The sequence below is a fragment of the Coturnix japonica genome, chromosome 4, assembly GCF_001577835.2.
Source record: "Coturnix japonica isolate 7356 chromosome 4, Coturnix japonica 2.1, whole genome shotgun sequence".
Lineage (NCBI taxonomy): Eukaryota > Metazoa > Chordata > Aves > Galliformes > Phasianidae > Coturnix > Coturnix japonica.
In genome coordinates this window covers 18,079,491-18,150,912 of record NC_029519.1, presented here as the reverse complement: position 1 = coordinate 18,150,912, position 71,422 = coordinate 18,079,491, and the positions used below count along the sequence as shown (strand labels likewise).

Sequence of the window (71,422 nt, the reverse complement as noted above, 5' to 3'; positions counted from 1 at the left end):
TTTAAACAAGCTAAGCCTCTCATCCCTACTTCTAGTTTAAAAATCCTTTTACATTTGGGGTTACACAGGTTATAAAAGATACAACTCTAATTTTCATAGCTAGGAAAAGAAAGAAACAGGCATTAACGTTCACAAAACCTGGCCTAGGTTTTACAAAAACTTACAAATAAAATACTGCTGTTTTGTTATTAAAAATATATAATTCTCTAGGGTTATCTAGAGAATAATATAGAGTTATCAGCCTCTTGGAGGTGACCAGTTCATACAAACTGAACACATTGCTGCTGAAGTGCAGATAGTGCATTAAGCTTTAGGTTTCGGAGGTTCTTTTCTCAGACCTTTTGAGCATGAAAAATCAAAGCCAATTAGGAGCAAAATTCTATGCACTAAGAAAAAGACTCTTACATTTCACAGTCAAGTCTAAATTAAGTCTGCTACAAATTGCATTTCAAACAAAAAAAGCCGCCATAAAATAAATTCACTGCAGTACAAAGGATATTCCAGAATAATTGCTAAGTAATAGTATTAGGAAGAAGAGTATCAAAGTAGCACTAGGAGAGTGGTTCGGCCCTGGAACAGGCTGCCCAGGGAGGTTGTGGATGCCCCGTCCTTGGAGGTGTTCAAGGCCAGGTTGGACGGGGCCCTGGGCAACCTGATCTAGTAAAGGTGTATGTTTGGTGGCCCTGCCAGGCAGGGGTGTTGGAACTACATGATCCTTGTGGTCCCTTCCAACCCCGGTCGTTCTGTGATTCTGTAATGCTATTTAACAGTTTGCTATCCAGCAGTAGTGTTTCCAACTCACTAAAAAAGAGCAGGAGAGAAAAGGGGGAAAAATGAGAGAGAGAGAGAGTGGGGAAGAGAAGAGGAATATAGCAGGTATGTCTCTTTAACAACCTTCAAATCTATTTACCTAAGGTCTTAAATTCTGATTTCTTTTAGAATGAAGTTTGATCAAATTAAGATAACAACAACTAGTTAAATTCCCTAGAAATCCCTTCTGTGTTTTAGATGTATTACCGAATTGAAAAACACTAAGCAGGAACTAGATGTAAAATGCTACACTTGACATTAGTTATTTTTACAGAGCAGCAGCAATAATGTACAGAGATTCAGTGACTGCTTTCTCAGTTACAAAAAGCTTTTATCATAGAAGCCTATAATATAAAAAATCTTCTTCTAGTAGATATATTGACTTTAGGATACTAAATAAACATAAATGAAGATTCCAGACTTCACAAGAATTAAGAATAATTGCATCAATTCTCTCCCATTTTCTGGTTTAAAAAGAATAGAGAACAGTAAGTGACAGCAAATTTTATCTCAGGATCCCACCTTTAGTGCCATCTAGTGATACTGTGCTAAAGTGTTGTCTATAGAGGAAGTAAAAAAGCTTTCCAAAACTATAAGCAAATAACAATTTTAAATAAACACTCATAGCTTCAGTTCTTAAGACCTATTCAGAAGCTTTTACGCTTACCTAGATGTAGAAGTGCCATTCGTGCTGCCAGTTCCCTCGCATCTTCTAATGTTGTACAGAGTTTGTGTGACATGAAGCAACTTTGGGAACCATCTGCAATACTCGGAATAAGCACCTTGCACACCAAATGTACTTTCCCATCCTGACTTGTGGTTGAATACAAGTAGTATTCTGGTGGTAACCAGTTATTTTTGTAGCAAAAGTAATCCAGACGCATCACAGCGGAACTGAAGTAACTGGATTTTAGAGAATACATGCTAATTGGAATAAGCTTTACTCCTGGAAGAAATGGGTATGGATACCATTCAAGTTCAGGAGAGCTTGGACTGTGCTGACCATTAAGACTAAGTGGAAGACTTGTAGGTTTCCCTACAGATTTTTGATGACCGTCTTCTCTGCTAGGAAATTCCATGAGATTTTCAGGACAGGGGCTTACGTGACCATTAAGATGTTGCTTCCAAGTACTTTCTTTGTTAACTGGCTTTGCCAGTGTTACCTCAATGCTAGCTCCATCAATGCACTTTCCATTCATTATAGACATGGCAGCAACTGCATCCTCTCGGTTGTAGAAATGAACAAATGCATAATCTCTCAACTTCTTTACGCGTTCAACTACCCGTGGTTTGAACTTGTTGAATTCAGCTTTAATTGTGTCCTCTGTAGTAGAAATCATTAAGTTTCTTACATACAACACTTTAACTCTCCGCATCGTTTCTGCATCAACTTCTTTCTCTGGGCATGCCCAGTCAACTTGAACTGCACGACCCCAGAGCTGGAATGTTCCTACAGCAAAGAGGCAAAACATCAGTCAAAAAGATGAAAATAAAAATCATTCTTCTATGCTACCTTTAGCAAAAGCAAACAAATATCATGTGTAAAGTGAAACAGCAGCGTTTGATGCCTGCATGCACTAAGCAAATGGGTAAGATACTACTGCATGGAATAATCAACAAAGTGAGACTTGGCAAAAATTCAACCTTACAATCCTTTGTGTAGTCACACTGTCAAATTTCCTTTTTACCTTTACCTAATCTCTCCTCTTACAATACTTTTAATCCCTTCTCAGAAAGGGTAGGCAGGCATTGGAATACACTGCCCAGGGAGGTGGTGGAGTCACCAACCATGGGAGTGTTCAAGAAACGTCTGGATGTTGTGTTGATGAATATGATTTAGCCTGGAAGTATTGGTAATGGTTGGACTAGATGATCTTCTAGGTCTTTTCCAACCTTGATAATTCTGTGATTCTACTTTCCATTCAACAAAGAATAAGCCCATTCCAACACAATACCCTTAAAATGATTTTCTATGACTCTAAGAAGGTGATCACACCCCTTCACCTCTACTCCCCAAAAACAGTCCTCCAGTTTGCTTAAGAGTAGGTTTACCTGGCAGTAGCCGCCTTCTGGCCATCGCAGCTGCTCTGTGAGACTCATATTCTATGAAAGCAAATCCACGATTTTTAGTTCTGTCTGCGGCATCTGGACACACAATGACATCCACCACTCCTTCCGTAATTCTTTTCATTTCTTTCAGGATTTCTTCTTTCTTCTTTTCTTTTGGGATTGCTCCAATAAATAGTCTGCAGTTGTCCAAGCTTATGCAGACGCCAATAAATCTCCCTGGTCGAATTTCATAATTATTAAGAATCTTGATGGCTAGCTGGGCATCCTCTTTAGTCGTGTACATCACAAAAGCGAAGCCTCGATTCTCACCACTGAATTCCATCATCAGCCTGAGCTCATAGATCTTTCCGGCTCTCTCGAAAAGAGGGACCAATTCATCTTCATAAATGTTACGAGGGATCTTACCCACAAAAACTTCACATCCACGAGGTGGTGGAGGACCTTCCCAACCTTAAAGTAAGTTTTGCAGCAAAAAAATCTTAAACCAAGCGTCACAGTCACACCATCACCCAATACACTTTGTGCTGTTGGATTTTAAGTGTTATTTTTGAAAACTGGTATTTTTGTATCTTTTTAGATTCCATAATCTTAAGTGCAAACTGCACACACAGATAATTCTTTAACATTCATCTGCTTCCTTCCCTTGAATTTGTATGACAAGCCACTGAAACCAGCATTATTTACAACATCACAGTGTTTTAAATAGCAATAGACACAAGTCGGTTGCAAGAGTCTGCATTTAAATCATATCTTTACTTCTCAAAATCATGTCACGTATTAATACACCTGATAGAACTTAAGAACTTGTTGTATTTTCTACTTGTAACATTTCCGAGTTATAAGCATTTACCTGCACTTCTTGCCCATATTTTAGGAAGTTTTAGTCAGAGTCCCCAGTGCCTGTATTGTTTTCCCCCCAATGCCATTCAAAAGGTCTGAACATTATGGTTCCACCTTCTCCATTCATCCACTATATAAAGACACCCTAAGAAGGTACGATATGGGACAATCATTTTTTTTCAGTGGCCAAAAACCATGAACATTTTTCCTCTTACAAAGAGATCAGTTTTCACAGGTTGGAGCCATATACTGCAGGAATAAAATAATAATAATACAAAGATCCACAGAACAGTTCCATGTTTCTGGCCCCTCTGGTCTATAAGGATATGCCTAAGAATATGTAGTCTTCATTTTATGTCTCTGCCATGTGCACTGACAGATATGTTCAACAATGCTATCCTAAACTAGAAATGAAGCCCAAATTCAGCAAAGTCATCAGGCTCAACAGAGTAATAATGAACCAGAAAGTATATTTCTGACATACGCAGAAACACAGTATAGGTATCCTTATGTTACCCAAAGAAAGGCTTACCTGGTGGAGGCCCACCAAATTTTCTTTGCCCGTTTTCTTGAATCATGTTGTATCCAGTCTTGTCTAGTAGGGCCAGTAAAGCAGCAGCCTTGTGATTACCGCCTCTCATTTTGTCAGATCCACTTGTTGCAGCTGAATTCTCCTCATTCATATCTGCAATAGCTTCAATAGTACATTATGGACATTTCTACTCAATCTCAAGCTGCTATCTTCATACAGAAGCCACCAGAGCACAGAAACACGTGCAATAGTTGGCTATTTCCTGTGGCTTCAATAAGCAGCGTAAAGCTACAATCCTATGTGCAGCTGGTATAATCTATGAGCTTGATTTCAAAACACAGTAGTGAACTTTAACCAGCAACTATATATTCCATCCTAAAGTTCTAATTTTATACAAGTCACATCATAGCTATTTGATAAATATGCCATCTCTTCAAACACAATAATGAATTACTTCTTAAAACTTGTCTCAGTTGTAAAGAGACCTAAATGCTATCTGCAGTGACAAAATCCTTATCGCTATATTCTAGGGAGCACCAGTGGTTTTAGAATTGGATTTAAGCCCAAAGAATACTTCTGAAATGCACTGTGTCCACCACTAGTTAATTCAAAGTATTCAAAGAATTTAGTGACAAAAATAATTCAAATAGAATCGATATTTAATAAAACTTGGTGGAACTGTCTGTCAAAACTAAGGGGCGGAGATAATCCCACTTCTGAGTTCCTTGTTTTCATGTTTTTATCCATTTTCATGCTGTTGAAAACCAATAGAGTTGTTACTGCTACATCCACTATTTGGTGGCATGCCAAGATCTCCTTTGGTTTCTGTCATGTAGGTCACACAGATCAAACCAAACCAAGAGGTCTATACAGGAATATATGAACTTCACCAGGCTGTTTAAAAAATTAACTTTAAAGTCAGATATGTTTTTCCAAGGCCTTTCTTTCTCTCCTTGCCCTATGTTTCCTATTCCCCAAATTTTCTGCCTTAAGGTCTGCAATACTTACCCAGGCAATCTTCAACACTTCAGTCCCTTGTCCAAGTGGTAGATCCAAGTGCTACGGTCTTAATTCTCCAAAAGAAATTGAACAAAAACAAAACATCAAAGCAAAACAAAACAAAAAAGACACATCATCTACAACTGTTGGGTTTCTTTTTGTTTGTGTGTTGTGTTGTTTTTTTTTTAATATCCCTTATATGTTAAGCTTGCTTTATCAATAAGAAATTGAAGCTTCACTAAGCAAAATCCCAAGGAATTCCCCACCTTCCTGGCAAGTAAAGCAGTTACAATCACATCCATTTTCATCAGCCACTTTCTCCTCTTGAACTTGTTGCTCTTGGACATTTTGTCCCATCACCTTTCCTTCTAGCTTGGTCACCCCAATACACACACAGCTCACTTAACACCTGGCTGTGTAACTCCCTAGCGCTGCCTGAAGCAAGAATTACTACAAATAAAGCCACACATCACACAATAAACACTATCCACTCCATCTTCAGGCCTCCCTACTAAAAACAATAAAGAGACCTGTGGTAGTTAGAAGTCTCACATACCCCACTACAGCTCCTCAAACTAACATTAGCCTGAAGAAACCGATACGAGGTTTCCACAAGACTCTATGCCATAACTACTATTACTCTTTTTTTCCTCACCTCAGCTCACCCCACCACCTGGACGGCCGCTATACGCAGAACGGCGCTGCCCGACCCAAAGCCGCGGCCTAGGCGAGCTGGCAGACAGGTGTAACTGACGGGAGGCAGCAGCCAATCAGCGCAAGGCACACAGCGGGGAACTGCGTGCGAGCGCTTTTAAAACGGGCGGGCGTTGGCTGAGAGGGGGCTGCTAAGCGCGCGGGTAGGGAGCGGGTGTTGGTGTTATGGGAGCGGCTGCCCCTCACAGCCCGGCCCGGCTACCGCAGTCAGCCTGGTCTCACAGGCATATTTGGGCCTCCAGCACAGGTTCTGCTGTGTGGTCACACGCCTGTGCACAAGGTCTGTGCTCAGGCCTTACTGTTGGCATTCACGTTTGGACCTGATAACAAAATAATTAGCTTAATAAGGATAAGAGGTCCCCCTGTCCTTTCCACACACACCTCACCCTTCTCCTCCAGATTGTGTGAGGGCTTTGCACTTCAAGCTCAAAATCCCAACAAGTATGGGATTAGGCTGCAAGGTCTTTTAAGTCATAGCTATCAGCACGCTGTGGCCCATTTTTCTTCATCTAGCAAATGAAAGACACTCACAGCCAAAATACCATCAAAGACTTCTCATGTACATCTTCCATAAGCATTAAAGTCAAAAGTGTTCTTCATAAGCTAAAGAATAAAAAAAACCTACAGATATGTGTATCTCATAACCTCAGGTCTTCCAAATAGAGACTGCACGCATGAAAGCATCTCATGACTAAAACAAAACCATTTCATGAACCCAGATTGCGCTCTCTGAAATATTGCTTTGCGTGCATTGGAAGTAGAAGAATCCTCACCAAGCAAACCCCTCAGTCAATCACCTAAAAATTAGTTTTACTTAATTTTAATTATGTATACAACGTGCAGTTGTGTTAAGTAAGTTGGAATAGTTGGAGTGAACAAAACTTCTCTGTTCCTCTTCCAAACAGATACTTCCTGCAGCACATTCTACCTTGTTTTTAGGCTTCCCCCTTCTCTCACACAGTACTGGATTGCATTGTTCATTCAGAAGATGCAGCCCATACATCATTTGAAAAGCCGTGACAGAAGATGGCTGATTAACATGCTAATACCCATTTCTAGCAGAGACTACCGTTCCCAACAAAGTGTTGCTTCCCTCAGTCATAACAACTCATTCCCTCCGTACAAAAATGCCACTCATCCAAATGAATGCCAAGTTTTAATTCACTCTGTTGTTGTTTTTTTAAATGAAGACATAATAAAGCATTGCAAAAAGGATAAGGTTCAAAAGAATGTTATTTATCAGAGAAGGTATTGCTTTATTGCTTTATTTAAATGCTACCCTACTACATACCTTTTTAACTTGTGAACCTGATAAATATAAGTCTAATGTTGGGTTATTTTACAAGAGCTTTAAGTATTTTTGCATAAATTCTAGTTAGAAAAATGCTTACAATTGCAAACAATATGCTGCCTGCTCTAAAGCTTTATCAAATTCCACTTAGCGTCAAGGAGACCCTGTGTTAGCCTCCTCATGAATGTCTTTTTGAAACTGTCACAGGACTGATGGATGAGGAACGAAGGCAGTCCTGCCAAGATTGTGCTGTTCATTACTTTGGCTGTATTTGAAAACGTGAAAGAGGCCTTTTCTCTTACATATTTTATTTCATAGCACTGCATCAGACAGTTGCTTTTCTTTTCCATGTAGGTTATTTTTGGTAGCTGTAACACTGAAGTCCATTTTGTTTTTTAACTTCTCTTTCATTGGAATGCTAGCAAGCCACAGCATATACTCCTGGAGCTCCTTTTTCCCCCCAGCATTGTCCACTTCTGTACTGGTGCAGGATTTCTTGCTGCTTGCATCCATAGTGAACACTGGGAAGAAGCCACTGTAGGAAGGATACAACCTAGCAAGGGCAGGCATATTCCAGGCTAAAGAAAGTCATCGTGCAGGACACCGTGGGACTAAGAGGTGTAACACACAATAAATTCTTGAAGGCAGCCACGGTACAGGGATAGTGGTGCCAAATGGACCACTTTCAGAAGAATTCCAGTGTAGACCTGTCAAACGCAGTAAATTTCAGTTCCACACCAGGAACACGTGAGAATGTTAAGACCAAGTGGAGCAAAGGTACATGAAATGACTCTTCACTGCTCCCCTAATGCAAGCACCAGGCAGCCAGTTTTCAATAAAGGGCCGTTTTTTGTATAAACCCTGACTTTGCCACAGAACCTTTCAAAGGCCAGACAGATAAACTGAAAAAGAACAACAAGAACAAGAGACGTTTAAGCAGGGTAAATTCATTGGTGAACATTTTACTCAGTGTTATGAATACAAGCCTCAGAACTGGAAGATGATGAATTGTTGCTTGTGGAAATGTTGGACACCGCATCTGGACTCTGCCTGTATCTGTAATCTGTCTTTAAATGCTCACTGCATATTGGCAGAGGAGGGTTCAGGGCTAAATTAACCATTGGATATTGCCAAGTTCATTCCTGTGTTCCCAAACTTTAAAAAGAAAAAAAAAAAAACACCCCTTGACTATAAGCTCAAGACTCTCAAAGGCAGTCCAGCTGTTAACAGTGTCTGGTTGTAAAGGACAATCCAGCACAGAATTGCTGCAATTCTGGATGGAGAGTCCAAGTTTCCTAAAAAATACTGGGAGTAGCCGTGTTCACAAGGAAAGACCTTCAGAAGAAGCCAGCTGAAACATGCATTGCCTCAACTACTAAAAAAGCTAAGAAAAAAACCCCACAAATGGCTGCACAGAAGCCACAGTCTGTAAGCAATTGTCTGAATAGAATTGCAAAATGACCAAAAAATAAGAAAGCTGCACAGCTTTGGCATATATCATTCTTCAAATCTTAATTCAGTGCAAGCTCCTCAGTGATCAGGATGTTCACATATATTTATGAGGCTCAGTTACACAGTGAGCTCTAAACTGGTATCACAGATTCAGTATCTTTTTCCATAAGAACAGACTGCTGCACACACAGATTAGTTTTTAATTGCGGGATTTAATGCTGTCTGTGAAAGAGATCTTAACACAAATATTCCCTAAACTGAAAATCCAAACTATAAAATTATCAAAAGAAAGTAATTTCTCTGGCTGGTTTGAGTAGTTATTTTCAGCCTGCCTGTATAAAATAATAATAATAGAATACTCTGCAAGTCATAAAAGCCACATAATAATTTTGAAACACATTTCATGACTATGTATCAGATCTATTGCCTGGGTAACTTTCAGTGCTTTCATAGTATGAGAGTTACTGGAATCGCTCAGACACCTGAAATAGAAATGCTCCATTCCTCACTGGAAATTCAGTTTGTTGGCCAAGCAGAATTTACTGCTTTCTCCAGGCAAGTTTTTGAGAGACGTTCCCAGACTAATCCTGGTCTGTCAATTGATCACATTATACAAATACTGATTTAGACTGACAATGGAAGAGCTCTTACGATGTGACTGAAGCAGTCTGCCTGTTACCTGAAGTTTGGAGCAACGCCTAAAGGAGAATAAGAAGTCACCTTTCCCATGCAATTATCAATGCTAAATAGCTAACAGAGAGATGTTACTTTGCCTCCGAGTCACATCTTAATCAGACATTTAGATTTCCAGAGGAGCTGAGTTTTGTGCTTTTCCCAAGCTCTGTGAAAGACCAAAAAATGGGACACAGCAACGTGACAGAAGGCGTCACAGACTACATCTCCAGGTACTTCAGGTATTGCAGCCTTACTCACTATAATAGCAGCAGGACCAGCACAACAAGTAGATGTTCCAAAAGGAAGAATGCTCACATGCCTCCAAAGATATAGGCTTATAGGCTCCACAAAGGAGGGACCTCCAGCAAAAGATCCTTCCTTGGTGGCAGTCAGCCCTTAAATGAGGTCTTCCAGCCATACAGGTGAATTATCTTCACCGGTGCTCCCAGGGCTGACAGAGTCTTTTCCCCGGGTGTTCAATCAGTGGTTCAGGCTGTAACTCAGCAGTTCTCGTACACTCCACCTCTTCAGGGCATGAACCAGTGATTGAGTCAACTGGAGGGTGTGCCTGCCCTAATAACTAATCCAGCACACTGCGACACTTATACAATTGCCCATCACAATAAGACAATTGTTTGTGGTTGAGGTTCCTGCTCTCTCGTGGGCCAGTGCTCTGTGGTGTTATTGGAGGCACACAGTTGTTTGGTACAGGTCCATCTTATGTTCCATCAGTCTCACACAGGTCATCACCGGGTGTCATTCTTGATCTCATATCAACACTGGAGCACCTCAATGACATCTCCCTCCTTCCAGTGATCCCAGAGACTTCCAAAGACTCATGGGAAGCAGTACAGATGTTTCAGAGGTACCAGAAGGGGTAGGTCTGCCCTCCAGGGCAAGATACAGGCAGTGTTCCTGTCCTGGGTCAACACTTCAGCTTGCACTGGGGCATGTCCTAGCCGTCTGTACCATACCCTTTGGCCAGATATCTGTGGCTGCATAACTATATCAGGTACCAGAGTGGGGGTCTTGATCTGCCACAGAGACATGATGAGGGTCCCCTTAGCAATGAAGACCGGAGTGTTAACCACTGTCAGGCTGTGTACTGATTACCAAAGGGACTACCAAATCCCACACCTCCAATAATCTCCCCCAAGGTGCAAGTAGGCCATACCACTTTGGTCCTACTTGCCCCTTCCAGGGCCATTCTGTTCTATGAATACCAGGTTTTACATTCTCAAGGGCAGGGAGCAGAAGGTTATTTTCACTGCCGATATGGGGTCTTACCTGATTGTCAGGGCCCACAATTTGGAACCTAAGAGGGCATGCGCAAGTCACCTGAAGCATCTTTAGGGCACTGGGTCTGCCATCCCTAAGTCTTTCATTCAGTTTTGCCCATTGGAAAGCCTTGTGTTCCATTCTCCCCCAGTTGCCCCCTTTTTTGAGTCTATATAAAAGTCTCGGCAGCTATGCTAAATGAAATATAAAGAAACACCAGTATCCCAATAAACCTAACAACTCCTGCAGCTGCTTTGGTGTTTAGGGACTGGGAACGCCTGAACCTTATCTATGACAGCACTGGGTAGTACTTTGGTCTCAAGTGGGTATGAGTACAAAACAGGATCAAGAGATGGTATTCACTCATGTCCCGCAAGCTGCAGTGATGTGATAGCACGATGCTAAACCAAACAGCCTTCTTCCACTTGGGCTAGATGTAGTTCTGTTTTCCACAGCTATACTGTTTCAGGTTCTGCAGGCTACCAAGTCGTCACTGGCTCCAGGTTACTCAGTCTGTGCATTACCCCACTGCTCAGACTGACTGTGAATAAGTCTGGTTGAAACCAGGGGCCTCCCTCACCCTGAAGGTACGCTTGGAGCTAAGTACAATCTCGTACAAAAACAGAAATAGCACAAGTTACTGTGGTTGCTATCTAATTCCTGTCTTTCAAGCAGGGCTACAGGAGACCTCTCATTATCTTCGCACCTGCGATTCTTCACTTGAGAGCAGAAGTCATTAATAACTTTCTTCCTACCATGTGACACTGGCAGACCCACCCTTCTCCATGCTTCTGTGCAGTGCTAAATGGAAATGTACAGGTACAAGATTGAAGGGAATGTAGGTGCAAGTCTGAGTCAGGCCTAAGACTATGCAGAGCATTATGTGGCTTGGCAAGTTTAGCAGAGTATAACCCTTCATTTGCTTGTAATTCTTAATTATATGAAGCAGTATATCTACTTAGCCTCACAGAAAACTCTGGTTTCACAGGGAATGAAGTTGCCTTCTGGTAAGGAACTGTACATCTGCTATGTTCTATGCAAGAAACACACAATCTTATGCAAGTTAACCAAGTCTTGCAGCTGGCAAGAAGACAGGAAGACGTTTATTCTCCCAGTTATAGACACAGGAAAGACATTTGTGGCTTAGAAGCTATAGGAGAATTAGAAGAAGAAACTAAAGGCAATAGTTAGGTACAACAGGTATCTGAATACAAAAAGAATGCTACAGCATTTGTTCTTGCCTCATGGCATCTGCCATCTGCTGGAGGCAGTCCAAGAAGGTGCTAGGAAGAGGCTCCCCCGCCTCTCCAGAAGCGCTGTAGCTTTCACATTTTGGCAAACCTTATAAAACGTTATTGCTGTTTCCACTCCTGCACTGCTCAGTCAGGAAGGAACCTAAGGGTTTGAGTGACAAATGGGAAAAGACAGCTATACCTTCAAACTCTGGCTGGGCTAATCAATGAAGAATTGATTAATAACAGAAAAGGAAATCTAAAGCTACGAGGCACCTCACAAACGTGGCACTGTGTCTTGTGACACAGAATCAAAACATAAATCAGTTTTGCTACAGAGAACTGCTGCACTCAGATCGGTGTAAGTACGATTTAAGCTTTCCCACAGCCTGTGTTCTCAGCACCATCCCCTAATGCTCCTGTGACCAGAAGTGAAGCTATGTCACAATATACGACAGAAATCTGAGTTTTAAGAACATTTTCCAAAAACCAGCGCTCAACTATTTATATTCCTATAGTAGAACACGTGTTCTGTTCTATAAGCGCAGTATCCTGAAGGATTTCCATACGGCTTACAGGAAAGCGCAATCCACTACAGCAAAGGGCCTCAAACAAGCATGCTGTAGCATCTTCATTTCAGACCAGTCAGCCCATTCAGGACAATTAAGTGCTTACAGGGATCGTGCTGAGCTATTATTTCAAAGCCAGGAGTCAATGGCTCCGAGAATCACCTGAGAACTTTTTTCATTTCAATGGAAAAAGGTGATGCGAACTAATGAGTGTCTAACACAGTTCTGTATCATTCAGTAGCGCGTGACTATTTAATATGAGGACACGCAGCTAGTAATGCTGTACCATATCACTTGTAGAGATGACAGTACTGGTGTTTCTTGTAGCTGCAGCTTGCTTTCTAAAACCTGGCTGCATGACATCAAGTCACACAGCAGTTTTAACTCCGTTCCCCATCCCTTCAGATTTTAATAAGCAATGCTGTTTGTGCTTTCATTAAGAGCCTCAGTGGTATATGTAGCATTCTCCTCCAGCACAGGAGGACCCAGAGGTGAAATCAAGCAGCAGATGACTACTCACCCACAAAATGAGTAATCGGTTATGTTCCAAGCGAAAATAAATACAGACAGAAAGCTCAGTGTTCTAATGTCTTCGTTTAGGAACCTTTCCCCCTGTTTTAAACACAGGTTTTGTAAAAACATCTCGAGCCTCGTGAATGCTCATTTAATTTGTGTTTTCTTTGGAAAGGCCAAAGCGAAACATCTCTCCTGTTCACTTGGTGTCCTCACTACGTGCATTTCCCAGCGGCGCAGGGCAGTGGTTACACCCCTCCATTACACATTCACATTTAACCACACAGCTTCCCAGAACAGCCCCACCGCTCAAATGACCTGCAGCTCTAGATTTACGCTCCCTGTCACCACCACTTAACAGTCATCAGTGAACAATGTCTCTTCGAAACGCACCAGCTTTCCCAACAGATGAACTGCTCCGCAGTTTTCCACGCTTTCTCTTACAACTGGCTCCTTCATTTCAGCAGCGTCGTGCCTGAGCTCAAGGCTGAAACTCAAGGCTTAATCTTGGGGAAGCGCTTATTTTTACTCAACTCATTACAGAAAAGAAGACACTGACATTTACCAAAATACTTCAGTGCGTAACCACAACCTGCTGAGCTGAACGTGAGAATTCATGCCTGCTAGTTCTACTTTTCCCTTAGTGCATGACTTACCTGACTTGTGTCTGACTTCCACAAAATCTCTGTGTCTCTTACAATTGCCATCAGCAGGAAAACCTCCTCACCACACAGCTGGATTTCTCTTCCTTCACCTATGCTATTCCTCATCTCTGAGGTAAAGCTACAGCCCCACAGTCTGCACTGTTTCGTAGTATTCCGTAAGCTTCTTAAAACTTGACAATTTGAAGGGCAAATCTCTAATACTAATATTAGATAACTGCAAGAAGCTGGTTTCATTTCTTTCATTGAGATGCTTATCAGAATCCCAGTGCAGTGCCATGGGTTAATCTGGGTGCTTCCTGTGCAACACAAGGCAGAGCATTGGGCCTTTGGTACAGAACCTAGAGCAGGGATGTTTCTCCACCTTCCAACAATCCCTCTTATGATGTGGTTACTGGTCATGACCCCACTGCGAATGGGGTCATTATATAAGCGAATCATAAGAATTACTGGAATTCTTATAAAACCCCTGTAAATAAAGGGTGAAAGAAAAGCACACTTGTAATCAAACACTATATAAGTGCATGTTAATGGCCCATTCAGTGACCTACTGGGACACATCGGAGAAATGCTATAACATTATACTCCATATCAAGAGACATTTTCAAATGAATAAATTCTATTTATATAGTTACAATAGTGACTGGTGACTACAGTTCATTACCTTATGCACAGCGAATACAAAAAGCTCCTTGGAATTGATGTAAATATTACTGACATGTACTCTATGAAAAAGCAACTCACGTTTATTAAAAAAAAACACCTTAACTTGGAAAGTTTACTAAACACAGTTACGTGGAGCATCTCAGTCTTTGAAAGCAGAACAGAAACTTTGCAAGGACCTGACAGTAATCAATATACAACTTCTTTGGAGCTGGGCTGCAGACTGGAAGTGCAGAATGCTGAAACCCACGCTCAGTTGATGACAGCAATAGTGCTGCTGTTTCCTATGAGACTGGAATTTCACTCTAGTCTTTGCATACTTTGTCAGTTATAGTGAAGCAGCCAGAGAGGAAAGATGATTAGGGAGCATCATTGTGTTTGCCTTTGACTAGAAAGGGAGGCAGGCACACTGTGCTGTCACCTAAGTGCGTGTAGAGCAAGACATTCCAGAAGCTGAATGATATCCTTGCACACTTTAAGACACTGCTGAGGAGGAAAAAAAGCAAAAAATAAAAGAAAAAGTATCTTCTAGCACTGAAATCATTGGCAAGATAACATGATTTCCAATTGAGCTTTACACAGTCTTGATCAACAGAAAGGATGCAACATTGGAGATGGAATGTTATTAGCTGGTTTGCCACTGGGTACTTATTTGCAAGAGATGAGCATAGAAAGACATCTTCCTTCACAGTGGCTGCAGGAACCACACCAATGAATGCTGATGCCTTACAACACCCACGTAGCTCTAATTACTGTGGGAAAGAAAGAGCTAAATAAATACGCATTCATTTTCCTCCCCCTCCATGCCATGTGCCCTGCAAGTCTAGAAACCCATGACATCTGCATGTCAGAAAGCAAACTGTTTTCCTCCTGTACTGCCTAGAAGCTCTCTGCAGCCATTTGCATTAGCCATACCCTCCGCTATTAGCAGCAAAGAAAATGCCAAGGGATCTCAGACTTTCTGTACCACCAACCCGATCAGAAAATTGCTGAGCATGCTTTTTTTTTTGCTGTTTATTGATATGAATGAGACACCTGTGGCCATTTCCCAGGAGGGAACTCAATGCTAATCTGGCCAGATGTGTTACTACAGCACAGCACCCAGGCAAGGGCCACCTTTTCTTTTTTCTCGGCTATCAAAAATGCTCAGCTTACCTGACTGCATCTTCGCAAAAGGACATTTCAGGAACAGAGACAGTAACTCAGGAACATTAATGATATCTACCAAAGTACAAAGTAATTCTGAATACCCATCGCTGTGTGGTACTCAATCATCTATTTTTATTAATAGCTGTAGCACCCAGGCACGCAGCTAGGAGATAAAAGAACATGAAGGGCATGAGCAGAATCACTTAAGGCTAAAGGCATGCAGCAGAACTGCATCACACCCCTACGCTTTCATTATTTTAAAGGTGTGTGAAAATGTATTGAGATTTTCAGGAAATCTATTATTTGGCTTACACAGTAAGCTATACCTTGTGCACTGTGTTCTAGACAGAGTCGCATTTGAAAGTGGCACACAAGGTTAAGTAACTTTACACAGCGCCAGCAAGTAATTTGTGCTCTCATAAATACAGTAGTGTACATCCTATATACAAACAGTTGCGGGCGGGCTGTTAGCCAGCCATCCACAGAATGAAGGTAATGAAGATCGTGGGGAGTGTGGTGGAGGGTGCCAGACCGAGGCAGATGATGGATGCTAAGCCCACGAGCACTGAAGCAAGAACGCTCCTCTGGTCACGAAGGATCATCTTGACAGTCTCACAGAACTGCAGGAAAAAAATAAAAGAAGAACGAAAGAGTAAATCGTCAGGGTTAAGGAGCAAAGTGTTGAGATGACAGCTGGGATCGCTGCTTTCTCTGGTACAGAGGGGGCTGCTGGTGCCACAGCGCTCACATGTTGTGTGAGAGCCTGCAGCCCGCAACTCCGTCACCACGGAGCTTTAGCTAATGTCGTTAATCAGAACTGAGCCCCGTTTCCAGCCAGCGGAGCTGAGGCCGCATCGTGTCCCGCAGCCCAGCACTGGAGTAACGCGGGGCAGCGCACCCGCAGCCTGCCAGCTCTCAGCGGCACTTCTGACTTCGGGAGCCGGGGATTCGCTTGGGAGATGCTCCCTCCGCCCCTCCCCAGGGCTGTACCTTGTCGGTCTGGAAGCTGACCGGAGCTCCGTAGCGGCAGTAGGTGACGAAGTGCTCGCAGTTGTTCCAGAGCAGGCTGTACGCTGTGGCGCCCACCAGCTTCTCTGCCCGACGGGCGGCCTCCTCGCTGCCCAGCACCTGGTCCTTGAACAGCCGGTCCATGTGGTTGACCAGGATGCTGCCGCCATAGGCAAAGTCCTCCACCGTGTCCACGCGGATGCTGGCCGTCTTGGTGATGACTCCCAGGATGAGCCGCTTGTTGGTCACCACCCGCTGGATCTGCCGGCGGTCGTCAGTGAAGGCGGGCAGGATGTCAGGCATCAGGTGGGCGACACGGTTCTCACCCAGGTAGATGCCGAAGTGGATAAACAGGGTGCGCGGCACCTCCAGCAGGTCACCCCGCCTGAAGCAGCTCGTGTCGTAGTAGCCGGAGGCGGCCGGTGGCGGCTCCCCGCCCTCGGTGCCCGCCGGCAGCGCCCGGACGTGGACAAAAAGCAGCAGCTTCTCCAGCAGCAGCGAGGCCGCCTGCGGCACCGACTTCTTCATGACCGGCCGGGCCAAGGACGGGAAGAAACCGGGGAGCCGCCGAACGGCCCCGCTTTTCTAGGCGGCCGGCCGGGGCGGGGCGGGCACACGGGCCGCCCCATCGGCTGCGTGCGGGGAGCGCCCGCCCCGCTCCAGCGGGGAATGCCGCCCGCAGCCGGGACCGGAACGGGGGAACCAGTCCCCGTCACGATCCAGCTCGGCCCGAAGGGCTCAGAAAGAACGTGAAGAAAGGAAAGGGGCATCGCCGTGCGTTTTGTTTCACGCTAATCCATTATGTGAATGGCTAACTCCTGGCAACGATGCCTACAAAAGAGCGGCTCTCACCGGCCAACAAAGCCGACCCGTCTACAGGGTTCGGTAGCCGAGCCGCTTCCCGCCCGCAGGGCTGCGGGATGATGGATGGGGCCGGCATTCATGGCACCTGGGAGATGACAGGGCCCGTCCGTGCCTCAGCTCCCTGCCCGCCGCCTTTGTGCTGCCGCTTTCGCCTCTCTGCACGCCAGGCGCTGAGCAATAGGGGCAGAAGCGCCGGGTGAGGGGCAGGTTGTTGGAACGTCCGCACTCAACGCCGGGTTCCCAGCGGCTCTTCCCTGCAGGTTGTGAGCACACTTGTGGTTGCCGCACAGCCAAGTGCAAGGGAAGCTGAGTAACATTTGGCACCTCGCCACGGGCAAAGAGATGTGAAAGAGCAAGTTATTTTTCCTACGAAATTACTTTCAAACCGAGAGCCTGGGGACCACGGACAGGAAGCCCAGAAGAACCTCAAGCTGTGGGACTCCTTTGGTTGCTCCAGGAGAAAGGGCTCAACATCCCTTCGCTTTCCAATGCAGAACAGCTCTGGTACGAAGGGCAAGGCCCACCATGACACGTACCCAGCCAAGGTTCAAGGGAGGTTCCCACACACAAGAACTATCAGGCTTATCGCTGACATGAAGCAGTTTTTCCACCACTCCTCAGTGACGCCAACACGTTATGAGAACACACTGCCCTCCCCATTCCTCCTGCTCCAAGCAGGGAGCTTCCTGAGGAGCCCAAGATTGTTCTCAGCTTGTTTCACCTACACAGATGTCCCCAGGAACCTCCTTCAGCCTCTAAGCACAGAGCAGGGCTCCAGCTCTGCTTGCCAATGCGATCAGGCACTTGGGATTTTCTCTGAAGAGTCTCAGCCAAACTTTTTATGCAACAAAGGCTTAGCTCTCTCCAGTCAGTTACAAAGAAGGAAATACCCTGTAGATGCAGCTCACGGTGCTGGTATGAACCAGTGGATTAGCAACAAGTCACATAATTACATAAAATCTTTCAAATCCAGATGTTTCGATACACCTAGAAAGGTTGATGCATTTGCTCACAGCTATTAGTAAATAAAAACATGGGCAAGGAGCTTTATGAACTTTTAATTGGTGCATTTTTAAGGGACTGGAGAAAGGGTGCAGGTTAAAAACACATCATGGGGCTGGTCCAGAGATGGAACACTGTGACACAGCCAGAGGTTTTCAGAGACTCGAAGTCCTGGCACAGAATCATTCATCTCTCTCTCCTAGAAGCATAAACCTTCCATCTCGAGGCTCCCACCATCCAGCCCTACCGTCTCAAGGTTCCCTCTTCTCAGAACTGCTAAGGGCCTGGATGGTCTCTTTTGAAGCAAATGTAATCCTTCACAGCTACAGGTCAGGTCTCTCTTCTACTCAGCACAAGAAAGGAATTCAGCTGAACCCCCCCAACAGAAACAGACATTTCCTATCTGGATCTTTTACTTGGAGACATCCTTTGTTTGCCTTCTTAATATCCATGAGCTTTAATCCCCTAAATCCCCATTTCAAGTAAATCCAGAGAAAAAGCAAGGATGAAACCGAAGAAGAAGAATCGCAATGAGGAGACTCAAAGTCTTACCACGGGGAAGGGTTTCAAAGGAGTAATGTGACAGGTGTGACATTATGCAGTGGTCATTTCCTCATACCCTCATACCAAAGCACTAACAAACTTTGACTCTACCTCCCCCTAAAATCACTCAGTGTCAGAGTCTGAAACCCCACAGGAATAAGCACAAAAGGCATCACACAGATGACAGATCTGTGGAACTGCTTCACTCCGTACTCACCTCACATACATCGTGGCAGCAAGTGAAATCTACCTTGATAACACTGCTTTGAAACTGCAAAGCATTCCATACAATAACAAACTCAGTTCTGAAATAAACTCTTCAGATTCTGGAACAGCAAACCTACAGGTCAGCAACAGTCAGCCATCTTTCTCAAACTGCCACCATGCAAAACCAGATTCAAAAGGTATAATTCTTTTTTCCCTCTGCTGAAAAGAGGGGAAAAAAACCCCAAAATATGTTGTGCATGAAAACTGTTTTGTCAGAGATGGCCAAACACAAAGCATACTTTGTGCCTCAGACTAAGCCTCCAGTTACTTCTTTCCCATCTTCCTGGATCACTTCTGTGTAATAACTTGTAGAACTTTAATAGACTGAATTGCCTCAATGCTGGCAAGATCACTTTGACATATGAAATATGATGCAGCAAATAAAGTGCTTGTTTGGACTATTACCTGCTATGGAATAATTATTTCATGACAGACCCCATGATTTGCCTTTGGGAGATGCAGTAATAAAGCTGAAGGAGGTGAAAGAATGCAGCGTCTGTTCTGTATTGCAGATGAGCCACAGCACAAAAAATATTCCCAGGTAAGAGGCATTAGCCAGTTTCCATTACACTAAAAACCCAGTACATTAGATGGACCCTTACTCTTAGGATTCGAGTCATTACTGTTTCCATCCTCCCCTCACAGTTAACAGAAGTGAAAAGGCAGAAAAGAAAGGCAATTGGAAGTGCAAGTTCTGCCTACACAAGGAACAGCCCTGCTTTAACAAGCAGGCAAAATGCATTTGTTAGCTAAAGTTAAGTCAATGCTAGCGGTATTCACGCCCACCTTCTACTACAATTTATGCTTTAAACAAATGTTTTTCAATTACTGAGTCTCTACTGCAGATTAACAAACAAATGCAGCTTTAACAAGCTTTCAGGTCAGCTGGGATTGCTGGAACAAATACAAGTTCATGAATTTAGAACACGTTAAGGAGGATAAAATCTTGGACGGGGATTTCTGAGAGTATCTTTTGCAAGAAAAGTACCTGGTGGGAAATGCCCTTTGTTTTACACTGATGCCATGAAACAAATAATGGACAGAAAACATATTCGTGAAGGATGCATACACATGGGTTAATTGTGGGGATAAAAAATAACCCTTTTGTATTCCCATATCCAATCCTTTTGAAGAGTTCTTTTAAGCAAACTGCAGCCTCCTCTGCAGAGCTCTGAGTGCCAAACTCTACAAGTCTATCATTTGTTTGTTGCATTTTTGTACCAAACAAAAGCAAAGCACAGAGAAGACAAGCTCTGATGGAAGAAGGGAACCAACGAGACAAAGCATGAAACTATAGATAAGTGAAACAACCCCAAAACAAAGAGTTCTAAGAACCTCTGAAATATGTATCAAAGTTCTCCAGTAGAAGAGACAACTTAATGTGGATAAAACAAACTCATACTTATAAATGTATACTTTAATTCCAAAATAGTTGCATACACATTTACAGTCACTTAAGCAGCATATCGAATAAACTGCATATATTTACTGTAGCCTTTCTTATCTCTGCAGGTTTGCTACTGAGGTCTATCTGTTTATTTGTAATTTCCTCTCAATATCTTTGCATATTTTGCTAGGGTAAAAGGCTTCCAAATTATTAACAACAGTTTACTAAACAAACAACGAATGTAAACATAAAAACCAGCACAAATATATGAAGTCGCATACTTTTCTGCAATGAAGTAATGATTGATTTTCATGACAGCTTCCATGAACCATGCTGTATGCACAGGTAGGATTTACAGCTGGCTACGAGAGTAACGTGTTTAGATGGATAAAGCTCTCGCTTATACCTTCAAGTCAAAACCACAGAAAAGGTGGGAACAATTTGTTGTATAATCCTCATTAGGAAGCAAGTGGAGAGGAAACTGGTAACAGTGGTAGCACAGTCTGAGATTTGGGAGAACAGTTTGGTGAAGTTTACCCAATAAATGTGCAGAGTAACATCTGTATGGCTTCTGCAGAAGAAATAGAGCTATTTTGGGGGCCAGAATATCCTGACAGTGCCATAGGAACTCTGACATAGATCTTGGGAGTCGTTGCTTCATCAAGTGAGAAAGTTTTGAGTACCCTAATTTGGATACAGGGGAAAAGGGTGGATGGAGAAAGGGAAATGTGGAGGTGAAAACTGGAGTCAGAGCAGACACAAGAGAGTGCTTCACTGGTATGGACTTGGCAGGGAGGCTGGAGCTCAAGGATCTTTAAGGTCCCTTCCAACCTAAGCCATTTTATGATTCATTAGGTAAATGTTGGAAATAGTAGATAAATCTGTCATTAATTGGACAAAGAGCTGGAAAGTTGGTGGAACACCACCAAAGGGCTGCATTTACTATTGGTCGCTACATAGTAGTAACAATTGCAAAATTCCATCACCACGCATTAGGGAAAGCTGTTCTCCTGTGCCAGACAGCGCTAACTTCATGGTGATGCACAGCAGGTTATCCAGCTTCACTCTACACACGGGATAAATACTGTTGACAGGAGCTCAACTATACCGGTCTATTTAATTTTCAAATAAAGATTTAGAGAAGGAAAAGAGACGGACGGAACAGAAGGTAATTTTCATCTTGGAACAAAGACTATTTTGTCTCATAATTAAATGTCGTGTTGCAATTTGTTTAGTTCTATTTTACAGGAAATAAATTAATTCTTCATCAAATGTATTATCTAGACAGGAAGTGTCATCAGTCACAGACAAAGCTATTAGCCTGGCATTACTCAAAACAGTTATTAATTTGTGCCATATAGCTAAGCCTATGAGAGATAACTGTCACTGATTTCTCTGTGGTGACTTTCAAAAGTCTGACTCAAAAAGCCAGTTCTCCTTTATGACATTTTTATGCTACTCAAAGTGTTAAAAATGTTTGTATCGAGCACCTGTTACTCTATCAATGATTTTAAATCAGGAACGTTTTTAATCTGGAAATCCAACAGCATCTGCCCAAGTGCTTTGCCCTGTAAGGAGAGAAGAATAACAACAACCACTTACTATCTAAATATACAGTCTTCGTAAATAATGTTTAATGACAATGTTTTATTTGACACTATATGTATTTAGAGATTTCAAGTGAGTTTTCAATCAAGATCTGGATCATAGATTCACTCAAATCAAACTTATCTTTTTTGTAATTTATATTTATCTCTTCCATTTAATTGCCTCACTTGTGAATTGATGTAATTATGTGTGAAAAAGCATTTTATCTTAAACAGATTGAACAGTTTGTTCAATTTGTTACCTACTGCTAAAATAAAGGAGTTCAGCTCTGCTACCCAATTCACACCTAGCATCATCCTGCTTTGTGAGCAGTCCCACAGCTAACAACAAACCATTGAGAAAACAATGCAATATTTAGTTACAAAATATAAACACATTAAATCAATACATGCCTGTGGGTCACTTCTTAGGGACGCCACGCCACCACCACCAAGGGAATTCTTCAAAACAAAATTTAATGCATGGATTCCTGGCAGTTCATATCTGTAAAATAAAATTTATATTCTTGTTACACCCCCTCCACCCCAGAGATTTTGGACAAAAACTCATTTAAGCAGAACAGAAGCAAAAGACTGTGCAAAAACTTGTGTGCTTTTGATAACAGCCTCTACTGGTAAATCAAGCCGAGAAGTTAAACTGAAGGTTAACATTTCCTACTTTCTTGATTCTTAAAGCGGTCGGACTAGATGATCTTGTAGGTCCTTTCCAACCTTGTGATTCTATGATTCTATGACTTGTCAGTCCTTAATAGTTCTAAAGGAAGATCATAAAGTAATAATTCTCTCCCTATTTGTCAAAATTCATAAATTTCTAATTAGCCACTTTTCTCATTTCCATTTCTCCTGTCATTTAGAAAGCTCTATAGGCATGAGTTTCAAATCCAGTGTGATTTAAGAAAACACAATGGACAGAAGGAAGTAATTTTAATATTTCTTATGTCTGATACTGAAAAAAAAATTAATCACATAATCCCCAGAACTCACTTTTCTGACGCTGCCTGCCAGCTGATTTGGAAGTCATGCTCAGTGTTACTAAGAAATAATGATGACTCAGCAGCTCAAACTCTTGCAACTATGGAGAACTTTTAACAAGTAAAGCTACATTTCAACACTTCACTGGAGCCACGTGCTTTGTTAAGATAAAACAATTTGATTTTAGTATGACAGACCCATTTTCCTGTTCCATCCTGGCTGATGCATTTCCAGTTTGGAAACTTTTGTAGAAGTCTGGCAAATGGCTTCATGATTTCCTAGCAAAGCTATTTCAAACTCCATAAATAGGGCTGTAGCATGTTTCCATTTGCCATTCCTTGCACAGTTTTCCAGTGCTTTGTCTACTTCTGTGTACTGTTCCAGTGCTCCTTGGCTTTTTGCTTTCCTCCATTACTTTCTTTATCTAAGGACTTGATGGCTTTCCTTTTTATTTATTTATTTCCCACCCCCTTCTTAGGAAAGAATTTAATCCCAACATCAGCAAGACACGAGGAGTAACGGAAAAAGACCTTATCCAGCTCTTGCTGTGTCTCCAGATGTTTGACTGCTATAGTTTAAATCACATTTCCTCCAGTACTGCTTGCTTCTCTTTAGTCATTTATCTGATCTTCATTTGTTTTCAACAGATTCTTCAAATCTGTTTTCTAAAAAAGCTGGATTTTCTTGCAGTATTCTTCTATGGTCAAGGTTTATCTTCTCCAGTCCCTCTTAGTATTGTAAAAATTAGGGCTATTGTTGATACTATTCAGCATTCAACAGCAATGTGTAGAACAGAGTAATTTTAGCAGTGTCATCTATGTAACTGATTCATAACATAATCAGCAAGGATTACAGAACCTCACAGCATTTTTGTATATGCAAAAGCAATTTAAAAGTATTGGTATCTGCCAAAAATGTATTGTTTTGTTCCTCAGTTCTTCACAGCAAGAAGTCCTTAAAAAAATACCATGACGGATACAGTTCTAATACAAATGCAATTCTGTGTTCTAGAAATAGGTAACTGCAGAAATAATAATGAAAGATGTTTTAGTGGAATGGTAAGTCACGGCTTGAACCAGTGATGGAGCACCGGGTGGGAAGGCAGAGGCAACCCAGGGGAGCTGAGGTGCACACAATGCAATGCAATGGAATGCAATGGAATCCTGGATCTCATTTCAGGAATGACAGTGGAGTCAAGGGCATCTTGCTGGAGTTCCCTGCCTACCTGAGGCCTTCCAAGGGTAATCTTCTTTTCCTGTTTCTGTGCCCATGGCCACTGCATTTGAGCACATCCTTACCTGCTTTAGCCTAGGACTCTGCTACTCTATCATTGCTATGTTTTCCATTGTGTTACAGCATTACATTTGTGTACAATTCTAGTGCTGACAGGAGATGAGAGAGTTCTCAATAAGAAAAACAATATGTAGTAAACTAGTCAAGTATTTCATTTTCAGGTTTTGTGTAAGAGAGAAATGTTCCCTTCTCCAGTCATATTCACTCTCTAGCACTTCTTTAGCACAATCAATTCTCAATTTATAAAGCGCTGCATGTGCAACACCACATGGGTACGCTTGTATTGGCAAAATGAAATGCAAAATGACTAAAGGAAAAATAGACCCTTTCACTTGCAGTATCATCTTGTAGCTACCATATACTTTACCTCAGCACTGATGCTATTTTTTAAACAGCAAAACCATTCAGACTTATATGAGACTGACATCCTCCTTTAAACACAGCAAATTTCTGAGTATCACTCTCTCTTAACTTTGCTTGACTTGGATTAGCCTAATTTTGCTTGCACATTACTGCTACGCACAGGAAACACTATGATTAATTGTTGGGAAGGTACTTCTCTTAAGTGGTGGATGAGGGAAAAAAGCAATTGTATTGTCCTGTCTTTATCTCCAAAAGATCATCTTTTGCTACTGTGTTACCTGAAATTCTGCAAGCTTCTGAGTTGACAATGCTCTTTGTCAAGAATAATCCCATCTTTTTTTGTTTACCTATTCTAAAAGCCTTAAGGAAAAAGAATGAAAAGCAACCAGCTGACAATCTCTGTTCTGTACTTAAGTAGAACCATAGTTGGTATGTTTTTAATAGCAAAAATAATGTCTATTGTTTAACGACGCATATTTGAAATGAAAAAAAATAAGACAGCCCTTCTTACAACAGTAAAACCTAAAAATAAATGAACAATTAAAAAAAAATCATGCAATCTGAAGCACACAAGCATAATACTTTCAATCCTAAACAGTTCCACACATGGATCTATTCTTTTTTCCCCCAGAAGTTTTTCAGTTCTCTCACACAGCTCCACTGTCACATCATTAAAAGAAACCAAACCCAGGAACAGATAATCTAATTAATCAAATTTAATTGGCTTTACCCAGACACAGCAAATTTGAACTTTTATTTATGAACATAAAGAGCATTAGGGAACCACAATTAATCTATTTCTATACGTATCATTAGAAGGCCTGACATTTTTTTATTTTTTCCCCTTTCTCTGGTCTGTTTCAGAGGAAATTTAATTACTTTCTAAATATTAGAATTCCTTAGATCTGTAGATTTGTTAGCACTTAATGAAACGGTGGATGAGATCTGCATAGATCTGTTCATCACGATGCTCAAAGAGCAGGATTTAAAATAGCTCCAAGTTCTCTGGGCTTTGAGCTGCACCTTTCTGACTCATACTGTTTGACCAAGCAAAAAAGGCACTTATTTCTTGTCATCCACAAAAAGATGTAATGATTTTGGAAAAATGTCCATTGTGGTAGAGGAAATATTATATCAAAACAGGTTTTAGGAAGGTAAAGAGTTTGTTGCAGTATCAAAGTACTTATTTTTAATGAGAAACATCAGTTTTAAAACCTCTCATCTGCTTTCATGGGCACACTTAGAAGAAAGAGCACTACTTCCTCACTCTGTCAGGGATTTCCAGTTCCTCCTTATGTAGTGCCTTGGAGGCACAAGAAGTTTCAGTTACTATGGCTCCTGCAGTTTCCAGATTAGGAATATGTTTCTCAAAAGTAGACTACAAGTTATTCCTATTTTGCAGACATTATTAGAACAAAACAAAAAAATATACAAGTATATACTCACCTTGATACTAGCTCTTCTTCAGGTTTTTCTCGCTCTAAAAGGTGTTCGAAGTAGTTCTCCAAGGCTTGAGCAGTTAAAGTTTTCTTTAGATATGGATAATACAGAGGATGCCGTGCTATGACACCTGTTAGGTAAGATAAGCATTAGTTGGAACATGAGCTGTTGAAACCTATTGCAGTTATCCTTTCAAAACTGATTCGAGGTCATCCTCTCAACTGAAAATGTATGTATGGATACTCTTTGATGAACTCCTGAATAAAGTAGCAGGACAGCTTTTCCTCTGACAGTAGAGAGGTAGTGTGTTGCATGACATGGAAGAAGGCTCTCAAACCACATGATATTAAAACCACAATTCTTCTAGGTGCAAATGAACCCTGCTACTGGAAAACACCTAAAGAAAAACAAAATACCAAAACCAACCAACCATGTGAAGTTCTCTTTCCCTAAAAGGTGTGCAGGCCTTAGAGAAGTAATTGTAGCTGACCATAAACAAAGCATAATCAGATCAGTAGTAAGTGCAACAATGGAAGGTTTTGGTTCTTACCCTCAATAACTACAAGAAAGGACAGTTTTTTATTGCTGTAAGTATGCTTTGATAAAGTCTAGGTAACTTTATGCTGAAGCCAGCATTCCACAGCAGGATCGGGAAAGCTGATTCATGTCACAGATCTCTTTATCTAGGGGCTTAGAATTATTCATCTCATAGGTTGTTTGTTGTTCATTTAGCAAAGCAATAGTTTCTTTATATCTGAGAAAGCCTATTGGCAGCACACACATAATTTATGATCAGGCAATGCTATATTGTATTAACAGAACAAATTAAATAAAATAAACTTTAAAAAAAATAAAAATCAACACCTCTTCACTCTTCAACCCAAAAAAAGCTTCACAAACAAGGACAAGAAAACCGTATTCCTTAAATATAAATAACAAAATCCATCAGTCTTAGCATGACAGCTAATAGCAAATCAAATCCCAAACGCACCTTTAATTCATACTGAGCTTTGAACACCAACACGCTCTCATCTTCCAACAAGTAAGAGAGCCAATTGTTGCATGCAGAAGTAAGGAATAGAAGGAATTATTAATCAATACAAGAAGCAGCATAATCAATGTAAAGCCTGCACACTGAAATACACCACTTGGATTTACAATATAATTAAAAGCATTCCCTTACTTTGAAGAACAACTTTGGTGTTTCTTAACAATATTTAGCCATTTACACGATACAAAATTAACATACAGAAATAGCATACACCTTCAGACAACCAAGAAATTATATTATATAATAGACACAGAGAAGTAGCAACTAATGTGCAGGAGAAACACTAAGAATGTGTTTCTTAGTTTTGGGGTGCTTACTCTTTGCAACCCTAAACAAAGCTTTGCAGTTTCAGACATTCAAGTATTTTTCTTAATACCTCAGATTTCAAACAGCTGCTGAACGCAGACCTACACTGCATTAGTTAAATACTGTTTCATTTGGATTATTTTGTTTGAGCACTGAAGCAATAAAAGAAATAATAAAGTTATGTTAAGAGATTTCCCCAAAAAATTAAGGAGAGCACATGGTGGCCTCTTATATGAGAAACTTAAACCACCTTGAGAAGAAAGATAAATACCTATGTTTGCAGAGTTGCCTTTGTCTCCACTTCTAGTATAGGCAAGATCTTCTAAGCGGTAAGTATGGTGACCAGTTGGCAGATCTGTACAATATAAAAATGAATGCGCTGTAACGATAGCTACATACAATGGTACATTTTGAAGAAGGATCTGTCTTTACAGTCTTCCTGCACTGTTTTTAGTACTCTCACAAACAACATCAAAGTTTTTCTGCCCTAATGTGTATTTATAAGGCAAATCTGTTTACTTTTACAAAGCTGAATGCTGTGCCACACATCCCCTGTATTGCCACCTCTGAATATGAACATTTATCTCCATCATAACAGTGCAGTGTCTCTGAAAGAGGCTTAGCAGATACATGGTATTTCTTGACCAGCTTTTTTCCAGATAACACAAAGATCTCTCTGCTTCCAATGTGGGTAGAAAATACATTTAGTTACTGATAATTTGCTGTCTGTAGAAAGCAGTCGCAATTTAAAAGTGTCTGAAGACTGTGCATCTCTCTTGCTTTCATACATGCTACTGTAAAGGTTATTTTTTCATTTGCACAGATTTCTTTTTCAAATAACTAATTAAATAATGAAAATAAAGCAGTCCTACTCCTGCCCAACTACAGAAGTTCAATCAAGCCATGGAGTTTATAAACAAGGTTTGATGGTTTAGTCATACATCACAGACCTCTTGCAGTTCTTCATTAGTAAGCAGCAGGCAGCCACCACCTAGCTGTTCCCCTGAAGGAGAGATCAAGTGCTCACTTTGCACCAGGTTCGGGTTATCCACTAACAGAAGTCTAATGCTTAAACTTGAAGTACAGTTTATATCCCATATTTTAGGCAGAGAGAATCCAGTCATTCCAAACTTGTTTTGCATCTAACCCAACTTCTCTCAGGACATATCAGCTCTCCAGGCATCCCTGGCTTCAGTGCCAGCATCTCAAACTTATCCATCTATCTGTCTTGCATTCAGAATTCCCATCCTCCAGCTACCCTTTCCTATAACCCCTTCCTGTGATTTTCTATCTTTCTGCACATGAGTTGGCAGATTATATCCTCTCTCTGCTCCTTGAACACCAGTAGGGGGAACATGTATGGCATGGAAGTGACATTTTTTCCTTCAATGGAGAAAAATATTAGCAGGGAACAACCTGGGGCTGACCACAGCAAACATTTTCTGATCTAGCTGTACCAACAGAAAGAGGACATTACTCACATTCTAAAGAAAAACACAGAAATGTTAAACTACTGAAATTAATCACGGGTCAGTCTAGTATAACAGCACTTCACAGGTAATAAATAGAACTTGAAATGTTGAAAATACACTGCAGAAGAATTAACGTAGTACATTTGTTTTGAGCCTGATGCTCAGTCCTTTCTACATTCACTTCCATGAAAAACTCAAGTAGAAGCGGGTCATAAAAACTGCCAGAAAATACTAAAGGGTATATATAACATAAAGGGTCTCCATTTAAACAAAACCATTTCAAGATCGCTCTCTGGTGTTCTCATGTATTATTACCCTTATTGATTTATCCTTCATGATCTGTTTATCAGGAAGTTGCTTCCATTTAACAAACATCTTAAATCTACAGAAGAATCCTCTTTGAAGCTAAGGCAAACAGTACATTCAAATTCCACCCTTCCAGAACCACATCTAGCAGAATTTTTGAAATCCACTTTCGCATATTTCTCTTATCTGTTCAAAGACAACCAGCAGTCCCTCACACTTGAGATAACCATGAAACCAAGAAAAAATACTTCTCTCCTTACTAAATGCTGACAAAATGCTTTAGCAGAGTTTACTGCTTTTACAGTCTAATCCATCTATTTCTCATCTGTGTTGTCCATGTGTTAAGCCACAGAAGTAGGTAAGAGAAAACATTTCTATTTACAACTAAGGGCAAAAGTTTAGAGGTCCTTCTCAGGGGAAAAAAAAAAAACAGAGGAGATCTGCTGACCCTCAAAAGTTTGAGTTCTGCCTGAATAGAGCCAGAAGAATTCAGTACTTATAAGCTGATGTCGGGCACCTCAGAAAGTCTTCTCTAATGATAAGAAGGCATTTGAAAGCAACAGGAAGTCTGATTGTTTTTTTTCTTCCAATATTTAGTGTTGCAGTCATGTTGAAATTATAAATAAAATAAAAAATCAGTAACTCTGCTAGCCTCTTTATTAGACAAACCATGACCTTCTATTCCTTAACTCAGTCTGATTATGATAATCCCCTACTGCCCTGGAACTCCCATATATCAAAGAGACTCTGCTATGAGCTTTGATTTGCAACAGACATGATCAAGAACTGAACACACACTGAAGACTACAATTTATTTCTGCTTGACACAAAAAGATTCCCTTGAAGGGATGTCTGAAAGGACAGAGAAGAATTCACACATGACAGTTCAGTATCAGTGACTTTCAACACATAAACACACAGCCACACATGTATTGGAAAATTTCTCTACATTATATAGAATAGCTTCCATTAACTTACAATAACAGATTCTACTCATAGTTTTGAGAAATTCTACTCATTCTGGATTCCAGATACAGATGATATGAAGGCACAAAATGTTAAGATGTAATTTTTTTTTTTGGCATATTCACATACTCAAAGACCTAATTTTTTCTTTCAGAATCAGTATTGTATTTAGGAATAAGTTGAGCAAATTACCTGATTTAGATTTGAAAGGCTCTATCCATAGCTTTAAATTAATTACCACATCTCTCTAGTGAGAGAAATAAAGATTTTGTCTGGATCAAAAAGAAATTACGAAGTATGTTACAAAATGCAGAATGCAGTTCTGCCACTAGAAAGGATAGGAAAAACTGTTAGTACCTAAGAGGTTCTGTAATCCTTGATCTGATACCATACCTAGCTTCCATGAACAACTCAGACTGAACACTTTGTTGCAGATGTTTAGACCTGCTCATCTTAGCTCACTGGTTCACCCAGTACCTTCCTTTTCTTTTTCACACATATAGATTAGAAAAGCTGAACAGAAATTATCACAGGGAAGCATTATTCTAATATCCTTTCTTCAAAATTTACTAGCTCTGGATCAGTCCCATTCTTCATTGCATTTTATGAAGCCTGATGTAATATGGCGGAATGTATTTATCCTAATTATTAAGGATTCTGTACTTCTGCCCTCCATTCTGAATGCAAGTATTTTGATTCAAATAAAACCAACTTGTACCAGGATTAATACAACAAATTTGAAATAGACTTCCAAACCGTATTTCAATATCAAGTCAGAGTTCAAGTGCTTTCCTGTGGCTAAGGCTAGGGTGTGTTTTTTTTAAAGCAACTTGATATAGCCTTGTTATAGACTCCCATGTAATACTACTGTCTGATGCTAATCACCATCCTTCCTAAGAAAAGTGGCTCAAGAATTTTGCAAAGGAATTCAAAATGCACAGTGTAAGGAGGTAAAATAAACTTCTTGGACAAAATTCAGCACATGATTTTCTAGGAGAAAGACAGAAAGTGATACATTTCAAGTAAAAGATGACCATACCTTTCAATTCACTGTTAATCTTGGATGGATCAAAGGAAACAGCCTCATCTGATGTAAACGTGAGATCCTCCTCAAATGTCTCAACATACTGACCGTTTAGAAATAATTTGATCTGGAAAAAAATGCCCATTTCCAAACTGTCACATTAGACCAAGAAATCCAGCACAACACGTGAATAGTCATTTTCTAATTAAATATTCACCTGCAACATTTTAAATAAAACCTTTTAGGTCATTTTACTCAACGGCTTTTGTTAAGATTGTTCTTTGAAAACAGCTAATAACAACAAAGGCCCATTGAGCTTATTTAAAGGGAAGACTAACAAACAAAAAGGAGACAAGTTATTCTTGCCTTCAGAAGGATTCTTTCTCCTAGCACAAGTTTTAGGTTACCCCTTAAACATGAAAAAGCATACTTGGAAAATAACTCATGTTTGCATAGTAAAACCACTTGTGACCTATGGTAAAATCAGGACAATTGTGTAAGAGCGGTGAAAACAACACATAACCAACGTGATATTGAATCCAACCTGAAATCCAGAAAAGTATTATCAAACACAAAAGAACCCACTGTGGCAATATTAACGTATCTGAAAATCTCCTTATGTAGTATTTTTGGGTTTAGATCAAATTCTAAGTTTATCTCTATGGCAACTAGACTCCAATCTAGAAAAGCAGTTAATTTGTACCTTATTTACTCTGCAATCTCTAGCGAGAACTTTCTTAATACACGGCTAAAACTTTGGCCCAGGGTCTGAAACACTTAGACCACGCTTTTATATAACCTTTGTTGCATTTCAATGGTGACACAATATCTTTATGAACATATTAGTGTGCTCACCAGATTAGTTCCCTAGAATAAACAGTTTGATTTTCTGTATTGTTAAGAGTAAGAGACAATGCTGTCTTCCCTTGCTAAATGAAGTTACAATTTAATCTTAGCAGGCATTTCACCATACCTGGAACACGGCACTCATTTGTAATTTTACATGTGATTTGAGAAAGCGGTAGCCTGAACTTCCATAAAGACAGTACTTTAATATTACACAAAGACAAGCCAGCCATACAATTGTCAGCAGCAATAAGAATGTTAAGTGCTCCAACATCACAAATCTGCACCACGGAAGGTTCAGACCAGATAGTAGGAAAAAATTATTTACTGTAAGGATGATCAAATGCAGCAATGGGCTTCCTAGGGAGGTGGTTCATTCAATGCCATCAGTATTTAAGAGGCAGCTGGTTAATGCCCTTAATAATAAGCTCCAACTCCTGTTCATCCCTGATGTGATCAGACAGATGGACATGATCTCCATAGGTGCCTTCCAACTGAATGTTTCTATTCTAACTTCTTCCAAAACAAAAAGGGATTTTGTAATACTTCTCCACTATCCACAGTTTATCACTGTGGTTTCAAGTAACTCCCTTCAGGAAGTTGTAGAGTGCAATGAGGTCTCCCCTGAGCCTCCTCTTCTCCACTCTTCTCCAGTTGCTTAGAAATGGCAAGTCAGCATGATTTTTTTAAAGACTTCAGAAGAAACAGAGCAGACTATAAGTAGTAAGTCTTACCTGGACATTGCTCTTTGGATAATGGAAGAAAAATGGCTTCAAAACTGGAGATCTACATAAACAAAGCAATCATAAGTGCATTTAAATAAAAAAGAATGAAAATCTTCAGATTATTCACATACTTCGCAATCACTTGGAAATTTGAAAGCTTTTTATCCATGATTAGCAACACTTCTCTGAACTATTTTAGTAAGCTCAATGAATGCAGAAATAACTTAAATTTCATTATTAATAAAGCAAAATTTTATTTAAAGAAATTAACTTACATTCTAGGGCGCCCTCCAATAATTCCAGTGAGGCCAGGAGCTGGAGATGAAAATGAAATTCACAAAATAACTGTTAAGTTCATCTTCATAATTATCAAAGCTCAACTGCTTAAGGCAGTTAAAATAATTTCTATAACAAAGATTTATTAATACTTGGAAACATCTAGCAAATTACATATGGCATCAGCTTAATATAACCAAACGTTTTAAAGAGCATGTAAAATGGCAAAACATGTGAAAAGCAGTGTGTCTTAAAAAAAAAGAAAAAAAAAAGGTGGTTTTGTCTCAAGATGAGCAAGGCATAAACTGCTTCAAAGGAAGACCCTAGTGATCTTTCTTTTTCTATGCCAATGCCAGTCAGGCAACACAACTGGCACAAAAAGAAGGTGGGGAATGTTAGTTTTTTTTCACTTTTCAAGAGAGCAAAGAAACAACTCTGACCAGATCCATGCATGATTTCCTGTTGCTTTATTAGATTAACCATTGCAGATGCATCTCTCTCTCAAGCATTTTCACTGGCTACCTTAGCTGGTTTTAGGTTCCTCTGCACTACAGATCCCAATCTTTCTTTCTCTTTTCTACATAGGCATTTTAGGAGCTTTAAGTCACTAGCATGATTCAAGATTTGTAGTAAATCAGTACTGTGATTAGACTCTTCTCAGCATCTGGTTGTTAGGCTTTACTGCCCTTAAACCCATCTGACAGATCAGTATTCCTGAAATAAACAGTTCTGTTCTTCCTAGCTTATCTTCTATCCTGTCTGCATGGCATAGATAGTATGCATACATGATACATCTAAGTTCCCTACAATTTCTTTCCTCTGAAGTTCTGTAAAGAGTGTATGTTAAATCAGCCTAGGAATTAAGCATCCCAAATGGTGTGTTTACCCAAGTTTATCCTGACTAACATGCGCCCACTTTCCTTCATGCTTCTTCCAGGTGTATTCTCTCTGACCAAATGCCAAGAAACACATTCTCATGGCAAAAAGCTCACACTGATAACCTCTACCTCTCAGCAAGTTGCTTTAGCTTAGGTTTGGTGCCTTGGCAATGCAGACCAAGTGGTAGCACGGGAGCAACATAGCACAGGTTGATGTTACAGTCCAGATTCATGTTCACTGGAGGAGTGATTTCCCTGAAACTACATTTAAGCAAGATGCCTTACTAAAGTCTTTGATAAGGCATGCTGTTCCATCAATCAATCAATCAATCAATTAATCTCAAATAAATGAACCATGAGTAATCAACCCTCGACCCACCAAGCTCTGCTGCAAATAACACGGATGTGGACAGAATGGAAACTAATCTCTTACAATTACACAGTTTCAAATGATCCAGGGAAGATTAGACTCAACAAACACTACCTATGTGCTCTTTCAAGGAAAAAAAAGAAAATGAATTCAATATTAAAACCAATAGCCATTATTTGCTGACTGAATTATGCTCCTAGTTTATTTAGGTTGTTGGGCAAGGAAGTGGGATATGGTAAGGTCATGTTGAAAACAGGCTCAGAAAGTTAATTTAATATTATCTGTGGATTGTCACATGGCTCACTTCCCACTAGACAGCTGAACTGCTCATTAAGGGTACCAGATTTTGCTCCAAAATCTATTTCAACTTCCTGAAAGCTCACAAAGAAAGCTCTTCCCTTGTCTGCTCTCATACAGTGAAACTTGGCTCCCAGGACAAAGCAGTTCTCTGAGCACTAACAAGAAAACAATATAAAAATCTAAAAGCATCAAGTACTCGCACTCTGAGGCTATGATAACCTCCTATTGCTGCTTGCTATCACTACTTTTGCAAACTCCTCCAGCATAAGCTTCTGTAATGCAGCGTGTCAGTGCAGAATGTCCTTTCTCAGAACATACCGTAGCTACCCTGCACTTAAGTGTAATGGCAAAGCAAAGCTATGTTGTTACATGCCAGCAGCAATATTATTCATTTCTATGTTAGAATTATTCAGTCCATTGCTTACGTTAACATACGTAGGACTGAAGCACTTCTAAGTATAATTTAACACACGCACATGCCATTCCTATTTAGACTTTAAGCAGAGAAGATGAACCAGATCTTCAATTGACTGTGGCTTATGGCTGGTAATTTATCTGGAATGCCTTCAAGTTGATAAAACAGTTTCAGACTTTCCTAATCCATCTATATTCTGTTCATCTGCATGTATAGTACCATCACACCGAATATTTATTTTGTCTCAAGGGTCTGATCCAGTAACAAACCATTCCCTAGAACAATTTATTTCCCAAGTCTGAGGATGTGGCCTGAAAATCTATTTCAACATGAATAACTGACTCTTCTAGTAAATTCTAATGCATGCCATAGATATGACACTTGTAGATGTCTCTTAACCTATTTCTGCCACAAATCATACCTTTGCACAACTCTATGCTCTTTCCAACAGAATAAAATGCGCAATATATGAAAGAAGGGAGACTGCATTAGTTCTAATTTGTAAAACATTTTGGACTAAAAACAAAAAGCATCAAAATGGTCTGACTGGTAGAGATTTAAAAGCCTTGAGCAGTTTAAATTCAATAGCTGATACTGTCTTTGAAACTTCATTGTGTTCCAAAGTACAGCCATGTCTCCTGGTGGTGACTGAATCAGCTCCAACAAAAGCTGGTCAATGTATTTATTGTATACGTTAAGGAATTATCTATATGCTATATGTTTATAGTTAGTTCTTACAGTGTATTTTAACAAAAGTACAAATCATATACTTTCTTTTTAATGGTGGTCAATTATACAGTCTAGTTATTAATATCCTCTGCATACAGCAGATAAATTATCTTTTGCAATATTATTCACAAACAAAAAAGGAGACTGCAATAAACTACGACGTTCCTTGAAGTATCTTCCAACACACTTATGAGATCAGTCATAATATTTACATACAAGCAAGTACTTTAAAATCTCAAGTTGCATTAACCAGCTGTCATCTCAGTGTCAAACTCTGGTCATTTCAATGTGAAATAAGGGTCAGCACATGATTTAAGCTATTAATAAAACACTTCTTAGCTACTGACCTATTAAACTACAAATAACAACACTCATTCAGCAAGGCTTTTCTTGAGATTCCTCCCCACTTGGCTTTAGTCAGGACAATCTATCTGAATTTAAAAAGTATGCAAAAGTACACTTCATAGAACAAGAAAACAGCTCTAAAATTGTACTGTTAATTAAGTCTGAACACTAAAGACTAAATCACTAGCAACTATTATCTTCATCTTCCTCAATGACCTTGATCAAGTTTGATGATGATACAAAGTTGGGAGGATTGGCTGACATGCTTGAAGGCTGTGTTGCCATTCAGCGAGACCTGCACAGGCTGGAGAGCTGGGCAGTAAGAATCTGGACGAGGTTTAACAGAAGCAAGTGTAGAGTCTTGCACCTAGGGAGGAATAATTGCATGCACCAGTACAGGCTGGGGGAAGACCTGCTGGAGAGGAGCTCTGCAGGGAGGGACCTGGGTGTCCTGGTAGACGACAGGTCGGCCATGAGCCAGCAGTGTGCCCTTGTGGCCAAAAAGGGATGATGAACCACCAAATAACCTTCACAATTGCAAAATATTTTAAAATGAATCTTCCTAATTACTTCTGAATTACTGTATTCTGTCTTGTAGAATGGAGTAAAAAAAAAAAAAAAAAAAAAAAAAAGGAAAATGAAAAAAAAAATATGACCATGCATCAACATTTCTTCTATAAACACAACTGAAAAGAGTACTGTACTACAGCTCTGATACCACTGTAAAGACAACAGAGAGCAAGAGAACATGCTAAGTTCCATACTAAGTTCCATGTGATTTTGAATCCACTAAAATAAAATGGACCAATTATTTAATTGCACAGCAAAATTCAGCCTCCATGAATCAGGATTCTAAATGTGCTACGGAAGTTGACATTCAGGTTGAGTAATTTAATTTGAAGATTCATGTAAATCAGTGCATTGCTCCATTAGGTACAGAGAAGCAATTGCAACACAGCCAAGCTCCAGTCTTCCAAAAGAAGCTCTCCAAATTTCAAATGCATTTTAAAAAGATAATATGAGCATTTATAGTGGAAGCAGCAGTCAAATCCCAGCATTTAAATGTATTCCTTACAACTAAGACAAATACAGTGGTAACATTTAGATTTGACTTGGGAAGAGAAGAGAAAAAAAGAGAGGGAAAAAAAATTGCTCAAAGTGATGAGTTAATAAGTGTTCCTGGAAAGCTATGAGAATCCAGTGAAAATCACAGTGAATATGTGCAAAGTTTTTCTTGGAACAAATATCTACTAACACAAAAAAAGCATAGATGATTTCATAACAGGTGACCCTTGTGCAAATACTTAAAACTGTATAATCTTAAAACTAAGACGGACTTTTAATTAAATCCTGGTGTTTTGTCTTTACATCAGAAGTCAACGGAAAAAAAAATCCAGTACAACACACTCACTCAAAGTCAAAAGTTAAAGGCATTACTGTGAGGCTAGACATAATAGTGCAAGATCAGAATTTAAGTTGGGGAGCTAATATGCACAGTGTGAATAAAGACTTAGATGGAGACCATTAGCATTCTCACTGCAGTATACTATTTAAAACTTTTTAATTAGATGTGAAAGTTTGACACAGGCAGCCAGATTATATTGTTAGAGAAAGTTGTGAATGTTTACCCATGCCAGTTCCAGCCGGTGCAATCTCTTTGGAGAAGATTTCTAAAGCTTCTTTTTGCTTATGATGTACTGCAATCCAAATAACAGCTTCCCGAGGACCCTGCTTTGAAAAAGCAGATTAGCTTAGCAGCAGAACAGCAGCAGATATATCTGTCAAATCAAAAAGTAACTGTAGCTCAGCATTCAGAGCAAATCTAACGGACATCTCATGCTCAATATTAACTATAATTTTCATTTAGTGGCTTTCCATCAAACATATCTGTAACTTTCAGTTCATGTTTCATCACTTTTACCAGTAATCAACTGTTGGGTACTTCAGACTGTTACAATGCTGTGCATCAAAACACCCTTCAAAATCAAGTGCTATAATGAACACAAATTCGTAAGGAAATTGTTTCACTCAATGAGGTGGGCACTGAGAATGCTCTAGGGCCAAGGCTACTTCTCTTAGCATCAAGAAATAAACAGATTTGCTCACAGAAAAGTAGTCAAACCTAATCCTTGGTGGTTTAGAGAGAACAGAATTAAAAAATACCAGATTTCCAACAAAAACACCTGTGAACACCTACAGCCTCTTAGCAAGTTTTAAGACTCAAGTAAGCATTTTAAACTTAAATGCTTTCGACTTCAAAATAACTAGAGAAAGTGCATGCTGGATCCAAACTCCTGAACTGCCTGTCTTTTAATATATCTCCTAACTTTAGTCCTACTTATTTTAATTGTCAATGCTTCTCTAGTGGTGCATTCTTTAAAAACACTGCATAAAAGTAAACAGCTTTTGAAATACATATGTCTCGTAAGTATAATTTCCGAGCATATACAGCATACACGTTCACAAAAATAATACTGTAGATCATGACAACATCAGAAAATCTCAAGTCAGTCTCAGGAACTTCAGTAGCTTCAAAGATGTAAAAACACGGTTGTGTTTCCTATTGACAGCTGCTGAAATGGTGTTCAGAATAAATGTTGCAGTATTCCATGCCAGTTATTGTGGCTACTGTAAGACTGTCCCAAAGAGGCAGTTATTTTAACAGACTACTAATTCCTGTACACTAACTCATATATATACTAAAATTCCAAAATGAACAAACTCATTTATTCCAGCTCACAGAGACACAGAAAATTCCCAACTCTCCAGCTAAAACACAGCAGCAAAGGGCCCTGCAGAAAAACACGTGGCTATGCTACAAATAGAAACTGTCTTTCCTCTTTATTTTTAAATCCCCCACAAAACTGTCTGGAGATTCATTACATTACTATTACTAATAATTAACAGGAAATACTCTTGCAGAAAGCCTGCTTACATATTCACATCTGCTTCCTGCTTCTAAACTGCATGAACTCTTGAATGCTGCATTTAAGCCTGTGAGAGGTAGGTTGTGTTTTTGCAGCATAAATTGTCAGTATTTCTGTATGTAGCATAGGAAAAGTTGCCTTTCACAAAGAAAGCTTCCGAACAGAGTAAAGTTGAGACAGGGGTGTTTTGACCTAGGTAAAATTGGCACAGGCACTAGGTAAGGTAATTATATAGGGTAGGGAAGAGGTCAGCATAGGCCGCTTATCATCATAAAAGATACAGAACATACCCAAAGACAACAGAAGCGTAATGTAGCAACAGCATCGGAAGACTGTGAGTCTGAGGCGGTCAACCAATGAATGCCAGGAGAGGTATTACCTGCGTCAGATCCAGGGTATATAACAGAATGGATTTCACTGACTAGTGGCGCAATTTCTCTCTTGTCAGTAGCGGTGTGCGCCCATTACTGCAATAATGAATAAACTGCTCTGCACAGATCCCACACCCAACGCTGTTTTTATAAACCAACAAATAGGTCGGGTACTGTTAATATATAACTTTCACGTGAAGCACATCCAGTGTTTCTAAATCATGAACTCACTGATACTGTGACATTGCCATAATCCCTTCTTCCTCAAGAACAGAAAAATCAGAGCAGGAAGTATTAGCAATTAAATACCACCAGAGTTATTCAGTGCTGACTCTGATCCACAGCTTCTGCTGATAAAGCAAGCTATCAGAATGGCAGACAATAGCTATGGAAACAGGTGGAGTGACTGAGAAAAAAAAAAAGGAAGCAAGGATTTTTGTCTTTCTCAAGGCTACCCTCTTTCGTTGGTAATATTCAGTGCTATGCATAGTCTCACTCTACACTAAATGGACCCAACTCTGAGATACATAGTCAGTGCACAATTTAATGGACAAATATTCAAAGCATGGACTGTTTCTCTTGTATGATAATATACCACCAAGCACAGCATGCTTTTGACCACTGTTACTTGCAATCCAAACAAGCACAACTGATTTTGTACAGAAAGACATAATCAGAAAGAGAATATATCTACTAAAGGGCGTATGTTTCTCTCATGAGTTTACAGCTTTGTTTTAAATGGTAAAGCAAACCCCTTTCTTCCCCCATTGCTCTGAAGCTACTGCCACCACTTTCCAGATGAGGTTCCTCTATCGGAGAACCAGCGTGAAGAAGATAAGGTTGTAAAGCAGCTTCCTGTGTTTCAGCTTCAACTTTCACATCCTATTGCAGGCATGTATGGAAAGCACGTACAACAGAGATACTGCTGCATTTAATTTTATTGTAAAACCTGGAAGCTGAGGCTAAAATATGAGAAATACTGTAAATATTCAACTTGGTTTGAAAAATGTCTTCAGTATACTGCAAGCAAGGCAAACTGAACAGGAAGAACAGAGAAGCTGTTCTTTTCCAAATCATTATTCACTCTAGTGAGCAACAAACTTCCCATGTAATGATATCATTAAAAAATGAATGCCTAATCAAATGGAACTGGTACAAAGAAGTTTAATATCTGGAAAATATGCTCCTACGTTCCAATATTTTCCTTCTGCAATCTCAGTACAACACTTAATGCAGCAGGGTTTGTCATCCTAAAAAGACCATATCATAGATGGCTCCATAGGAAGCAACTCCTGCTGCTGTGTAAAATAAAACAGAAGCTCAAGAACTAAAGCACATACAGCTCCAGACACAACTTGTCAACTTCTCTCATTTCTAAGAGTAATTAATTTCTATTATAAAAGTTTCACTATCTTTTTATTTTTCCCCTACATAGACACATTTTCAGCTATTTCACACACTGGCATTGCTAAGATCAAACTCACAGAGCTGAGTTTTGACAAGCATACCATAAGGTTTTTGCAAGACTTTCATTGACAGAAAAGAATTAGATCCTACTGTTTTGGAACAATCTAAACTGTCTAAATATTTTAAGTGCATGTAAGTGGGGACAAAATTTACAGCCTTCTTCCTATGAAAAGGTCTTCCATTCCTAGATAAGGAAAACAATCTGGATATCACAGCTGCAGAGGCTGCAGCCATCATTCATATTCTTACAGATGAATTCAACATGTCACAAAACACGCTGCAGAATTATGTAGTTGAAGACTGTTTCGCATATAGGACCTACAGAGCTTCAGCACAGGCAACAATAATTCTGCGTTTTCTTGTATAATGCTGTTTTCTAGAGTTGTGCCATATAGCAATTAAAGTCTGCATCATAAGAACGTTTAAAGTATTTCTTGACATGAACAACACTAGAACAGATCACAACATTTCTGTAAGTTTCCTTATCAGTGCTTCTGGAAGACCCAATACTGCAAAGACTTTGTCAGTGTAATTTTGTACACTAAGTACGACACTGAATTCTTTGCAAGATGGTGGGGTGAAATTCCCAAGATGACAGCAACTTCCTTTAAAGTTATGGAAAAGACAACGATATGGAGAGATTAAGAAGAGGAGGTCAGTAAAAGTTTAAGAACACTCCACTGAATACTTACACCATCTATACTCCTTCTAGCATGCGGTCCATATGTATCTTCAGACCCTAAAATCTGTATGTTAACTGCACTGTAATCTTCGTACCCGAGCTGACTGAAAATAAGACGCGTCCTGCAACAAATGATTTTTTTTTTGTTAATTAGTAAACTGTCTCAAAGCAATTCTCTGTAGTAGCCCTGTGCGGTCACAGGAATTTGCTCTGCAATGTTAACTGGTTACTAGTAGCTTTCACTACACAAATGAACAGGAATATTAGATCCAAAGTGATATGGACTATGTCACACCTCTGAATTTCTCCCTGCGTTTCAGTTTGAGCCTTTCTTTATTCAAATTATATGACAGATGATAGGCAAAGCCAAACAGATGGTATTTTATCTTAAAAAAAAAAAAGAAGTGCTTGAAAGGCTATTACAGTACATGCAGTCTTCCTGGTTTTCACATTATTTCTTACCTCTATTTCTCCTGCAACATTATGACCCACCAATAAATCACCTCACTACACCACAGCCACCAATGAAGAAAATGTAACTGAAGGAGGATCTTTTATTCAAAGGTACAGATATTCAGTTCTAATTAATGAACATACAACACAAATGCCAAGAATCTAACAAAAATTGTAAGAACCCTTTTTCATTACTCACACTTGCCTATTCTGGCCCTGTGAATTTCCTCATACTAATTCTGTAAGGCTATTTCTCCCCAAAGCATGCTGTTTCAAGAATGCTACATTTGCCCAATGGTGATTCATAATGAAAACTGGCTTTTTAAAAATACACCATAACAACACATGCTGCTTTTAGAGAAACAGCAATTGACACTTTTTTGGGGCAGGGTTGACAATTAAATTGGTATACCTAAAGGTTCATAAAAGGCAGCCTATCTTTCAAACACTGAACAAACTGAGAATGATCTTCATCTTTTGTTTTTTTAACAGTCATATAAAGTCCAAAACCCAAAAAATTACAGCAAAATAAATATGTGAGAGGAAAAATGCTTTATCATAATAAAACTATGATAAGTAGTCCAAAATGTTAACAAGTTGCAGACTGGAAAAATGAGTTAAATACTGAAGCAGCTAAATTGCTTTTCCTTTCCTTCTTTGTCTGGAAACCTTCTGGCTGTTTGAGAGATTTAATCAGCTGAAACACTGGACGTACTTTTAAAAATTAAAATTAAATTATTGTAATTACACATTTTCCATCAATTGACTACTCTGAAGACACTAGCAATATCACCACTGCTGTAATTATTAAAAATGGCACCTGGAACATGATATAGGCTTAAATCTAAAGTGAAATTCTTATTGATATAAGAAAAAAATGAAGGTGGTCACTATGCTACCACTGAGGCCATTTCTCTTCCAATGAGCATGGGAAAAAATACTCGATTTACTTGATTTCTAAAAGGTGTCTAGCAAAGAGAGCTTGTTCCACAGCTGTATAATTGATGAATGACAGAGAAGAAGTCTTATATAAAACTGAGAAGAAAGCAATAGCTCACATAACTAGGAAGCTTGGATGCTATTGGAATAAATGTTCCAAGACTTCTGTGAGTACAGACAATTATATTTAAAAGGAATCCCTCCTACAAATATCCAGGCATGACAATATGACTAGAGGTTTATCAAACTGTTTTCCAAATGGAAAATTATTCCAGCAAATAAAAACAACATTAGTCCCATTTTTCAAGGTAATAATATATTTTGTCTAAAACAATTCTGGTAAACTGCCTACATTTTATAGCTTTGAAATTTTGATAATAAGTTCAGTGGAAAAGAAATGAAATTAAAATGTGTCTGGAATCTAATACATTTGGGTCACAGCTGTCCATTTTGAACAATACTTGCTAACTTTTTCCTTTCTGTCAAACACAGTTTAAAAGTGTAGTTACAGGTTGTTCAGGAAACCTCTTTTCAGTCAACTAAGGTCTTGAAGCATCCTCCCGACTTCTGTCTTTTATGGTTCTTACAAGGCTAATGTGATTACCATCATGTCACCATTCTATTTTCATTATCTCTGAATATCAAATAACCAAAACCCCTTTCGAGCAACAAATACTGACCTTTTGAGAATACTTTCTGCAGTGAGTTTTCCTTTTTGTACTGACTTTGGACCTCCCACTGGACAGACAGCAGTAGCTCTGAAACCATCAAGGTAAGTGGCACTTACCTAATGAGAAAGGGATTAAAAAATACATGTGATTCAGTACTGATAAATGCTCTCCAACAGTTATTTTCTTTAAAATCACAGTAGTGGAATGATAAGAAAGCATGATAATCAGTAAACTTACTCTATTACTTAAAATGTGAAAAGTCAAACCTGTAGAACTGTAAAACTCAGTATTGCTTCTCACTGATATCTTAAATTATTTTGAACCTATACATTTTGGTACACGAGATACACTCTGGAGCTGAAAAGCTGAATAACACATCACAATTTATTCTTAAAAAGAACCATTTCAGCCGCTTCTGGCTATATCTGGATTTGCCTGTTACATAAATAATCATGTTTATGCATCTAGTAATGTATGTTTGGTCTTTGTCTCTTTGTTACTTATTCAGCAACAACATGGGTGAACTTGTTTGTGTAAAGATGTTAAAGAGGCAACAATTTTTGGCAGAAAATATTTTTATTTTCTCCAAAATATCAAACCTTAAATGGAGCGTAAGGTATTCCTTAGTTAGAAGGAAAGTAATACCTTATAAAACATTGAAGGAGGTGATCCTTTTGCTCCGTGAACTTTCACTGCTCCGCCTTCAAAACCTGGAGTGGTTAAAAAAAAAAAAAATCAATACTTGAGCTTCTTCAAATTAACTTTCAAAGACGTGCTCTTATGTTAATCAAATGCATTTTATCAGAAAAACAAATCACTGTACTACCCCACAGAAGAGAGAACCTTCTACAAAATGTTCCTCTCTGCCTTCTGAACTGAAACATGATGGCTATGTTTCTAACTTCAATGAGTCTTTTAGCAAAATGCTTGAAACATTTATATTAACATTATAAATTCTTAACAAAAAAAGAGACCTTAAAAGTTTAGATCCAGTAGTTACTTTCCAGAACCAGACACTGCTTACACACACAGAGCATGTCATTTACTGCAGCTTGCTGAAGTGGACAACAAGTGTGAGTCCCTCACACTTGGCAAAGAAACAGAACCAGAACAGTGGTAGCTTATTTGTTCAATAAAGGAATAATTTAACTTCAGCCTTCTCGATAACAGAAACAGAACAGTCTGAATATATGTTCCAATGCAACTACCTTGTTCAGTATTAGGTATATGAACAACAAAATGAAACAAGAAAATGCTGCCATGTCATAAGGTTCAAGTTTGAACTGGAATAAGTAGGTGAACTTAAAAATCAGCAGCGCAGGGCCAGCATCTCAGGTCAGACTGACAGCATTACACTGTATCTGTGCTTGCAAATATTTAGGAAACTGTTTCAAGCTTTACAGAAATACTCTGAAGCGATCAAAACAAAAATCCCTTCAGAATACATCTGAAAAACGGAATCAGATGAACTCACCTTAGTTTTAAGTATCATGCACAAATATCATCACTCTCTGCAAGGCTGAAACGAGGTTTGTTCAACAGAGGAAAATGATTTATTTTTCAAAAAAAAAGATATCCCTACAGTCAGTAAAAATTTGGAAGACTTTCATATGGCTGGGCAAGGAGTAACATAAACAAAGCCCACAAAACAAAATGCATAACATCCATTGACTAAAAGAAAACAGAAGCACCTCTCAGTTCATTGTCACTAATCCAGCAGGACAATAAAATCAGCAATGTAAACAGCAAAACCAGATAGCATGCCCTGTTTTTACTGGTGTACGTGTCAAAGCACTTCAAACTAAAAATATTTAAGAAATCTGTCTATTTTCCATCTGCTATATTTCTAAGAAGACTAACTGAAAGTTCATGTGAAAGTTCATTTTAAGTTCAAACATGTCATATCAGGTCATTTGCAAGCTGAAAGTTCATAGGAAGGTTAGGGTTCTCTTTTCCTTTTTTTCTTAAAAGACTGCTTGAGCACAAGATTCACTCTATGATTTTACAGTACTTTTGTTATTGAAGCACTGTATTTTCCCCAGGAAGTTCTTAATTGGAAATTTCAGTTGTTCTAAGTTTTACAAAGGCACTCAGCATGGTGTGACAGGTTAAATTCCATTAGAGTGAAAACGAATATACATATTACAGGTGCAGTAAAACTTCAAATGATTGTAGCTGAACATTTTTATCACACACTCTAATCCAATCAACAAATCTTGTAGTTGAGAGCTTTTAGGGTTTTGTTTTGTTGCTTTGCCTTTGAGTCCAAACTTGGAACAAGAGTTATAAGCACCTTTAGCCTGTTGGCTGTTCATATGACTATGGTAGGTTTGAGGGTGGAAAAGTACTGTTTCTCAGTGGATGTCCTCTGCCTAAGCAAGCCTCTACTACTTAGAGTGATGCAACTAATTATGCCTAGGGAAAACACTATTATTAAGTGACACATAGAATAATACAGTTGTTCATTGTTATGTTTCTAATGTAAAACAAAACAAAACAAAACCCACCTTTTTAAGCAAATAAACTGAGCTATAGTTTGAAAAAAATATGAAATCACAGTGGAGCACAGTTCAAAGTCTTGGCTGGTGTTAGAGATGCCTTGAAAGTGAAGCAGATAGAGAAGCAATCGAAGACTTAGATTAGAAAACCAGCAAGAAAAGTAAGAGTATGGTTACAATTCCTTAGACAATTTCTAACAAAGTCCCTTGAAAAAAAACAAAGTCTTTTCAAGGCAATCTGTTTCTATGAAAAATATCGGTTACATATCATGCCATAAGGAACGGATATAGCAAGGAATACACAGATAAAACATGGAAATTACAGTAATAGCTTTAGTTTGATCATCTAGTTTGCACATCTCTTATCATAAAGGCAGACTAACCTGGAATTTCAGTGATGGAAACTTCAGAAAAGTCACACGTGACATCTGGTAAAAGGTAGTGCTGAGGATTGCCCACTTCATACACCAACTGCTCAGCCACAGTGCCAAAGGAGATCAGTCCCCCTGTGTCCGGTGGTTTGGAAATAATAAAGTCTCCTTCAGAAGAGCACTCTACAATGGGAAAGCCTATGTTATGCCTAAAAAAAAATGAAAACATTGGAAAAAAAAACACTATAAATACAGGGTGAAAAGAAGAATGACACAGCAGAATTTTATGGTAATTGATAATCAATTAAAATTGATCAAGATTTAGAATGTAGTTTGGTGCTTCTGCAAAAGTGCAGGAAAAGCACTGTACAGGCTAACCAAAATAAGAGGATGCATATTATTGCCCATCAAAGAATAACACATGTAACACCAAACACCAACAGTTTCTCAGAAAAGTTATATATAGAAGACAGAGGAACACATGAAAGTAAGATCTCCAGCCCAAAACAATAATAAAATCAGGAATTAACAGAAAATTACAAGGCATTACAAAGACAAAAGCAGTAAAATAGAAAACTATAATCATATGCTCTCTAGATTAATGTACAGTAAGCTATCAAGTAGCTCGCAGTATGAGATACATGCTGATTTATATAGGAGTAGAGTAGAATTTTCAGGGTTCTGTGGAAGATATATTTGCTTTCGATGTTGTAAGGCTTTTTCATTTAGAGATCATTTCTCCGAGCAAAAGTAATAACTTACAATTAAAAAGCTGAAAATTAAAGCAGTATTCATGCTCTCACACAAGGGCTACCTGGCTCTCTTCCATTCAGAAGAAGTTAGAAATTTGTGGGAATACAATGTTAGAGAGAAAAAGAATCCAAATAAAAGAGATAAAGCTCCTTGAAAAAACTCTTCTCAAATAAAAAGGTGCTTGATATCACCATTCCCATTACAGTCAATGATCTTCAGGTCCTTTGTACATAATTAATGCTCATCCCTGAAATTAATTATGTTTGGGTGCTGGAGGGAACCATGTGCTGAAGATACAACCAAACTTGTTACTAGCAAAGGTTACAAGAACATAGTTTGCATAACATACATTCACAAACTTTTAAAGGAAATAAGCAAAGAAACCAGTGAACTCTGAAATGACATTAGCAAAAGTTCATGGGAGTTTGGACAGATTCCTTATCATTGGGGAGCTTAAAACTTAATCCTTTTTTTAAATAATGGAGAGAAGCTCTGTTACCAGAGATCAGCAACTTTTAATACTGCTAGCATACAAAACTTTGAAAGAACAGTTGCTGGAGGACACCTAGAAAAGCCCACCAGGAATCAGTAAGGATTATACTTCATTTGTCTGGACTTTGAAACTATTTAAACCATGAAAAAGATAGAGGGTATTAAAAAAGGATTAAAAAAAAAAAAAAAAGGAGAAAAATTGGGAAAAAGAAAAGACATAAACCAAACCCCGTGAATACAACAAACTGAATGAGTAAATCTGATTCTAAATGATTACAATATGGGGTTAGTTTGTTTTTTGTCTGTTTGCTTGGAAGGAAAGAAAGGGATGAAAGTTGGCAGCAGGATGTAACATTCTCCATTTTAAAGTGACAAGAAAATATCCAAGAAACCTCTCAATTATCAGTCAAGACCAACCATCTATTATCTATTCTATAATATCTATTAATGATCTGTAACTATCCCAACTTTACAGGTAATGAGATGCATTCAGGAAGCAGACTGACTCACATAGTGTTACAGAGCATGATCAGAAACTGTACAAGATGAGAATGAAAGAGCTGTCAAATGCACAGTGCTATTCTCATATCACCTGTCTGCCTGCAACTGAGGCCTTGCTAGCAGGCTGAATGCAGCTTATTTGAATCACTTACCCAAAGTGAAATCACTTCCACTGAAACAGATGTTCCAGTCTGCCCCACTGCACCAAGAACAGACATCCCTACTGTAACCTACTGTAAGTCATCATCGTAAACAAGATGTTCATGCACCTACTCCCCAGTGAACTTGTTTTGAAGGAAAAAGAGGTAAACTGCAGACACACACCTTCCCAACACTGATTCTGAACTACTAATATAGACTAAACTTCAGCTTAACCAAGGTTTACCCTCAGAAGACTCGAATCGTTACACAAAACATGACTGTGAAAATCCATGTGTCCTATATTGCCTCAGAGATGTCAGTAACAACTCATATTAAAATGTCCCCTCATAAAATAAACTTTGCTAGTAGTCAACAACAGTTACAGTATCCAAAGTGGCAGAGAGTGAACTGGCACTCTTAATAAAAGAACTGCAGCCGTTTAGTGACAGAATCATAGAATGGCTTGGGTTGGAAAGGACCTTAAGGACAATCTCATTCCAACCCTCTGCAATAGGCAGAAACACCTTCCACTAGGACAGGTTGCTCACAGCTCCATCCAGCCTGGCCTTGAAGACCTCTGGGAGGAGGCATCCACAGCTTCTCTGGGCAAAAGATAAAAGATAGGACAGCATACTACTGTACATTCACTAGCAGAAGATCACAAGAAAGATAAAGAACCCACAGTACTACATACAACATGAAAGCAGACCAGGGTCCAAGCCAGCTTTGATATCAACGTTTAGCTTTATAGACAATGCAGTTTCCTGGATGACTCAACAAACATTAAGCTGAGGTGAACTCTAAACCATGTGTCTCAACTCCCTGGACACCTATTTTAGACTCAGTGTTATTGGGCAAAAAGTAAGAATTGCTACCACTTTCAGAAATGTTTATATAACCCATTCAAAACTATTAATCTGTGCCCAGCAAGGTCAGCACATGCTTTTGGATAGCTTACACACATGCATATCTACATGGAGGTACCAACACAATTCCCAAGCACTGCTGCACGCCCTGTTTTAAGAAAGTTTACTGATCATAACACCTACCTCCTGTAACTAGGGCATTTCACAGTATACATTGCATGTGCACACTAAATGCCTTGAGAATCTCAGGCCAGACTACCAGGCAGTTTCAGCTGCGTAGAATAGATGGTGCTACAGACAAAAAGGCAAACCACACTGCTTAATCTGGGCCTTGAACAGAATCCAGCATGCAAGTCCCAAATAATAATCTGGATCCAGCCCTTAAGAGACTACAACTACTGACTTACCCTTTTGGTTATCCCAGGCCAAAGGATTATGAAGTCTCAACCACTGTACACTCTTGGCTTAGGGCAAAATTTCAGTGATTATCATCTCCTCAAAATGATTATTTTACTGATCAGCATAAGCTTATTCTCTCCTGCATTTCAAAACAAAACAAAACAATGCACTAGTCACCTACTGACACTAAATAATAATGAGACAGCAACATCTGGGATTAATTAAACTGAAATATAAAGCTGTGCATTATCAATATACTTCTGACATCACAGTCCATTCTGACACTGCATGAATTCCCTGAGTGCCATGCACTAGAGATTAAATAGGGAGTAGTGATGTGCTACTCAATTCTGTTCTTCACCTAATATATATTACTGCACAAATAACATAAAAAGAGTAGGGGTCTTTTTTGACAGCATTTACTTACAGACAGTAATTTAAGAATGTTTATTAGTTATCTACAAACTCAATGATTTCTTCAATTTTCCCTGCTAAGCATCAGATAATCCACATAAGGAATGACTCAAGCAGCCTTTGTCTAACTGGAAACAAAAAGTAGTTAAGTTTCATAGGCCTAAAACTTTATCTATCTGTAACTCATAACCAGTAGTCTTTCTTAGCAGTGCACTTAGATCTGCTTCAGCAGCCAAAGACTGAACAGCAACTTGACTACTGTTCAAAACCAAACCTACCTTCTGCAATAAAATGTGAGTGAATGAGAGAGGTTGCCTTCTAGCATTCACTAGAGAATAGTCTAAGTATTGTGAAAATATCCTTCAGCTCTAATGTAAAGGTCCAGTAATTGTCTGCAGACATGAATGACAAGCATTCTCAGATGCATGAACATGTGCTCTCATGGTGGTGAGAAATTAAGGTGCCTTTCGCATACTAATGACAAGAGACATTTCAATCTGTTTTCTTCTTCCCACATTTAATGACTCCACTGGGCTGATGTGGATATAACCTCACATATCATATATAGTCTGATTTATTGAGATTTAGATTACACAGGTTTACTTTCAGAAGATTTAAAAATGTAGCTCTTTTTAAACTAAGTACAAATCACTAACAGACTCAGAGCTCTATCGACCTAGTGGCTATTCAAGTTATACTGAAGACAGCAGGTTTCCTAACTTTTAACATTATTGAAGCTATGAATTTGCCTATATAGATTTGCACACACTGAAAATGGATTCAGGTTGACCAAATAATCAGAAAAATTCATACCTTTGAGTTTCTTTAACTTACATTCAGGCTACTACTATGCTATCAAATGGAAAATTCATCTACTTGTAAACCATGAGCTTTCATAATGGATGGAGCACTCCCAAAGTAATGCCTCCTATTTATTCCTACACAAACTAAAACAGATATAAAGAACAGAATAACGTTTTCTCATAGAGCAAATTCTCAGGTACAAAACACCTTTTTTCAACAGTCACTGCTATCAACTATGTATTTTCACTAGCTACAAACAAGAGCCTACAACTGCCATTTCTGATAGAAAAATCCTCAAAAGTACAGAGCTACCAAGATTTTTAATAGGAAAAATGTATCCTGTGGGTCCCTGCAGGACCAGAGCCAAATGAAACCCATCCTTTTCTCCTGTATCTTTTGCACAGTTCTTCAGCTCTCGATCATGTAAAGGTTGCACTGACTTTGATGGACAGTGCACAAATCAAGACTCTTTCCTTTCATCATAAGGAAAACAGGAATAAACTGCAACTGGAGAATCACTCATTGTGTGTCAAAGACGCTCCCCAGCTGCTTCTAAGCTACTCTTAAAAACAAGTTCATTAAAAGCAGACTACATGAGTCCTTCCTCATGGCAATTCTCAGCAGGCAGACAGACCTACCTAACAAGTGGGTCTCATCCAGGACACTTGAACACAAGTAATGTACGTAACACTTTTTCAAAGGTCAGTAATGTATATGCAGACACCGACAGTTCAAAACTGGGAAAGTGGGACATACAGGAAAGGAGGAGAGTGGAATATGTAGCAAGAGAGGACTCTGTCATCCCTGACAAAGCAAGCTGTGTGAGACTGGACAATGCACAGCTCTGATCTAACTGAAGACTGACAAATTAGCATCTCAAATATCCTCACTGTCCTTTCCTTTACACACACACACTCCTCCGATGATAGGGGATTGGAGGCAGATGATGTTTCAAACCAAGCCATTCTATCAGTAGAATGAATGAGAAACTGATTTTTACAACATATGACCTTATATCTGACCCTGCCTGTGGAAGAGAGGTTGGAACTTGATGATTCTTGGGGTCCCTACCAACTCAAGCCATTCTATGATTTGGTTTACTACAAACATACATGGTGTTGTCACTGTTACTTACCAGTCTGGTACCACATGCCAGTCAGTGAATATTCCACCAGTACACTGAGCACCGCATTCAATAAGATGACCTGCAAGGCTGGGAAAACAGCAGGTGTTCAAACAAAATATTCTGTAAAAGGATGTATCACAAATCCCGTCTGAAAATGTAATCATACGATGGAAATACAGCTACATTTTAGAACACGCACATTTTTTTCCTCCCTAGAGTTTTGTTTATAAACTTTACAATAAATATATGTAGGAATTCTGCAAGATGACTAAGAAGAGGTTAAAAGAGTAAAGTTTCATATGAAAAAATGTTTGGTATATTCCAACAAAAATCAAGTTTTGTGAGTCATTTCAAAAAGTATTGATCTACAGTCAGTATTTTAGCTTTCCACATTGTTGTAACTGAAAATATGCAAGACATGTTTTTAATCAAGAGGTGTACAATCTCACACAGCATGAAGGATATCTTTGAACAGAACACATTATAACTTTCAAATCTTTAATTGTGGTATTTCATAAGTGTGTGAGAGAATTATAGGCAAAATCTTGATCTCTCAAAACTAGTTACTGACTTCAATCCCAAGTCAGCAGAGCTGGAGTTTCTTTCTGCAATAATTCTTTAGCAATAGGAGGTCTAACACCACTACTACTAGGTGCAGTCAGGTTACTTAAGTAGCCACACATTTTAATGGACTTCAGTATAGTATGATGATGCAGGAAAATGAAATTAGATGACAGGATTTTACCTAGCACTTTCTGCAACAGATTCCTAACCTTAAAATTTATAGCTAGGGTTTGCAAGTGGGGCTATTCATATTCAGCTTCTGCTATACCAGGTAAGGATGCTGACCTATGACCAGGACTCCTTCGGTATATCTTTGAAGACAGTAGTTGCAGTCAGCCTCAACTACTCAAACTGATGGACAAACAGAAAAAGCAGGAGTCGCTGTTTTGTACCATGAGATTTCACAAAACAGAGAGGAAGTTAACCTGTCAAATCAGTAATTTTCTCTTCTTATTTTACTGAGCTGGTTCCAAAACAGTAGTGCTTAAATTTCCATTTCAAACATAAGAGTATTAGGCAAACCTTAAAGAACCATAACCAAAACCTTCATTTTGAGTAACTTTCTAATAAATGAGCTCAGTAATAATATCCAAATTCCCAAACTGCTTTAAAAAATCATTATTCTGGCATTATACAAGATGAAATACAGATTTACCCATTTCTTCTTATATCATTTACCTTCCTGCTGCTAGCAAGTCAAAGTCATCCCTATTCCAGCCAAACTAGAAGAGAAATACAAACATATTACTTATACGAACTGATTTGATTAACAATATATTTATCATTGACTGCAGCAAGAACAATCTAGCTAACTGGTAGGAGCTGTAGGTGTGTTTGAGTTGCTAAGCAGTAAATCTGTGAAAATACTCTGATGTATTTCAGTTTTCATTGAAATTTTTAGTCCCAGACCTCTCAAAAATATAAATTCTTAAAGTCACACCCTGTTCAAAAAAGTCTAGCTTATTTTTTTTAATGTAAGCAAAGCATAAAAAGCAAGAGATAAATCAAAAACAATCAACATAACAGAAACTTCCCTGATGTATATTTTTCTTGGACCTTGTTCTCACTAGCAAGGAGAGTCTGACTGAAGAGGTGAAGGCTGAGGGCAGCCGTGGTCGCAGTGACCAGGAGATGGTGGAGTTCAGAATCTCATGTGGCAGGAACAGAATACAAAGTAGAATCACAACTCTGGGCTTCAGCAAGGACAACAATCGCTAGGGGACATCCCACAGGACATGGTACTTGAAGGTAAAGGGACCCAAGATAGTTGGTTAGCATTCAAGGACCACTTCTTCCAAGCTCAAGATCAGAGCATCCTAACAGGTGGGAAGTCAAGACAGGGAATTGCTGGGCAAACTCAAGTGGAAGAGGAGAGTCTACAGATCATGGAAGGAGGGGCTGGCCACATGGGAGGAATACAAGACTGTTGTCAGAGGATATAGGGAGGCAAATAGGAAAGCTAAAGCCTCCTTAGAATTAAACCTTGCAAGAGGGGTCAAGGACAACAGAAAGGGCTTCTTCAAATACACTGCAGATAAAACTAACACTAGAGGCAATGTAGGCCCACTGACGAATGAGGTGGGTGCCCTGGTGACAGAAGATGCAGAGAAGGCTGAGTTACTAAATGCCTCCTTTGTCTACACTGCTGGAGGCTGACCTGAGAAGCTCCATACAGAGGCTCCAGAGGAAGACAGAAACAAGGAGTTTGCCCCAGTTGATTAAGACTGGGTTAAGAACCAATTTAGCAATTTGGACATCCATAGCATGGGTCCTGATAGGAGGCACCTGCAGGTGCTGAGGAAGCTGGTGGATGTCATTACTAGGCCACTCTGTTATCTTTGTTAAGTCACGGGGAATGGGAATTACTCACGGAAAAAAGACCATACATCCCCCACCACAGAAAACCAGATCTACTACTGCCACCTTGCGGTACTGAAAATACATTTGTTCCTTAACCTTACATTAAATTTTAAAGCTGGGGAAAAAACAACCCAAAAACAAGAGTGAAACGCTGGTGAAACGTGGCAAAGCTCCCTACGCTTCACTGAAATAGTTTCAAATTTCATGATACTTAAGAACAAATATGTCCCTGTTAGAGATTTAGTAGCAGAGAAAAGGTAGCAAAGTTTCATGTGTGCATGCAAAAAATAAAATGAAACAAGAATGAAAGAGCTTCTGTTCATCATCGCCTTGTAAATAACTTGTACTTACAGAATGAATGAGTGGTCCTAATACAATCCCACTGTCGACGCATCTACCAGTGATTACAATATCAGCCCCAAGATCAAGAGCTCTGCTTATTGGTCTTGCCCTAAAGGTAAAATCAATACGCATTCTTAGTTTTTAACACACCATTTAAAAATCAGTTCCCCATCAGAAACAAAATAAGAATCACTTAATGAGTCTGCATGAAATCAGCTTTGTTCATACAACAACTAGGCAACTGTTAACGTTTTCAAAAGCAAGCATCGGTATATCCAATCAGTTTCATGAGAATTGAAAGACTTGTCTGGACATTCATACAAAATGCCCTGAAACACAACGTAAAGAAGATCACTTCTATTATCAGTAATAGAAAATCCAAGGTGTTTTTCAGAGTAAAACGACTCATGCTACTGAGCATAGCATTATGTAGTGGCTATGTGAGAAATGCAAATGGGTTTCTATGGGATACTAACTAAGCTATGTAACTACATCTAAAAAGCAGTCAATTAGTAAGCTTGCATCTTATTGAAAAAAACACAGATCATAAATCAGGGGGACAGAAGAAATATTTCATCATCTATAACAATAATTTTTCAGATGTAGCTGATGCAGTGAACCAAGAATCAAACTGTAAACATAACTAAATTTATGGAATTTAAAAAATTATTTTAATTATCTACAGAACTTAATTTTATCCAGCATACTATGAAGTTGATTTGTTTTATATATATATACACACGCACACACACATATATAAATATAAACCGAGAGAGACATTTATACAAGTAAGCATCCAATGTAGATGTTATAAGAGAAAAATGTACATTATGAAGCTGTGATTTAAGAAGCTGGATAATAGCTTTAGATTTCAATGCATCCCAAATGAAGGGGCCCATAAAGAAATTCTGTTTATTTGAAACAAATACAGAAGTAAAGCAAGGTCAAAAATCACTTGTTCTAGCTTCCATTAGTAAAGCACAGCCATACACAATGGCAATCCTTAGCAACTGTACCATGCAGTGACAGGATACTCCACTTTTGGAAAAAATAGTTTTACTAATTGCAATTACGGCAACTTTGTCTTGAATCAAACCTGAGGATTCTCAGGAGACATAACACTAAAGTCACAACTGGAAAGGTTCTAACATAAAAGTTCATTTACAGGTTAGAAGAAGAAAATATTTTCTAGTTGCTTGAATCATACCAAGGTGAACCTTAAGTGCCCAGGCAGTTCTACTTGCAAACCAAGTCAACATACTAAAAGTTATCTTTCCATTCAAAAAACAACTTGTTAAAGTAACTCACCCAAGATACACGTTCATGCTATGAACGCTCTCTGGAAATGGTTTGCCACTTTCTAAATCAGTGATGCCAGCTCCTCTTAGGTTCTCCTTCTGTTAGAAAACAAACCACCACATTGATGAGTATTTTGTAGCACCTACTGTAAAACTTTCATTACTATCAAACAACAGATTCGTTTCACAGCAACTCTAAGAGAAGTATTATCATTAAAACTAACAAAAAACACAAATCAGTTCAATGACCAAAAGTTCTGACACTTATTTTTCTGAGTGCTGGAAAATAAAGATTTTAAAGAATGCTCTTCCTTCCAAAGATGATCAACAACCACAAAGCAGCATACTCCTTAGGCGTTCAAATCACCTTTAATTCCTGTAAGACTGAGCAAGTCAAACCTTGCCAGCAGAAACGTCTACTGCAACAGCAATGGTGATGTGGCCAGAAGTCAAAGATAATTCTGCAGCTCAAAGCAGTTAATTTCAGAGCACATTAAGCTCCCAGAGAGGCATATGCGTGCTTTGCAAATAAGGAGTTGAACTTAACCTTCTTCATCATTGCCTGTGCATTAAGAAATTGAAAATGCTTTTAACAGTGAATGCTCCCTCCCTGGAAGCATTCAAGGCCAAGCTGGATGGGGCTGTGAACAACTTGGTCAAGAGGGAGGCGTCCCTGCCCATAGCAGAGGGGTTGGAACTAGATGGTCTTAAAGGTCCCTTCCAACTCAAACCACTCTATGATTCATTATATGAACAAAGATACTACAGAAAGAGGCAAAAAATAAATTCAGGCCAATTTTTTCTCTATACAGAAAACTTGCACAGTCCTTCAAAGCCTAAGGGCGAAGTGCCATACCTCACTCATTATGTCATCTCCAGTAACAACAGCTATTTTCAAATCGACGCCTGCCTTCTCTGCCACCTCCTGAAGAGCGGCCGCACAAGCCAGGGGGTTCACTCCACCCGCATTACTGATGACTCGAACACCTTCATGAAAAGGATGAACCAAGGCCAGAAGCATTAACAATCACTTATATTTCAACAACTCAAAGCGAGCAGAAAGACAAGCAAGATACAAGCTTTGCAAGGTATGAGGCATCTAATCAAGTGAAATATTAATCATAGAATTACCCAGGTTGGAAAAGACCTTGAAGATCATCAAGTCCAACTACAGCCTAACCAGTACCCTAACTCTAAAAACCCTACTCTAAATCATATCCCTGAGTACCACATCCAAACGGCTCTTAAACACAACCAGGGATGGTGATTCAACCACCCCACTGGGGAAGCCTATTCCAGTACCTAACCACCCTTTCTGTAAAGAAGTTTTTCCTAATATCCAACCTAAAATGCTATGTTAAGTCTTGAGCCGCAATATGGTTGTAAAATGAAAGGATCAGACAAAGCCAATGAGGGACTGATTTCAGAACAGTTAATTGTTGTAGACAGACTTTATGATGTGGATGACCCCACTGTTCCTGGAGGTGTTCAATAAATGTTTAGATGCTGTACTGAGGGATATGGTTTAGTAGGAAATACTGGTTGGAATGGATGATCTCAGAGCTATTTTCCATCCCTGGTGATTCTACAATTCTACAATTATCTTCTTCCCTTCCTGTAAGAAAGGTGAAAGCGACCAGTGAGACAAACATGATGAGGAAGTGACAGCATCATGCCTGTTCCTACAGGTACAACACAGGAGAACAAACTTTTAAGGCACTCATACTTTCCAAACAACTTCACTTTAGCACAAACAGATGTTTCTCTGCATTCCAGTACATTAGCGTGGTACTGGGTGCTTAGCAGAAACGATTCATCTCTTTCACTTGAACTCAGTAAGTTGTAAAGATGTAGTCATATAAACAAAAAGAATTGCACTAGGAAAACAGAAGTATCTGAACTACTTTGGAAAGCTGACAAATCTTTAGATTGCATTAAGCCATGAGATTTAGATATTTTAACAAGATATTTTCCCTTCTCAAACTAAAGCTACAAAAAGAATTACCTGGAGACGTGCAAACACGTTTATAATTACAGGCAAACATTTCATGTGTACCTATATAGATTCTACCACCAGATGAGCACTTCTTGTTGCATCTTTTGAGGTTACATCCATAAGGCAGCACAACACCGGTGTGACAAACAGCTGTTTACAGGAACGCAACCCACACAAAACTCATTTTGCGGCTGCACTTCGTTAAGCTGGGAAGACGAAGAGGAGCGTACCTTTCCTGTGAATATCTTTTATGTATGGAGCCATAGCAGTGGAGACGAAATCCGGAGTGTAACCCAGCACCTGCAATCGCAGAACCACAGGGGTTGGAAGGGCCAATGGAAGGGCCATAGCGGTGCCCACTATGTTGGTTGGAGGTGCCAGCCCCCACCACCACACCAGACCCTGGCTAACAACAGCACTGGATCATCTATTTCTTTCTTTTTAATCTTTCCAGGTTCCTGCAAGAATGAACTCTAGCTGAGCAGCCAAAGAACCAGAAGAGGCCAACTGCATCTGTGGCTTGTCTCTGTCTCCAGTCCCAGGCTGGGGCCGAAGACGCATCACCTCCAGTAAGACACAGGGTAGAAAGAGAAGGCTGGTTTCCCATCAGCATCTCCAGTATTTTCTCTTCCAACTCACCTTACCAAAGGTCATGAAGCTACTTCCAAACTGGACTTTTAAACCTGAGCATCTCACCCCACTCCTGCTGGAGAGGAAGAAAATAAATTCCTTACCTCTTACTATTAGCAGTTCCTGTCTGGCTGTGCCAGAGACTGGTTCTAAACGAGTTCGTGTGGTGCTTGGTTTTGTTTGGCTTTTCCTTAGCCCTGTAGGGCAGTAATCAACCTGCTTTTACACATCCGCATCGCGGAGCCCGACCCTGCTGCTAAAGCCGGCTGTACGCCGACAGCCGCTACTCACGGGAGAACGGGCTTTGGCCGCCGTCAGCAGCGACATGGTGATCTCGGAGAGATAATCGAAGACGAGGAAATCCAGCTTCCCTCCATACAGCAGCTGCGGCACTGCAAGCAAGGATAAGACGCCGTTAACCCCACTCCCCGCTGGGCCTTGTAGCAGCCGCTTATACAACGGGGCCTCCGGGATCCACCCGGGCCCGGCTCCTTGCGGACACCTACCCGCGGCAGCCGTGTCCCCCCAGAAGCCCGAGGCGCAGCCGATCCGCACCGCGGCGCCCGCCGGAGGCTCATCGCAGCTGCTACGGCGCCGCCGGCTCCAGCGCTGCGAGCGGGGAACCGGCCGCAGCAGCCGCGGCCCGCGGAGCCTCAGCAGCGCGGCGAAGCTCATGGTGGCGGCTGCGGCAACGGGCTGGAGGGCGCCGCCCGGGACTCCGGCTCAGGCCCCGACCTGCTGGGAAGAGCCGGCAGGTGGCGCTGCCTCCCCGCTCTGTAGTTCGTCTCCATTTGGTTTCAAGATGATTTTCTTTAAATCAAGACAAGCCCCGCCACCCTCCCAACCCCCGATCATCCTTTCTTCCTGCCTGCTAACTCACTGTTCCCCCGCTGAAGTAGGTCCAAACCCATGACCACCCTCGCTATCTGTTGCTGGGCTCACTCCTGTTTTAACACCAACTTTTTTGGTGTGTAGGGACAAGCACAATATTCAAGGCACAGGTGAACAGGAGACGCACGACAGCCTATAGTATTTCCTGCTTTGTTCTGTGCTGCCTTTCTTGCAGCTGCAGCCCAGTGTTTGTGGTTTAATACTACCTGAGCACTGATACAAATGTTTCCACTGAGTTTCCTGCCAGTTCCATCAGGAGCAGCAACGCTTGACTCCTTATACATAAGAGATTAGGGTTATTGATAGAACTAGAGGGAATGGTTTTAAGCTGCATCAGAGGAGATTCAGGCTGGACATTAGGAAGTATTACTTTTCGGAAAGAGTAGTCAGGCATTGGAATGCACTGCCCAGGGAGGTGCTGGAGTCACCGACCATGGGATTGTTCAAGAAACGCTTGGATGTGGTGCTGAGGAATATGATTTAGCTGGGAAGTATTGGTAATGGTTGGACTAGATGATCTTGTAGGTCTTTTCCAACCTTGATAATTCTGTGATTCTGTGATAATTGATGAAAGCAGAGGCAAGTCATTCGCATTATCTCTTCTATAGTAGACTTGGGAAGCAATGTCCCGTAATGTTGAGGTTTTGGCCTCTCTGTGATTGCACAGATTGCAGAAAGTGTTGCTCTTTGAGGACGTCAGGTGGCACTGTGTGATTTGGAGTCAAGCTGACAGTCAGCAACAAGTCTGTGTGCAATGCTAACAGAGGTACAAGTTAAAACTTCTCCTTGCTGGTTAAGGGACAAAGCTTAATACAAGTAAATGCCATAGTTCTATTGTGTGGTAAGGACCTACATCCCCTTCCTCTATTGCTTAGTTTACAGATTGTAAGACACATTTTGCTGTCATAAACTGTAAGAAAGAAGATAACGTGGCTTTAGGTTTTACGTTGGAGAAAGATAAAGGTTCTGATTTGTGCGTGAGGCACAGGTGATGTGTAAAGGAAATGTGAGATTAATCCTTCTCCTACCACCATCCTGAATTACTAGCAGGATAGTGCAGACTACATTGTTCCTAAGCAAATAAGCCTGTTCTGTCAGGTTTCCTCTGCCCTCAAGACAGTACAAGCAATGCATTTCACGGGCTACATTTTAATTGTGAAATGTATCACATTTTTGCTATGTGTCTGTTAATGCCACCGCAAATAAGTTCCTCTCCAAAACAAAACTATCGGCGGACACCAACAAATATTTTGGTTTATAAAGGAGGTTCTATTTGTCATTTATTGAGGTTCTGTCCTCTCAACAAATTTCAAAATATTCAGCAAATATTTGAATTTATTACTTATCTTATTCCCACAAATTAGTGAATGCTTTTGTTTAACAAATGGAGTTCACTGCTCTTCCCTTCAAGGTAAAGCATACATTGCAATCTCTCTTTTGCAGATAGTCTAAAAGCCAACCTTTTCTAAGTGTATCAACAGCTGAAAACGGTCCCTGTAAATCAGTAAAGGGAGAGAATTTGCAGTGTTGCACCTAATAATCCTTATTTAAGGCACAAGCTGTTCAGGGCCCAGTGATGATTCTTAACTGATCCCAGCTCATCATCCAGTATGTTTGCTGGATTTTTAGTGCATTGAAGTATTACATCCTGTGCTCTGGAACTTGGAAAAATGTAAAAGCAAGAAAACACAACTATTATTTCTGCATCCATGCTGTGCATGCAGCAAAATAGCTTCTGTATTTTTTTCCAAAGCACTCCAAATGAAACCATACTGTGAATGATATGGATTTCATATTTTTCCTTGCTCAGCTTTCTAGGGAACAGAACTCTTTGCAGCCTCATTTGAACAGAAGCATAGCCCATGTCTGTGCCGATTTCATAAGTGGGAAGAAATAAGAGCCTCTCCCATGCAGAGCATCTGGCAGCCAATATTTGGGGACCCAAATCCTCTAGGCATTTCTGTTCAGGAAGGCTGAAAGAGTACCCAATACACAGAGTGGACTGTTGAATTGGCTAAAAATGTTGCCATTTGACTTTTGCCTATGACTCAAATAGTGAAAGAGAAAGATGACTTTCTGAACCTTTTCCTTTTTTTTTCATTTTCACTTTGCTATTTGTAAAGCAGTTTGTTTCCTAACATACCAGAAGCATAACATAAACACCAGACAGCATTTTAACCATATCTATTCCTCATCATAATTATCACTTGGTCATTAGTTGACCTAGCAAAGAAGCTTGTTAGTAGCATTGCGGTACATATTTGTGATAAGTTGCAAAGCAAAACAGGCTTTTTATTTTCTATATTTACTTCTTGAGGTTTTTAACATTTATTTTTTTGTACGTATTTTTACATTCACGTTTCCATTAAAACAACAACAAAAAGGTGTTGGATCACTGTAGCGTTTCTGAGATTTTATGAACTGAAATTTCATATTAGATTCTTAAGACATGTACATGTAAGTCATACATTTGGAAAATCGTTGTTTTCCAAAGGCAGTCATAAGAACAATCTGCTATTCAGGAACAGATTTACAAATACATGCATATTTCTTCTGTGCTTCTGTGATTTACTGCGAGTAACGGGAAGGCACTGGATAGTTTTCCAGTGGCTGTTTGACAAAAATACTAATTGAATCGAACAAGACACTTTTAAACAAATACTGATTTGGTTTTATCACCCGCTCAAAAAATAAACAGTGAGGAAAAGTTAAACTGAAATTGAGAACACTCCATTCTGCCTTTGTGGTGTTAATCATTCCTCATTTGTTAGCAAATCAGGAAAAAAGCTTACCGGAAAGGAAAAAAAAAGCTGACAACATTGCTAATATATGTCGGGCACACTGAAGGGTAAATCCAGGTCTCTAATACATTTGTTTTGTAAATGGGCCAGCTTTATGCTGCCGGGACTAAATGAGAATATGTTACAAAAGTGAGGAGAGGACTACCCTGACGGTTCATGTTAGAACACTTACTGGTTTTGACCTAATGAAAAGTGGGAAAAAGTCATTTCAAAACCATGCAATGTGAATTAATGGGAAGAAAGAGAAGGGAGCAAAGATATGAAGGGATTCATTACTCAAGGCCACACCATGACCATGTAATCAGCAAAACAAACAAAAAGGTTGTGAGGCTTAAATATTTACATCTTCTGCTAAGAAGTACCAGAGGTTACAACCAAAACTACAACTTGACAGCTCTTATAAGTGCAGCATAAAGATATTTAGTAATGATTAAATAAATTATTTAGATTGATTTCTTCACGAATGTAGATCTATGTGGTGATTTTATGTAAGACAAGAGCCACACTGAAAGTTCATAATGATTCTCTTGTTTTTCAGACCCGATTAGCCAACTATCTACAGCAATTAAGCTTTGTTGTTGTTGTTGTTGTTATGTCAGATACTGGTAACTTCAGCAAAAATTATCGCATTAAGTGCTGAAATTATTTTATCACAGCCCTTGTCACATTTTAATCCTAAAATGTTAGGAATATTTTCTCAAAATTAACTAATATAGCTCTGTGTCAGGGTTGACTGTTGTCATCTTTTCAGAATCCTGAAATTCTTATCTGGGGATGCTGGACAAATTTTACCACGTTCCATGATGAAGTATTCCCTTGAAAGAGTTTCATATCTACGCGGACTATTTTTAGTGACAAAGGAGAAGAGTCTGCTCCATGAAAGAACAAGGGATACCTGAGTTGCATTCTGTCCCAAACACTGTAGTGTTCCCATCTGCCCTGGAGGGTACATTTGTGATTTAACCTGACCCGGTTTCTGGCAGAGTACCAGCGCAAACTTGGAGCCAGTCACTGTCCCTGAAGACAGCATTTTTATCTGCAAATATTCTTTCTAAACTTGTGGTGATTGGAAAGGAAAGATTTGATCCAGGGATGGCATGTTTAGCTCCCAGCAAGGAAGCTTTGATCCAAGTCATTCACACAGACTTCCTAAATTAGAGGGCAGAAAAGATTCATGCTTTCACTGCCTGTGAGAGAGACCATGGGCTGCTTCTCCAGATATTCCACTGCCTGGCATGGCCTTATAACTCTCTCTGCCTGAGTTTTGTCATCTGCCAAATAGGAAGAATGATGTTGAATGCCTTTGAAAAGTATGTTCTGCTTTGTGGAAGGAAGGTATTATACAACCATGAAATAGTGTTTAACTTTAGGCTATGGATAGGTGTTTACATGTAATTAGGTAGTTACCTCTGCTTTTCCCTATGCCAGTTAAGTGACTACTCTGCCTGCCCTCACCCAAAAGCCATGTGCACATTTGCTTATGCTTGAGTTACAGCTTCTGCACACTGTTTTTCACCTTTCTGCCTCCTTTAAGACCTGGCTGTAACAGAGACAAAGCAGATAAGTGGAAAGCGAGTTCTGCAAATGGGAGGAGTAAGAGATGTGTGCAAATTCTGGGAATCCACCTCATCCCCTACTCCACCTCTTCCCGCTACCTCACTGTGCCCGCCCCCATCTCCAACTGCTCCCTTAAACCTCTGCTGCTCTGCTCTGAGGCCAAAGCTGGCAGCCCATAAAGGTGCTGCCTCTGCTGCTGGGGAGAACTGTTTCGGCTGCTGACAGTACAGATGGCACCCAGTGAGATGGGGTTAAAGCTGGGCAGATGGGTGCCTCTGGGATATCTCCTCTCCATTCTTTTCTCCACCAGCATGGCGGTAAGTGAAGGTGCAGAGTGTTAGAAAATGTGTCAGTGCTGAGAATGCTTCTGGAGACAACTCACTGAAAGTGGTCTTGTTTCTTTCCAGTACATTGCTACCAGAGAAAACTGCTGCATACTAGATGAGCGATTTGTAAGTATCAGATCCATTTTCTTTTGCATTAAGAGTCTAGTCAAAGCCTGCCTACGCTACTTAATAACTGCCATTTGTATCTTCTCATTGCATTCTCATTGTAGAACCTCACTGTTTGCTTCAAAGCTCATCAAATGCAATGTGCTTAAACCTTTTCTTGATAGGTAACGGCAAACATTTGCTGAAAAAGGCAGCTACGCTGCTGATAAAAGTGCGTTAAAGACACTACAAGTAACACTGTGTACAAATTTCTTTCTATGTGTGGATATATATAGAGTGAGAAACTACAACCTCTCTACAAATTCTGTAGTACTGCAGACAGAGGCAGTCTATGCAATTTTTTCCCTGCAATCATTTGTACAAATCGTTCTCCTGCCCAAATATTCTGTTGTCCATTTTTGCTACTGAAACATTATCCACTGCTATTCTTTTCTCTTTAGGGTAGCTACTGCCCCACAACTTGTGGCATTGCAGATTTCTTTAACAAATACCGTCTCACTACGGATGGTGAATTGTTAGAAATTGAGAGACTTCTGCAGCAAGCTGTTAACTCTACAGGATCGATAGAATATTTGATTCAACACATCAAAACCATCTATCCTTCAGATAAGCAGACACTACCACGTGAGTATATAAAAATAACTACACTATTGAACAAATTGTCACTGTCTTGTTTTTCTAATTCACCAGACTGCAATAATTTCATACCTTTGTCTCTTCTACAGAATCAATTGAGAGTTTGACTCAAAAGTCTAAGAAAATAATTGAAGAAATTATCAGATATGAAAACACTATTTTGGCTCATGAAAATACTATACAGTAGGTATATTCTACCTGCCATAGCGCTTTATAATCCAAATCATTTTCTTTCTCTTTTACTAACAACAGTTAAGGCTTCCTCAGAAAGGGGTTTTGAGCTAATGTTGACCATTAGATACCGTCGTTAGTAGTTCACTTACAAGACACATAACAGTCATGTGGATCTGAGAGTGCATTCTTGATTCATTGGTGTTATCCATTAATTGTGCAAGTACAAGATAAGATTGTGAGGAAGCCTGGGAATGGTTTTATTTATGTTTCTTTTGCTGCGTTAGATGTTGATAATCTCTTTTTTCATTAGCTATGGAGATTTTATTAATATGAGTTTGTAGAGTGTATGAAATATTTCTACAAACATTTACTCTGACTATTTTTGCTGCATATATCTGAGAAAATCAGCTCAGTTCCATAGGTATAATTCATAAGTTATTATAAACTCAGTGGTGGTCTTCAGTAAACCAACACTGAAAACAGAATTGAAAACATCATTAGCTTTTCTAAAATTTGAGGCTATTTTAATTGCCCTGAATGAAGCAAAATCTCTATTTCTATGGCATTATATCGAATACAATTTAAACATTCTAATCATTGAAGCAGTTAATGTAATTTATGTCAAATTCCATACTTATGGAAGAATGATTTATGATTTGCTAAGGAGAGCAAAGGAAAACATTCCACAGCATCACAATCATGCATTAATTGCTGGTTTCAGTTTTTCTGATTAGAGGCGAGTCAGGTTTTACATGAGATTAAGCACATACATTCCCATTTTGGCTGTTTTAGTCAACTTCACATATCAGTGCTAAGAAGCAACCCTTTTGGGACATATGTAGCAGCATGCTATCTCAGTCAGGCATATATGCAGGTAAAAATGCATTACTGTCAGTAAGAAGCAGCTGAAGAAACAAGCCATTTTTTGTGTCTCTCTCTCCAGACAGTTGACAGATATGCATATAATGAACAGCAACAAGATCACGCAGCTGAAACAGAAGATTGCTCAGCTTGAGTCACACTGTCAGGAACCATGCAAGGATACTGCTGAAATACTGGAGACAACTGGAAGAGGTGCACAAAATGTTTCTTGAATGGTGGAGGTTTGATTTAGTTACAAGCGCTACCAGTTGGCATTGCAGTGATGAGGTTATTGTGACATGAAGGGCCATAGACTTTGTGCAAAGATGTAAGACCGCAAGTTTTAGAATCAATGATTGTATCAATTTTAGGAACATAACTTATGAACACATTCTGTTTATTCACCTGGAAAATTTTAGCTCCAGAAGTGCTGTTTTTGTTGCTGTAGAAATTGGTGCTATGACTGTATTATACATGTAAGTTGCTTAAATTCCATGTTAAATGAACATTCTCATTTTACACAGGTCTTGTGACCTTCAGCATTTTATTCTTTTTATTTTTTTTTTTAATGGCAATGTTATTTAAACTCTTAGACTGAACAACAAACTTGGAAACAATATTTGAATTAACTGAACTTCTTACACTGAGAAAGTTACCATATCAAATGTGAGGATAGAATGTGAGGATACAACTATAGCTAGATTTGTAACAATCCTTTGAATATCTTTGTTTCAGATTGTCAAGATATTGCAAATAAAGGTGCCAGAAAAAGTGGTCTTTACTTCATCAAGCCTCAAAAAGCTAAGCAGTCATTCCTAGTCTACTGTGAGATTGACACGTATGGCAACGGTTGGACAGTATTACAGAGGGTATGTCTCTAGGGTATTATTACCATAAGGAAGTGTATTGCATCAAGTGCTGTTTTCATTTGCTTACCTAAAGAACACAGCATAGTGGGGTTTTTTTTGAGGGTTGGTTTGTTGTTGTTGTTTTACAGAGATTGGATGGGAGTGAGGACTTCCGGAGAAACTGGGTTCAGTACAAGGAAGGATTTGGACATCTGTCTCCAGATGACACCACAGAATTTTGGCTGGGCAATGAAAAGATTCATTTAATAACTACGCAGTCCACTCTGCCATACACCTTACGAATAGAGCTGGAGGACTGGTCCGGCAATAAAGGGTATTTGTTCATGAAGCCTCTGAAAATGGCATCTTAAAGCCTACTGCTTTTTCTAGTAGTTTTAGTTTGTACAGATTTAAAAAAAGCATGGCACTACTAGGTGTGTCAAGATGCATAAGATGCCACGTGGGCTCAATGGTTGGGCTGGGTGATCTTTTAGGTCTTTTCCAACCTTGGTGATTCTATGATTCTATGAACTCACAACTGTGGCAGCAGCCCTCATGTGTACATGTCTGAAGGCCACAAGCCAGAAACCGTAGTTGATTTGGCAGAATAGATCTGTTTCTTCTTTTCAAAGTTTCTTCACTTATGTCTTCAGTCCTCCAGGAGGGCTTACTACCTTTCCTATTTCTTGAGATACCTATTTCTTCCTCCCACCAAGAACTTCCTCATGACACGAGTAAGCCTAAGCTGTAGCAACTTGGGAGATAAACACATATGTAGGTGTATAATGTAGGTCTTCTGTGCATCACTGAAGAACAGTAGAGTCAAAAAATACATCTAATGGTGGATGACAAAAATTGGATATCTGTCACTGAACCAGTGCACAATCATTTAACAATAGTCCTTTTACAAAATTACATGCTAGGATGCTCTAAATCCCTTTTCTGCTGTTCTAATATCTGTGTATATTTCATTTGTGAACATACTAGGAATGCAGCATGCTTATACTCACTATTATCCTCTGTTAATAGCACTGCTGACTATGCGGTATTCAAAGTGGGATCTGAAGAAGACAAGTACAGATTGACCTATGCCTACTTTATTGGTGGTGATGCTGGAGATGCCTTTGATGGCTTTAATTTTGGAGATGATCCAAGTGACAAATCCTTTACCTACCATAATGGCATGCGCTTCAGCACCTACGATAATGACAATGACAAATTTGAGGGCAACTGTGCTGAGCAAGATGGATCTGGATGGTGGATGAACAGATGCCACGCTGGTCACCTCAATGGAAAATATTATATAGGTAAAATATCTTCTAAGTACCTATTTTCACATGGACAAATGTAACCAAGTACACCACATTTCAATGACATTGAGTATATTTTGCCACCTGTTTTTTCCAAAGCTGATGTGGTCCATTCTTTTCAATGACTGTTTATATTAACACCTGTTTATGGCAGTTCTCCAGCCCAGAATGGAATCCTTGGTTCTGATAGAAACAAAGAGAGGGAGAGCAGCACTGTGTGCAGCCTGTTAGTGTGACCAGGGATGCCATAGAGGTGTTGATACCACAACTACAAATGGGATGGTCACATTAATCATGTAGAAACAACTGAATGTTTTTCTCAAATTGATATTTTTAGGTGGTGTGTACTCAGCTAGAGATGGTGACCCAGATTCATATGACAATGGCATTATATGGGCAACATGGCGTGACCGATGGTACTCCATGAAGAAAACTACAATGAAAATCATCCCATTCAACAGACTCTCAATAGATGGACAGCAACACTCAGGAGGCCTCAAGCAGGTTTGATCATTGGACAGAGGAGATATTTAAAATAGCAATAAAATCTGGTTATAATTGCAAGTACAGAGCATGGACAGCTGAAATGTTATGCCTACTGCATCTTAGAGGCATCAGCTTTGTTTACCATTTTGTCACAGAAATATTTGCGTTTTGATTTTAGTTATACCTTCCTCTTCATTGTTTCTCTTAACAAATAGATAAGTAGATCATCCCAGGACTAAAAATAATTCTTTGTCTTCATTTGTTTTAATTGCTGAATTTTAAATTTCCAATTAGTATAATTATGCGTAAACACTATCAACATATAATTATCAAGTCTTATGTTCTTCATCTTTCCTTAGAAGAACACTGAAATACTGTCTTTTTTTCTTCTTTTTCTGTTGCAGGTTGGAGACTCATAAAGGGACAATTTAGTAAAGATTGATCTGAAAACAAATCTTTTATTTGTGTGACACTGAACTTATCTCACCTTCCTCAGTTTGGACATCAGTGTTGTAAGATATCATTGACTATAAAATGCCCAACGGTTTTCCTTGAGCAGTGCTTACCGCTTTATATGGTTATTTTTTTCTGTACACATCCCCAATAAATTTTTGATTATTACAGAAAGGCTGAGCTTGCTATTTGTGTTCTACTGTTAACCAAACACAACACACTAAACACTGTGACTGCTGGAAGGGTACTCTGATCAAATCTGGTTCAGTTATTCTTTCTCTTTATTCAGAAGTGTGAGTTGGAGCTATTTCTCCATAAAACATGGTTAGCTTTCAACAGCCTTCACTTTGTTTTCTGATGAAATTGTCAATTTGTGACACAGATCAAAGTACACAGCAACTTGAAAGGGATCTAGTTTACTGCTGAAGCCACTTAAGCAAGCATACCACAGGTTAGGAAGTATACTATCAGTGACAAAGATATTTTACTCCAAAGCATGCATATTGGTTTCTCAAATATTATTCAGAATACATGTTTGGCTTCCTATATAGCACATAGTACTACAGTGTACAAGGATTACACCTGAATACTACGTTCATTAACTTCTTATTTTAATGTTTTCAGCATCATTTTCAGACCAAAAAATAAAATAAAATTGTAGTGTTAATTATGTTTTACTTCCATTTGCTTTTGCTATGTGTGGTAATAATTTTCCAGTGATCCACGCTGACAGCACAGATCAATAAAAGCAGGGTTTGAGATGCTGTCTGAACATAATCACTCAGAATGTTTGATGAGTATTTATGGGTAAGAGGTTTAGAAAATCATATTGCTTTTATGGACACATTTATCAACAAAATATATGTATAGAGAGAGCTAGAATAGTATTTACACGTGTCAAGCTTATTTATAAAGAAATGCACTCTAGTCCTTATTTTTAGCTACCACTGAATAACGAGGAGTTCACCTGGCATTTCTCAATAGCACATTTAAATGGCTTTTTTAGAGATGAGGAAACATTACATGAATAAGATGGACCTCAAAGGCCATTTATGCCACCTTGACACTTTTCCTGCTGAGGTGAGCAGGTTTATGTCTAGTTTGATGCCGAGCTGCTTTTCCTGAGTCTGAATGTCCACATCACAACAAGCTGCTATCCACTTACTGCGTATACTGAAGTTGTTTTGAGTGGCCAAGCCATTTTCACTTTCTGTTTTCAGTTTAACCCCAACTATGACAGGACTTTAAAAGTTGTTTTATTTATATACGTACAACATGGGATTAAGAAGTTTTCCTTTCCACTCTGGTACTTTGATCTCTGAATCCACATTTCTCAAGGTCTGAACAGTTCCCCCACTCTTTTTGTTGCAATGCCTTATTTGATGAGAATCTGCTGTAAAAGCAAATATTCCAATGGTGTGATCTGGCATTTTATGGATTGCTAATCAGAACTAAGACTGACTCATTCTTTCATCTGGTTTGCTGATTGGTGTTCTGAGGACTCACAAATAATTTTGAGCAGGGCTTATGACAGGGTCTGCCAGACACTGCAGTTATATTCTCTGGGCCTTGAAAGAAGACCATCAATTTCAGAGATCTTTTCTACTGCTTCCAACTGTGGAACTATCAGAAAGGGACATGAACAGATCTTCTGTTTCTTCTGTCTCTTGGAGAGAAATTAATACTTTCATGTTTTGTGGGGTTGTTTGTTAGTTTTTGTCTGTATTTTTGTTTGAGAAGTGAATATATTGTGTTTTGACTTAATGCCTCTACTTTGTATTCTGAAAGGTTCTATTTCTCTTTCCTAAATGTCTAAAATTGCAGAAGGCCTTCACAGCATAGCCTACATAATATAGCACAGCACTTTATATTTAGGCAAATCTATCCCACTCTGAGTTTATAAGATTTCATCACAGGACTTGGGTGCTATCTACATTGCCTTCCTTTCATACCTTATGCTTGCTGTCACCCTTCCTGTTTGTCAAACACCACTGTAGCATAAAGCATACGAACTGGGAGCAGAAATATTTTCCTTTTGGCCCTGCTGGAGCAGGAGTTGGACCAGATGGATCCAAAGGTCTCTTCCTACCTCATCCATTCTGGGATTCTGTCATTCTGGCTCACATTCTGGGCACACAAATCAAGCCTAACTCCCAGACTCCCCAACTATTGCTGTGGCAACCT

At 39.4% G+C, this 71,422-nt stretch overlaps 4 protein-coding genes across 10 annotated transcripts in view; 1 reads left to right on the top strand and 3 right to left on the bottom strand.

The window, feature by feature from the left end:
• Nucleotides 1–6,028, bottom strand: part of RBM46 (RNA binding motif protein 46) — an 8,349-nt gene extending 2,321 nt beyond the window's left edge. The window contains exons 1-5 of one of the 5 annotated variants that reach the window (XM_015861017.2): nt 5,907–6,028; nt 5,261–5,325; nt 4,253–4,414; nt 2,863–3,330; nt 1,478–2,260 (exon numbers count right to left, since the gene is read on the bottom strand). In XM_015861017.2, the coding sequence (XP_015716503.1) occupies nt 1,478–2,260; nt 2,863–3,330; nt 4,253–4,403 (1,402 nt within the window). In that variant the 5' untranslated portion in view covers nt 4,404–4,414; nt 5,261–5,325; nt 5,907–6,028. The remainder of the gene's footprint in view (nt 1–1,477; nt 2,261–2,862; nt 3,331–4,252; nt 4,415–5,260; nt 5,326–5,906) is intronic. The other 4 variants (XM_015861018.2, XM_032444150.1, XM_032444149.1 and 1 more) reach the window with 4 other exon arrangements.
• A 5,718-nt stretch (nt 6,029–11,746) lies between these two features.
• On the bottom strand, nt 11,747–17,378 carry LRAT (lecithin retinol acyltransferase). The gene is made up of 2 exons (XM_015860953.2): nt 16,440–17,378; nt 11,747–16,069 (listed from the first exon to the last, which is right to left on the bottom strand). Exons 1-2 carry the CDS (start codon nt 16,983–16,985, stop codon nt 15,917–15,919), a joined length of 699 nt encoding a protein of 232 aa, XP_015716439.1. The 5' UTR covers nt 16,986–17,378; the 3' UTR covers nt 11,747–15,916.
• Nucleotides 17,379–20,529: 3,151 nt separating this feature from the next.
• Nucleotides 20,530–59,469, bottom strand: LOC107313042. 3 transcript variants are annotated; one of them, XR_001554753.2, is made up of 21 exons: nt 59,276–59,469; nt 59,061–59,161; nt 58,370–58,439; nt 57,000–57,130; nt 56,154–56,242; nt 54,855–54,954; nt 53,322–53,365; nt 52,089–52,166; nt 46,596–46,792; nt 44,360–44,424; nt 43,724–43,830; nt 41,662–41,773; nt 37,833–37,935; nt 33,167–33,206; nt 32,901–32,952; nt 31,336–31,447; nt 27,824–27,907; nt 27,187–27,227; nt 26,202–26,325; nt 22,521–22,611; nt 22,054–22,088 (listed from the first exon to the last, which is right to left on the bottom strand). XR_001554753.2 is itself a non-coding variant. In XM_015860951.2 (20 exons), exons 1-20 carry the CDS (start codon nt 59,442–59,444, stop codon nt 22,014–22,016), a joined length of 1,944 nt encoding a protein of 647 aa, XP_015716437.1. In that variant the 5' UTR covers nt 59,445–59,467; the 3' UTR covers nt 20,530–22,013. The 3 variants fall into 3 exon arrangements, 2 of the variants coding, with proteins under 2 accessions (XP_015716437.1, XP_015716438.1); XM_015860951.2 differs by lacking the exon at nt 27,187–27,227 and having other exon boundaries at nt 20,530–22,088; nt 59,276–59,467; XM_015860952.2 differs by lacking the exon at nt 27,187–27,227 and having other exon boundaries at nt 20,530–22,088; nt 37,833–37,932; nt 59,276–59,466.
• A 4,701-nt stretch (nt 59,470–64,170) lies between these two features.
• On the top strand, nt 64,171–69,412 carry FGG (fibrinogen gamma chain). The gene is made up of 10 exons (XM_015861008.2): nt 64,171–64,335; nt 64,426–64,470; nt 64,911–65,094; nt 65,196–65,289; nt 66,224–66,354; nt 66,877–67,010; nt 67,139–67,323; nt 68,019–68,296; nt 68,637–68,803; nt 69,190–69,412. The coding sequence occupies exons 1-10, from the start codon at nt 64,249–64,251 to the stop codon at nt 69,202–69,204; spliced, it is 1,320 nt and encodes a 439-aa protein (XP_015716494.1). The 5' UTR covers nt 64,171–64,248; the 3' UTR covers nt 69,205–69,412.
• Nucleotides 69,413–71,422: the final 2,010 nt, after the last annotated feature.

What these genes read in the sequence shown, in the direction of transcription:
- LRAT (XM_015860953.2), bottom strand. Translation starts at nt 16,985, where the DNA reads ATGAAGAAGTCGGTGCCGCAGGCGGCCTCGCTGCTGCTGGAGAAGCTG. An exon ending in TCAGCTTCCAGACCGACAAG is followed by an intron (nt 16,070 to 16,439) that starts GTACAGCCCTGG and finishes TTTTTCCTGCAG; the next exon opens with TTCTGTGAGACTGTCAAGAT.
- LOC107313042 (XM_015860951.2), bottom strand. Translation starts at nt 59,444, where the DNA reads ATGAGCTTCGCCGCGCTGCTGAGGCTCCGCGGGCCGCGGCTGCTGCGG. An exon ending in TTCCATCACTGAAATTCCAG is followed by an intron (nt 44,425 to 46,595) that starts GTTAGTCTGCCT and finishes TAACCACTCCAG; the next exon opens with GTTTTGAAGGCGGAGCAGTG. An exon ending in CTCCTTCAATGTTTTATAAG is followed by an intron (nt 43,831 to 44,359) that starts GTATTACTTTCC and finishes CTTTCTCATTAG; the next exon opens with GTAAGTGCCACTTACCTTGA.
- FGG (XM_015861008.2), top strand. Translation starts at nt 64,249, where the DNA reads ATGGCACCCAGTGAGATGGGGTTAAAGCTGGGCAGATGGGTGCCTCTG. An exon ending in GTTGGACAGTATTACAGAGG is followed by an intron (nt 67,011 to 67,138) that starts GTATGTCTCTAG and finishes GTTGTTTTACAG; the next exon opens with AGATTGGATGGGAGTGAGGA. An exon ending in GACTGGTCCGGCAATAAAGG is followed by an intron (nt 67,324 to 68,018) that starts GTATTTGTTCAT and finishes CTCTGTTAATAG; the next exon opens with CACTGCTGACTATGCGGTAT.